We start from the raw sequence: 72,089 nt of genomic DNA, 5'->3' as shown, positions 1-72,089 counted from the left end.
AATCTCCAAACAAATCTCGTGATAACTTTGTGTGAGTTGGAGCAATATTTCCCACCATCATTTTTTGACATAATGATTCATTTAATAGTTCATTTGGTGAGAGAGGTAAAATTGTGTGGACCAGTATACTTGAGATGGATGTACCCATTTGAATGGTATATGAATAGTTTAAAAGGTTATGTTAGAAATGTAAGTAAACCTGAGGGTTGTATAGTTGAATCCTACATCATTGAAGAAGCAATGGAATTCTGCTTAGAATACTTATCAGGTGTTGCGAGCATTGAAGTGTGTTCTCCTAAAATTGAGTTTGAAATAAGTAAAGGTGGTAGACGTGGTGTTGTTTCTGAAGTAAATAAATCTGATAGAGATGAAGCACATCGCCTAGTCTTACAAAATATTAACAACATTCAACCATATATCGAGTAAGTTCCTATACATATATATGGTCAATCTTATTTTGTTCTTTCATTATATTGTTAAGGGAAATTTGTGGCATTAATACCTATGTAGTTTGTTTTGTTGCACTTAAATGCTTAAGTAAAAATTTTGGCGGCAAAAATACCTACCGTTACACTTTTGGTGCGGACGTTGGTCCCTAGCCGTTAAATCTGATCAAACACCTACATGGCAGTCACGTGTCAGTATTTGATTGACCCAATTATTTTTTATCTTTTAAATATTATAAAAATCTATATTTAAAATTTGAATATTTTAAAATTAATTAAAAAATATATAAAATTTAATTTTGAAAAGATCTAAGTTTTAATTTAATTAAAACAAAATCTAAACATTAAATTTAAAACTCTAATCTAATCTGCAGTTAAAACTAACATTTTAAAAATAAAATAAAAACGGTGTTCATCTCTAAGAACATGATGAACACTAACAAAACCAGACAAAGAACAAAAGACCCATTGTTAGCTTCAACACTCAAAACCCAGATTTTATATAGTGTTCAATTTCAAATCTGTGATCCAAAACATAAACGCAAAAACAAAAATATAATTAAAGCCTTTCATCAGACTCAATCCAAATGAAAAATATTCAAAAAAAATTATAAATCAAACCCAAAAATTAAATTCTAAAATACTTGTATGCTCTTGGCTCAGACCCATTGCCCAGATGGTATGGATATTCTTCTCTAGTCCTCCAAGACCAAAAAACTTCATCCTTTTCAGACTTCAAACCCACAAAACCTCATCCCATTCGAACCCAAATCCAGAATGCCCCGTCCGTTGAAGCCCAAATCCAGAAAACCCCATCGCATCTTTGCCCACATCTTTGTCGCCATTGCCATCTCCACGGGAAACCCAGAAAACCCATCAATTCATTCATCCCTTCACCACATCTCATCGTTCCCGTGAACGTATAGCCTATGTCTATCTCGGAGTCGAGTTCTTGTCAACCCTTAGAAGAAGAAGAAGAAGAAGAAGAAGAAGAATGAGAAGAAAATATGGAGGTGATAGGAAGAAGGTGAAGACGTTTTTAGGGTATACTAATTTTTTTTTTAATTTTAGGGTTAAAATTTGTGTTAAAATTTTAAAGAAAAACAAAATAGGTTACGATAGATTAGGTTTTAAAATTGAAGATTAAATTATTAATTAATTTAAAAAAATTATTATTAAAAATATTTTAAAAAATAAAAAATAATTGGGTCAATCAAATACCGACACGTGACTGCCATGTAGGTGTTTGATCAAATTTAACGGCCAGGGACCAACGTCCGCACCAAAAGTGTAACGGTAGATATTTTTGCTGCCAAAAATTTTACTTAAGCATTTAAGTGCAACAATTTAAACTACATAGGTATTAATGCCGCAAATTTCCCTATTGTTAATTAATGTAGTGTATTGATATAAATGGTTTTTTTTAAGAGAACATTTCAATTGAATCAAGACTACTTATCAAAATAAGTCTCGGAATAAAAAATGGGTACAAGATGAACATTATCGAAATTTCAATACTTAGTTAGATAATAAGGTAAAATATTTGTGTTGTTCTTGTTTGAGTTTTATTGTATTTTAACTTGTTACATTTTGATAGACTTGATTTTACGTTGTATGTTCTAGGTTTTGAATAATACCATAAACAAAGTATCTGAAACACTAAAATGGATAGCACGAGGTCCTTCAATGAGTGTAATTAAGTATCAATGTTATTATATAAACAATACTCAATTTAACACCATGGACCATGATAATATTAGAAAGACACAAAATAATGGTGTTACTATTATCGCCAAAACTTTTCAAATATCTAGTTCCAAAGATAAAAATCTTATACAATGTGATATGAAATTTTATGGGGTGATCAAAGAAATTTGGGAACTAGAATATGTGACTTTTCAGATTCCTCTCTTCTTGTGTGATTGGGTGAAAAGTGACAACGGGATCAAAATAGATGAGTTAGGATTCACACTGGTGGACTTAAACCGAATAGGACATAAATCTGACTGCTTTATAATGGTTTCACAAGCCAAGCAAGTATTTTATGTGAGTGATCCAGTAGAAGCTCGATGGTCAATTGTCTTAACAAGTCAACCAAAAGATTATCTACTCAAATATTTTGGGAGTAATGATATTTTACTTGAACAATAAACATTTACAATTGCTTCACCGCCTATTGATGTCAACATTGGTAATGATGATGACTATATACGAGAGAATGGTGAAGGGTTGTGGGTAGATAATTAAATGTATATATATATATATTAATTTTGTTATTTTATTTTAATGTATTTTGTGAGTTTTATACCATATATTATATACTTGAGCATGGTGAAGATTTAAGTCAACTACCATATACAATTTTTGTTCATTTAACTGCAGATTTATTGATTATTGATCCACCATATGATGATGAGGGCGATCCATTTGTTGATGATGATGGTAATGGTCCAGAGGTGGTCGATCCTATTGCACCAACAAATACACAAGATAAGAAGTATATGGGCAAAACAACTTGTAGTGATGTATTCAAAGCAATAAGTGAGGGTCGAAATTATGAGGTCGAGTACAATCACTTTGGTCGAGCGATGGGAAAAGGGGGTCCAAGATGAAAAGCATCATTGGTCTTCTATCACGCACAACCCTTCCTTTAAATGTCGACAATTGGAAAAAAACACCAAAGGATAAAAAAGAAACGATATGGGGTCAAATCCAGGTAAGATTTAATATTAACTATTAAATTTATTCTAACATGTACTGAAAAAAAAAAGTTTATAATTTTATTATTAATATTGTGTAGGGTACGTTCAAACTACCTAATTCTGCTAAAACAGACGTTCTCAAAGAAGCAGGAAAGGCATGGAGAAACTGGAAAACAAGACTAACAAAAGATCTTGTTTATATATATAAGAAGGTAGCTCCTGAGCTTCTTGACAAACCGCCATCAGACTACATAAAATATTACGATTGTGAAGATTGGAAAGAAAAAAAATTCGAAAAGATTAACCCCAGAGTGAGAAGAGATGAGGAAAATAAAACAAGATGCTCAAGCTCATAACAAGTATCCACATCACTCAGGATGTGGTGTTATGCACTGGTAGAGCAAAAAATGGAGTAGAAATTGGGTCATGAGTTGACTGAATATGACAGATCTGAGATGTGGACACGGGCACGGATGAACAAGAAATGAGAAGTTGTTGGCGAAGAAGCTCTAGAGGTGGTGAAAATAATTGTAAGTGTTCTTTGATTTCTTTTTTTTTTTTACTAATTTCAATGATTAACGTATGTGTTAAATTCTAACTGATTAAATTGTTTTTGTATACAGGCTGAATATAGGCAAAAAGTAGCAGATGGCGAGTTGGTGGAGGAAGGTTCAAACAATATACTAACTATGACATTAGGCACTCCAGAGCATGGGAGATGTGTTAGGGGGTCGGTGGGCATGTCGTTCCCTGTGCAGTTTCATAGTCCACCGCCAAGAAGATATAACCACAAACAAAAAGGTGTGCAAGATGCTCGTTAACGACATTGAAGAGAAATGGCGTCAATCTAAAGAAAGAGCACGTCAACAGGAGGAAAAGTTAAACCAATTGATGGTGTATATTCACGTAGGAAATACTTATTGCAGGATCTTTATTTATTTTCATGCAATTTAGATATTATCAAACAAATATGAAAATTCCTAGAAGATGCTCCTATAAAATTGATACAAATACAGAGTAAAGTAAAAACTTACATTATGCAGTGGAACTAGAACAACTCCATCATTCAATCTCTCTAACCATTGATTCCTTTTTGTTGCAGAATATTATCAAGAGATTGAACAAGATCAGCAACACAGTCTTCCTCACCAAGCCTTTGATCAACCTAGAACTAGTGTGGGCTGGTTCTCAACACATGAGATAGAGATCTTGAAGAGAAAAAGAAGAGAGAGTGGCCAAGAAAGGTTAGACTGTCTAGGTTTTTACTTACCAATCACTGAAGCTCACTTCCTTATGAAAACCCTAGATATCATATTCCTTATATAGGCAACTTAATGGGTTTTATTTAAATTTAAATTAATTAAAAATAATAAATAAAAATAAAATCCTTGGGCTGCCATAAATAGACTTGGGCCCAATCTCTTTGTTTTTAATTTAAATCCCAATTGGGCCTAAATTCAAAACTTTTTATTTTTAAATTAATTAATTAAATCCTTATTCAAATTAACTAATTATAATTTGAAACTTGATTTAATATTATTTATTTATATTGACACCAATTTATCAACATTAATAAATTTACCCAAAGATTCTCTTTTATTCTCTAAATCTCATATCTCTGTAATTTTCCAAAATTGACCTAGTCAACTTTAAAAATCCTAATTGAAAATTAAATCAATTAATTGAGATATTCTAGATGATTTACCCAAAGGTGATGCAGAGACCATGGATCCATGAAATCAAGCTCCAATAAGTTACCGTAAATTTATTTACGAATAATTTCACTACCTTATTAATTCCTCGTGACTCCACTATAGACTCAGAATTGAACTCTTGAATTCATAGAATGTATTTTCAAAACCATAAATATGTCATCCATTGTTATAACCATTATAGTCAATCAATCATTTATCGATGACTTACTAACGAGATGGGTGCAAATTACTGTTTTACCCCTCATCAGTATTTTATTCTTAACTCCCACTAAGTTCCTTATAAATAATATTTATGTGAACTTAATCACAGAAATGAGATTTCAATCATTTAACCTTTTGAACAAAGCAATTATGGAAATCAACTTTTCACTTCTCATACAGAAGTTATAGATTTCATATCTATGAATAATACTCCCTCTAAATTACACTACTAAATCTCCAAGATGTAAGTATGGGCTAGACCGTAGGGTAAGCTGGTAACGAACAAGTCAAAAGATTTAAATAATATACTTAGAAGAATATTATCACTCAGAATTAAGATCGACTTAACATATGGTCAACGTTGTGACATTGATTAGATTCGATAACAACGATACTTATTTATCAATCAATAATCAGAATTTATACTAGTCTGACGTAACTAAATACATCTGATCTTATCTACTTGGTCGATGCCTTGGACAAGGCATCACACCCCGAATGTGTAAGTAGATCATATTGTAGATTGCCTAATCAATGAAATCCAATGCACTGATCTAATCTTAGGACTCGTTCTTAAGAACATATAATTACAACTATAATCCACTATGACCTAGTCACTATAATTGTAACTATCCATGTGTTCGGGATTTTATAAATGTTTGTATTATTTCAATAATCATGTAATAAAACAAGCAAGCAACATGGTTGTCAAACTAAATAATTTCTCCTACTTTTATTGAAAATATGAAATCGTGCCACATGTCCGACATGGTTTTATAAGGGCATAAAACCCAACAATTCAATCTCAACAGAGCAGTGCATTTAGATCATCAAATGCATCTGGTTCGGTTGCTAGAGGAGCCTCAAACACACCACATGCACCATATGCCCCTCCACCTCCGACAGATGCAACATATGCCCTCCACCACCGACACATGCACAATATGCTCATCGACCATCGTCACAGGCACCTGTTTAACGCCCAAAATGTGACTACCACTAAGCGGTAGTTGTAGTAAGATCAGGTGGTTGATCCACAATGAGGTAACCTAAAATCAAAAGATTAGTAGAAAATAACACAAAAAGTTAGTAACAAGAAATAAATAAAATTGTAAATGGAAAGAGGTTTGAGATTTTGGTATTGTATTTTTGATAAAGTGATGAAATGAGATAAGTGAAATAAAGGTAAGATGTAATCAAAAGTTTGAGAAAATGAAAGGTTTTAAGAATCATCCATATGCTTGTTTAGTTACTTGGTTACTTGATTTACAAAAATACACAAGTAAATAGTTCACATCCCAACATTTACTTGGAAAATCTAACATTAAAGTCCATATTCTTTTCTAACAAAAGTTCATTTGTGTTATAAAGTTCTTTACTTTAAAAGCACAATGTTAATCTTATGAAAAATCTAAAAATGACAAAATACCCAAAGGCAATAATGCAATAGAAGATTAGACATAAAATTAGGTATCAATATTACTTTTACTAATTAGAAGTACATAGAAAGAGCATGACTAATCTTATATACTATTAGCATAAGTAAATAAAGATAACAAAATGAAGATAGAGATGAAAGAACATAAATAACTCAAAAATTTTACATTAAGAACATAGTAAATCAAAGTAGCAAAATAACATCACTAACATATGGAATCATCCCTAACCTTCCTAGGAAGATTAGGCCATTATGCTCATGATTCTCACAAAATTCTAAGAATAAAATATGAGAAGAAAGTGAGTAGAAATTTTGCTATAGTTTCTTTACTCTAAAAATTACATACCTATTATGAAGAAAGAGTCCTTATTTATAGATGGAGAAAATGACTAAAAAGAAATTAAACAACAAAATGGGGTTTACAAAATAAATCTGAAATATTAATAATAAAATATGATTTTGAAAAATCAAATCTTATTATTAATATTAACATAGCTATTTTGGTGTGTGGTCAAAATGCTCTTTTTCAAATACACCAAAAAAGATGAGCTTTAAAGCTCGAAATGGCAATTTTGCAAGGCCCAATACCCACAAAATATGGGTTGAAGGTGGCTGGTGGCAGAGGTGGGTTTTGACCCATTTCCAGCCAATGAAGGGGTGACACGTAGGCGGGCTGCTGAGCTGAATTGGGCCTCATTGGGGTGCTGGGCTTGGAGGAATTGATGAATGCTGAAGGAGGCGTGAGAGGATTGGGTCATTGGAGGTTGATTATGGAGATGTGTTTGGGCTTTTCTAGGCAATTGGGCCTGCTGGGAAAGGCTGAAGCACGTGGAGTGAAGGAGCTGAAAGAGTATTTGACGTTGGACTTGGAGGCTTGATGCTGAAGAAAAATTATGATGGTCTGGACACATGGCGCAAGTAGGAGCAAGGAACCTGGACACGTGGCGTGAAGGGAGCATGACACCTGGCAGCTGGGGAGAGGAAATAAAAGCAGGGCCTGGGCTTGGAGCTTTAGTTTGGGCCAAATTCTTTCAAAAATGTCATTTCCTTCATTTTCTTTTTTAGTTTTAACTATTTCTTTCTTCTCCTTTTTTTTTATTAATGTCCAAATGCAATTTATTTCCTGAAAATTAAACACAAATTAAATTTAAAATTAATATTTTCAATTATAAAATATATTACAATAAATTCATGAAAATATTAATTAAAACTTAATTTATTTTACACTTTAAAACCGATAAATTTGCATTTTTGAGCACTAATCAGCACCATATGCCACGCCACCACCACATTCAAAATTTTCTGTTGAGGTAATATTTTCTTATCAACTCATTATTGCATATATATATTGGATAAGGTAAAAATAAATTAGTTTATCTAAAAGGATGACTTTGATTGTTTTGTAATGTAATAGATGAATTGCAAGTTGTGTCTTGGTTCGACACAAATATAGTTGCAGAGGGGAAACTTTTAAGTACTCAATGCACAGAAATACATAGCATTCAACTGCCTCCGGGAAATTATCATGTGAGAGTTGAGGTAGCCATTCAGAAGAATGCTAGTTTACCGCATCCGCTTACAATGGAAGGTTATACCTTGGTTGGTGAAGCAGTCGGGTATGATGTTGGATGGCCACAACATTGGGTCCTTACTAACCAACAAATGAAAGAGTCACTTGCGCCCTCTGCTCAACAACCAAGACAATCAAGGCAAAGAATAGAGGCACTGACACAGGAGCCTATAGAAGTGCCTATGCCAAAAATGTTGAAATGTTTGTTGAAGTTTATTGATCGGTGGAAAAGTGACCACATGGTAGAAATTCCGATTACAGAAAGGGTATTTGGATTTTCAAATGATGCTAGGTTATTGGAAGAGGATATCCTCCACTTTTGCAACTATGAGATGATTGGGAAGACTGAGCTGAGATTATATACGAGGTACAATGGTGTTTACAAATTTATAGTTTAATTAGTGTAACTTGAAATATATTAGTTTATTGACTTTTTTATATGTAGGGTGCTCGATGATTTAGTGCAAACGAAGGGGTTGAACCACATGTACACTTTCATGCATCCTTCTTTAGTGTCTACTGATGGAGGAACCAATGAAGCATGAGCTAAAATCTCTTCGAACGATTTCTGCAGATGGAACTAGAGACAAAAATTTTAATTTGTCCATGGAATAACAAGTAATCATCTTAATTTTATATCCATATACCTTTTTTATTGATAAATATATTACACAAAAGATTTTTGGTTGTAGCTTTCACTGGATGTTAGTATTGATTTAGCCACACAGTCATTTAGTGACATTTTTGGATCCTGTAAATTCACATTTTTGTCCGAAAATCAAGGAGATAATTATCATGTAAGTTATACATATTACTTAATCAATTTATGATTTCATCCAGACTCAGATCTGGATAAATATAAATATTTTGTGTAGGGCATTAGATCAATATGATACGCACCGAAGACAAAAAGAGTCTATTAAACTAAAAGTTTGTGTTCCTAAAGTTTGTAAATTGTTATTTATCTTATTAAAGTTTTGGAGATATTTTTATTATAATAACTTGTCAAATATGATAGTTACATTTGTATAACTATGCTGTAATAGTGTCGAAACCAAACTAGGTCTATTGAGTGTGGCTATTACATTATGAAGTTTGCTATAGATTTGATTTCACAACCTAGACCAAAGACCTACTTGAAAAATGAGGTATTGTGTTTACTTTTTGAATTTTATTTAAACTATCGCTTTTGATTTTATTGGATGAATTAATTCTAATCTTAAATAGTTCAAGAGTACAACACCATATACGACTGATGAAATCAACGAGATACGAGATGAGTGGACTGAATCAATTTTGGCGTATCTCAATTAGCAAATTAACAAGTTTGGTGAGGAAACTTTAGTTTAAGTGTTTAATGCTTAGAATTTTAGAATGCAATAGTTATAACTACATACAATGATTAACTTTGAAATCTATATTACTTTTGTAGATTTTAATCACAATTTTTTTTATTGATTTATGGTTTTTTTTATTTATCTTTACACTACTATTTTTCTATTTTTACTACTGTTTTTCTGTTTTCGCTGCTATTTTTTTTCAAATAGGCCAAGGGAATTGGCATAAACATTTGCAGTTTCCCTGGTTAAAACAATATGTGACAATTCCTAACTGACGCAAAAAATCATGTTTTTTAGCTTTTGTGGCAGTGGATCACTGATGCTGTAACGCCCTGGTTACTCCAAGACCATTACTGTGAACTTTAAACAGTACTTAACTCGCTAAACGAGTCATTAGGTTATAAACGTGCATCTAGGTGTCATTAATAGGTCAGGGAAAAAATTCTGGTCAAAAGGAATGGATATATTTTATTTAAAACGTTAAACTGTACGTGGGCCCATAAAAACGTTTACAAGTTATTTACAATCCAAAATAGTCATTACAGTATAAAAATTACGACGAGCCGACCTAAGCGGCAAAATATAGGGTTAACCCCTAGTTCCCCTGAGAAACACCTTGGTCGTGGTGGTCAAGTGGCCGCATATGTACACATTGCCACCTAAGCTCTCCACTCAAGGTTGGGTGAGCTTTTCTTTCCCTTTACCTGCACCACATAGCACCCGTGAAACAAGGCTCAGTAAGAAAACTTATTACTGTATGTATACAACATCAATAAATGATTCTGATAATCATACTGGGGCTTGCAGCCCAATCAGATAAGTGAAAATCAATAATGATTCTGGTAATCATGTTGGGGATTGTATCCCTAATCAGATAAGTGAATAACAATAAATGATTTTGATAATCATGTTGGGGCTTGCAGCCCTAATCAGATAAGTGACTAATAAGTCACGAACTTGGGCTCCGCACCCTAAGCCATGTGACATTACAGTTGTTTACCGAGATTTTCGGCAACTCTATTAATAAAGGTTGTTTAAGGATAATTGTAGTGGAAGAAGAAGATCAACATGAGGTTTTTACGTGGTTGGGGCGTTAACTAGCCTTAGTCCACGAGTCTATAGTATTAGAGCTTGAAAAACCTTTTACAATGGCGTTTTTCTCTGTATTTTGATAGAATTACTGTATCTGTGTTGAAGGGATATCCCCCATACAGTGTTCTATAGCCTGTATTTATAGGCTTATGGGAAAACCGGGTTCGGGCCGAGTATGACCCGGGCCCATCAGAGATATGAATACTCTTGGCCTTTCTAGGGGAAGCCCAATACAAAAGATACAACATACATGAATTCCAGACCAGCTAAGGCCCAATAAGTTGACTCAAGAGCTATATCTTGCCCGACAAAACGGTGCTTTTGGTCTGGACACTTCGAGTTACGAGGCAGATTCAGGAGACAAGACCAGTCAGAGTACTTGGCAGCGCAGACCTGAAACGACGGCGTGCAATCCCAAGGTGGCCTTTTCTGCAGGTGAAAAGTGGGGACAACGCCCACGCGGAGTGGGGCGGCTTCAGGATCCTGGACGCCTGACCCCTCTAACCGGGGATGAGGTGATACGGGTTCGTTTACCTTTGTCCCTCTTCATTTACCACAGGCCCGGATCGTACCAGGGTCCGGAACTAGGACGGGTTTGACGTGGGGGCTCCGAATGATCTGCACATCACCCGGACGACCGTCCCGGAGGACGGGATCTGGAGGGACATGCCGGACCCCTCCAATGGGCCCAGACATGCACCCCCGGCCCATACCCCTCCTCTCGGACATCTCCGTACCAAGAGGACATGGGCCGGGCCCGCATGCTTACACAACCCCTGAGAATGGGCCTGGACGAAGGTCCCGAGTCCATGCAGGAAATGGGGATAACATTTACCCCCCAAGCCTTCGTCTAGGCCTGCCAGGAGGAGGGTTGCATCGCTCCCAGGGCGCACGCATGATTGCCTTCCCAATTCCTGCCCGGGATCGCGGGTCCGTGACAGCGGGCCGTGATACTGGCCGTATACTTGGCCCGAACCGTTTACCAATACCCGGGGACGTTTACCATTGTCCTGCTTCGTGGCAAAGATACACGTGCCACCAGGCGATTGCTGCACAGGTCTTGAAAGGTCGCCTAGCCCTCCCAAGGGTCGCTAGGTCTAGGCTAGTGTGTCAGCGCGCGTCACGAAGCGTCCCATCCGCACGGGGGTCCATCATTAATGTCCCTGGGATGAGGTGGACCGTAGGATGGGGCGACCTTAGGCATCCGCCCCTTCTGGGCTGTTAGATCTGAGATGGCGAGGATCCAACCTGAAAGGACTCATAAATCTCGCTGCGCGACTCCTGACCATCCGATGAAGAGACGCATGTCCGTTGGATCGGAGGCCAAGACTTGGGGCCATTATAAAAACCCCACGAAGGCCAACTTGGCACTTTTACACCTTCGAACCAGTTTAAGAACCGATAAGCTTTGCTCGAGCCTCGCATGTCCGACATCGCCGACGGCATATATCACCATCTGTGGACTCTGCGCCGCCGCCTGTTCCCCAGAACCCCAACTTCTATGCTTCTACCTGAAGACGCATCTCGGGCCTGTCTTGTTGACGAACTGCTAGACCGGCTACACCACTTCAAGAACGAGGTTATGCCGTCCTTACAGTCGGACCACCACCATCTTCTACGGCCAACCACTCACAGTAAGTCCTCCTGACTCTCTTGAAGATTTTGTGAACTTATGATGTTCTTTTAATGCGTGCATTTAGGCCTTATATTTAGGAGTTGTTAGGAAGGCCGCCTGGTTCGCGTTGCTCCGTATTCAGATGCTTCCCGGACAGAGGGCGGGTCTTAGTAGTTTCCTTCTTTCCCGATCAGGGTCCTGCGGCTTTTCGGAGCCCTAGACCAGATCCGAAGGGGCTCCAAGCAGTCCTTAGGAGACCCCCCGTACCTTGACCGACTTTCTTGGGTTTAGGTACTGACTGCTTGGCTTTCTTTCTTTGTTCACAGATCGTCAGCTATGGCAACGGGCGTTACGCTCCATTCTGAAGAAGAGGTCAATAGGGCCCCTGTCGCCCGGACGCCCAAGGGAAACAGGTGGGAAATGGACGTGACGCCCAACCTGTTCTGAAACTACCGGATGATGCTACTCCTAGAGCAGTGTCTGGGCATCGAGTCAACTCCTGGACTCTTTCACAACCGCGTGGCCAGGATCGAGGAGTGGGCGCATACGTCCGTGGAAGGATTCGGGGCCTGGAGAGCCGATCACATCAGCGCGGGAGCTACGCTCCCGCTTCACGACTATTTCGTGCGGTTCTTGACGTACGTGGGAATTGCGCCGTTCCAGCTTCTGCCTCAAGCGTACCGGCTACTTGCTGGATGGCGGGTGTTTTGCATCGCGAAGGAGGTCGTGGAGCCCACCCCTGCGGAGGTCCTGTACTTCTACAAGTTGGAGTCGCAGGTCAACGTCAAGGACAAGACCCTGGACGGCTTTTATAGACTGAAGCCGCGGAGTGGCTACCCCGCTCTTACCAGCTCCTGGAGGCATCCCCCGGACATCAGGCATTACTGGTTCCTGACGTCCGGGTTCCTCGTGGACAAGAACCCCACACTGCTGCTGGACTTCCAGCGAGTGGGTAAGTATTTTTTTGGCTCTCTCCTTTATTCCTTATCCTTTTTAGTCGTCTCTTATCATGTCTTCCGGGTGACAGGGTCTTTCGCTCAAACCCCCCTTACCGAGTTCATCATGGAAAGGAGGAGGTTTTACTCCGAGTTGAGCGCGGAGGATCTGGACGTGGGTGGCTATGTCACAAACGACAATCTCCGACTGGTCGGGATGCTCGTGGCCACCCAGACCATTGTTATCCCGAACCTTCGAGGCATCCCCTGCGAGAAGAACGTTGACATCCGGGAGCAGTTGGCCCTGGATCACATTGCCAGTGTGGAAAGAGCAGCGCAAGCCGACGCGGCCCGGCGCAAGAAAGACCAGGCCCCGACAGAGGCGGCCACCTCAGAGGAGCCAGAGGAGCTCTTCGAAGATGCCCTACCAAACATTGGGACTCCCAGGACTAGCGTATCGGGGCGAGGTAACTCCCCTTTAATCTTAACTTATGCTCCCCGAGTCGGGGACTTAGCTAAGGATAGGCTAGTACCTCGGGGCCCCGCGTTCGGGGCCGATGGGGAGATGAGACCTTCGCTTCCCGTCCCCGTAGGCTCGAAGGTCCTCATGTTCTTATCCGGGTTCCTCTAGTACGGGGGCTTCTTGAACCCGGATGACATAGGGGATCGGGTACATTAATTTGCTTTAGAGGAATTGAGTCACGCTCGGGGCAAAGATGAGGGTTCGTCCCGGGTCATTTCTAACTTTGATTTGCTTGTTTGTCTGATTGGTTCATCGCCCTAACTCCCTTTTTTGTACTTTTGCAGGGGATTCTGATATGTCAACCCCCGCCAGCGAAATGAGGTAGCTCATCAAGGACAGGGCGGCCTGGAAGAACAATGAGGTGACGGGCCCGTAGCCCCACCTTACCAAGGAAATGTCCGGGACGGAGCTCTGTCCCGGTGAAGGAGTCCTGGCCTCGGTCCCCCTCCAGGGCGTGGAGCCTGCTGCAATCTCCGCCTCCAACCAAACCCCCCGTGATTAACTTGGAGGCGGGCGCGGCGGTCAGCTGGAGTTCGGGGAAGAGGGGCCCGGATGCTGGGGGCGTAGAGGGCAACACCGGGAAGAGGCCCCGGACGAGGCAAGCTCGCTCGGCTGAAGAGTCACATGGTGAGAGTCAGCTGGCCGCGAAGGAAATCCCTGCACTGCCTGTTCTCCCCATACGCCCGACTCTTTTCGAGGAGGGGGAGTCAGCCTTGCGGAATGAGCAGTCCCGGCAGATCAACCGGACCTGGGAAAATGGTCGGTGCTGGAGGGACGAAACTTACAAGGCCCTGACGATCCGTCGTCAGGTTGAGTTCGTGGAGCGTCCTGCCGAATTCAACGCTCCTCAGCCGATCATGGATCGGCCATTCGCCAAAGCGGGCTTCTGCCCTAAACTCGGCCAGGACACGGCCCCCTTGGCGGCTGACCTGCTAGATCAGGTTGGGAACACCATGTCCAATCTCCAGCTCAAGAGGTACACCACGATAGCCAACCCGGATGTACTGTTCATCTCCCAGGCTCTCCGCCACCAGGTCACCGCGGTAACTTTCACTTCTCTTACATTCCTTCGCTTACTTGTTGACGAGGGTTTTATTTTCTAACTTTTCGTTGCTCCAGGTTGACTTGTTGTCCCAAAGGAGTGCCGATCTGGTGGCTGAGCTGGCCATAAAGATGGAGACGGCCAATTTGGAGTTGGAGGCGGCCGTGAATCAGAGGGAGGCCGCCAAGGAGGCTCTTGGCCGGGAGGTGGCCCGTGCCCAGACAGAGCGCGAGGAGCTCGACCGCGCCAAGGCCGGGTTGGAACAGGAGTTGTCCCGGAAATCAAAGGAGGCCGATGAACGGGCGACACTTTTGGAGACGGCCGCGGCTCAGTCTGTCTTGGATAAGGAGGAGATCCAGGCCTTGAAGGTCCGAGTCTGCGAACTGGGCGACTCTCTGCTTCAGGAGAAGGCGGCGCACAAAACAACCCGTCGCGAAAAGGAGGAGGCCGAGGGCCTGTTGGATGTCACTTTTGACGAGGCCATCTACATGGCCTGGTGCAAGGACAAGAGCATGAACCTCCTCGTCTTCCCTGATCCAGAGTCGAAGCGGGCCGAGTTCGAGGCCAAGGAGAAGGAGGACGCAGACCTCTGGGCGGATGAGTTGTAGGCCCGAACCCCGGCCTTGTAATTTTATTAGTGTTTTTGGCTTGAAATTAAATTTAAAACACTGCTACCTTCTCTGACTTTTATGTAGGCTTCCTTTCGTTGTTCCGAGTAGAAATTTTATTCTGTTGTCGCGATTAATTGATTGTGAGGCTTTAGTTCCGGTTCCAACGGCCTGGACTAGACCCAACGACTTAACTCTCCAAGTTTTTAATCCTGGCACCAAGTCCAGGGCCATCGGGGCTTATTCTAACTTGGAGCTTTGTTCTCCTTTTATCAGTTTTAGGCCATGGCTTTGCCCTGGGGCAAACCGGATGCTTCTATCTCCCGGACATCAATTGTCCGAACTGGACGAGCCTTGGGCTCGGTCCTCTTTGTATTTTATACCCCCGGACATCGTTCGTCCAGGATGGGGCCGGCCTTGGGCTCGGTCCTCTTTATATTTTATACCCCTAGACATTGTTCGTCCGGGGTGGGGCCGGCCTTGGGCTCGGTCCTCTTTATTTTATAACCCCGGACATCGTTCGTCCGGGGTTGGACCGGCCTTGGGCTCGGTCCTCTTTGTTTTACACCCCCGGACGTCGTTTGTCCGGGGTGGGACCGACCTCCGGCTCGGTCCTTCGTCTTATACCCCCGGATGTCGTTCGTCCGGGGTGGGACCGGCCTTGGGCTCGATCCTCTTTATTTTATACCCCCGGACATCGTTCGTCTGGGGTGGGACCGGCCTTGGGCTCGGACCTCTTTATTTTATACCCCCGGACATTGTTCGTCCGGGGTGGGACCGGCCTTGGGCTCGATCCTCTTTATTTTATACCCCCGGACATCGTTCGTCCAGGGTGGGACCGGCCTTGGGCTCGGTCCTTTGTTTTACACCGCCGGACGTCGTTTGTCCGGGGTGGGATCGGCCTCCGGCTCGGTCCTTCGTCTTATACCCCCGGACGTTGTTCGTCCGAGGTGGGACAGGCCTTGGGCTCGATCCTCTTTAATTTATACCCCCGGACATCGTTCGTCCGGGGTGGGACCGGCCTTGGGCTCGATCCTCTTTATTTTATACCCCCCGGACATCGTTCGTCCGGGGTGGGACCGGCCTTGGGCTCGGTCCTCTTTACTTTATACCCCCGGACATCGTTCGTCTGGGGGTGGGACCGGCCTTGGGCTCGGTCCTCTTTGTTTTACACCCCTGGACGTCGTTCGTCCGGGATGGGACTGGCCTCCGGCTCGGTCCTTCGTCTTATACCCCTGGACGTCGTTCGTCCGGGGTGGGACCGTGGGGTTTGAGTCGCCCGGACCTTGGTGGTCCGAGCCGGGACTAGCCTAAGCTTGCGCCCCGCCAGGTGTTTGCCTACACCCGGGATACCCCCCGCAAGTGAGCGGAGACGGGTCTGGGGTCACTTGAGAAAGATTAGTATGGTTTCACAATATTTCTTTATGACGTTTTGCACACGCCATTTTCATTGTTTGAAAAAGGTTCACCCTGAGGCGTACATTGTTTACAACGAAAATATTAAACTGGGAAAGGCTCTCTGACTACTGATAGTATTTACGGAGGTGCTCCGCATTCCAGGCTCGCGGGACTTCCGAGCCATCGAGCCGCTTTAAGCGGTATGTTCCGGGGCACACCTCGTGCTGGACCTCGTACGGCCCCTCCCAATTTGGGCCCAGAACCCCCACTCCCGGATCTTGAGTAGCAGGGAAGACTCTTCGCAAGACCAAGCCGCCGGTTTCAAACTTACGGCTCTTGACTTTGGAGTTGAAGTGCCGCGCGATCTTGCCTTGGTACATCTTTAGCTGCACCTGCGACTCTTCCCGGATCTCCTCGATGAGATCTAGTGATTCTTGGAGTAAAGCGTGGTTCTGGGCGGGATCATACGTGTCACGTCGGTGGGACAGGACAGTCGTTTCGATTGGGATGACGGCTTTGCATCCATAGACCATAAAGTAGGGGGTGTGTCCGGTTGACGTCCTCTCGGTCGTCCGGTAAGCCCATAGTACGCGGGGCAGTTCCTCGGGCCATTTACTCTTACAGGCCTGGAGTTTTTTCTTCAGTGTCCCCTTTAAGATTTTGTTCATGGCTTCTGCCTGCCCATTTGCCTGGGGCCTGGCAACCGCGAAGAAGCTCTTCACTATACCGTGCCTTTCGCAAAAATTCGTGAAGTGGGCGCTGTCGAACTGCTTCCCGTTGTCGAACACGATTTTGTAGGGGAGGCCATACCGACACACTATGTTATTGATGATGAAGTCTAAGGCCTTTTTGGAAGTGATTGTGCTCATGGGCTCCGCCTCAACCCACTTCGTGTAGTAGTCCACGGCCACGATGGCATACTTTACCCCTCCCCTCCCAGTCGGGAGAGATCCGACGAGATCGATCCCCCACACTGTGAAGGGCCAGGGGCTGTTCATCAAGGTTATCTCTGTCGTGGGGGCCCGTGGGACCTTCGCGTACCTATGGCACTGTTCGCACCTGCGGACGTAGTAAACACAGTCTTTCTTCATAGTTGGCCAGAAATACCCTTGGCGCAGGATCTTCTTGGATAGGCTGGGCCCGGCAGTGTGATCTCCGCAAAAACCTTTATGCACTGCATGCATGATGGCGCTCAGCTCAGTCCCGGACACACACCTGAGGTAAGGCATGGACAAACCCCGACGATAGAGTTTTCCGTCCATCATGACATATCGGTGGACTTGGTACTGGAGTTTCCCCGGCAGACAGGTAGCGGATGAGGGGTCCCATCCAGGAAGTGGAGTGATCGACGGTGTGGACCGCGGGGGCCCTAATGCTTGAGACAGGGAGATGGTTGACGGGGACCAGTCCGGCTAGCTCTGACTCGGCGTCGGTAACCAGCTTTGCTAGTGTGTCCGCAAAGACATTCTGTTCCCGGGGGATCTGGCTGATGGTGTGCTTTGTGAACGCCTATAGCATTTCCCTTGTATGAGTCACGTATGCCGCCATTCTCTCTCCTTTAGGCTGATATTCCCCCAAGATTTTTCTGACAACTAGCTGGGAATCGCTGTAAATTTCCAGGTTTGCTGCCCCTACCTCCCGGGCCAAGCGCAGGCCGGCTAGGACAGCTTCATGCTCCGCTTCGTTATTTGACTCCTTGAACTGGAAACGGAGGGCATTTTGTAACTAGTGCCCTTGCGGGGATACCAAGATGATCCCGGCCCCGACCCCGTTCTCATTCGAGGCTCCATCCACGAAGACTTTCCACACAGGCGCCGCGGGGGCTTCGGGAATATTGTCTTCCGGAGAAATCCCAGAACATTCAACGATGAAATCGGCCAGGGTCTGTCCCTTGATGGACACCCTGGGGACATAGGATATATCGAACTGGCTCAACTCCATGGCCCACTTCAGAAGTCTCCCCAATGATTCGGGCTTCTATAACTCCTACCGCAGGGGATGGTTGGTTAAGACCTTTATGGCGTGGGCCTGAAAGTAAGGTCGAAGCTTTCGGGACGCCATCAGCAGGCAGAAAGTCAGCTTTTCGATCAATGGGTACCGAGACTCAGCATCTAGCAACCGCTTGCTTACATAGTATACCGGGAGTTGTGTCCTTTCTTCCTCTCGTACCAACGCGGTGCTGATTGCGTGCTCTGTCACGGCCAGGTACAGATACAGGGGCTCCCCTTCTACTGGTTTCGCCAGGATTGGGGCTTGGGCCAGGTGTTCTTTCAGCTTTAGAAAGGCCTCTTCACATTCGGGTGATCATTCGAAACGCTGGCTTCCCCAAAGGACGTTGAAGAACGGGATGCACTTGTCCGTGGCTTTGGAAACGAAGTGGCTCAAAGCGGCTACTCGCCCCGTCAGGCTTTGCACGTCCTTGTGTTTCCGGGGAGAGGCCATGTCGATCAGTGCCTTGATCTTATCTGGATTGGCTTCTATTCCCCAGAAACTCACTATGAAGCCCAGGAACTTCACGGAGGCCACGCCGAAAGTGCACTTTTTGGGATTCAGCTTCATCCCATACTTCCGGATGACTGCGAAAGCCTCCGCCAGGTCATCTGAATGGCTCCGGAACGTCTTGGACTTGACCAGCATATCATCGATGTATACCTCCATGTTTCGCCCTAACTGGGCCCGAAACATTCGATTGACGAGCCTTTGGTAAGTTGCTCCGGCATTCTTCAGCCCGAAAGGCATGACTATAGAGCAGTAGATTCCCTTGTCGGTTTGGAAACTGGTGTGCTCCTGATCTACCACGTGCATAGAGATCTGATTGTAGCCAGAGTAAGCGTCCATGAAGCTCAAGATCTCGTACCCAGACGTAGCATCCACCATTTGGTCGATCCGGGGGAGTGGGAAACAGTCCTTCGGACAAGCTTTGTTGAGGTCCGTGAAGTCGATGCATGTTCTCCACGTCCCGTTCGGTTTCAGAACCAAGACAGGATTGGCCAACCACACGAGGTACACAGCCTCACGTATGAAGTTGATGGAAGACAGCTTCTCAACCTCCAGCTTGAGGGCCTCAGCCCTCTCCGTCCCCAAAGGCCTGCGTTTCTGGCGGACCGGGGTCGCGTTTAGGTCAATACTTAACGCGTGGCAAATGATATTGCGGTCAATCCCAGTCATGTCTGAGTGGGACTAGGCTAGGATATCTTGGTTTCCCTTAACTTGGGCGACGATGGCGGCCCAGACGTTTGCCGGCAGACTTTTCCCGACTTGGATGATCCGGGTCAGATCGGTTTCGCTGATGCACACCTCTTCTTTCTCATTCATTGGTTCCAGGACGCGCTCGTCCCCTATCCGTGGGTCCAATTCATCCTCGTCCGGGACTGGCCTCTCAGCAGGCGGGAGGGGAATTGGTTCGATGAAGTCCTCAACAGGCTCTTCCCGGACCATGAATATGGGCCGGGCCGACACGTGGTAGCACTTCCGGGCGCTCTTCTGGTCTCCCCGGACAGTCCTTACTCCTCCGTTGTCGCATGGGAACTTCATGCAAAGATGGCGGATGGAGGTGATGGCTCCGAACTCGACCAATGCAGGCTGGCCAAAGATGACATTGTAAGCGGTGGGGCAGTCCACCACCACAAAGGTGCAGAACTTGAACGAGTGCTGCAATTCACTCCCCAGCGTAACCGGCAGCTGGATCTTTCCCATGGGGAGAAGTGCATCTCCATTGAAGTCGTAAATCTGGGTCGGGCATGATGCCAATTCCGCTTCGGTCAAGCCAATGGCGGTGAAGGCGGGCTTGAACAACAGGTTGACGGAGCTCCCGTCGTCCACCAACACGCAGGACACCAACTTATTGGCGACTTGAGCATCTATGACTAGCGGGTCGTGGTACGGAAAGTGGACATTGCGGGCGTCGTCCTCCGTGAAGGTGATGGGGAGGTCCATCAACTTAGGGCGCTGAGCCGGAGACTGGACAAGGGCGTACACCTCCTGATCGTGGTCCAGCTCGCTCAGGTAGCGCTTTTGGTCATTCTTGGATGGCCCCCCCAGGTGAGGTCCGCCCGAGATGGTCGCCACATGTCCGTCAACGCGAGGGGGTGCTGCCCCGGAGGGGTAAGGCATTCTGCGGCCGGGAATTTGCACAACGGAGGCCCCCTGAGGGGCCAGTGTCGGGGGTCCCTGTTCATACCCTCCTTGGGGGGGGGTATGCCCGAGACGTTCCCGGGGCCGCGGGCTGTCCGGGGCCTGCTGACAGGCTCGGGAATCCCACGGGCATCCTTACCCACTGGTGGAGGTGCCCCAGCTTGATGAGATTTTCAATCTCATCCTTGAGCTGCCGGCATTCATCAGTGGTATGGCCCACATCCTTGTGATAGGCACACCTTTTGCTGGTGTCTCTTGGATTCCTTCCCCCTTTGAACATGGGGCTAGGCTTCCGGTAGTGAACTGCCCTCTCCGTTGCCAGATAGATGTTCTCCCTAGTGTCCACCAGGTTGGTGTATTCTGAATATTGGGGCTCGTAGCCCCTCTTCCCCTTCTTGACTGGCTCGGGTCGGTTCTGGCATTTGCCCAATCGCTTCCCCTGGGAGGGGTTCATGCTTGCCTCGGTCACTCCTGTTTGTGACTACTGGGCCCCGACAGGGGCCATGCTTTGCCCTGCCAGCGCAACGCCATAACCGGAGAAGTGGGTGGACTGGGTCGGGGCGTACCCTGAAGTGGAAGGACCGTACACCGTAGGGGTGTAGCTGACTCCGGGCGCGACGGCCGGTCCCGGGGCAACGGGGGGTGCGGTGTAGGACTGCGTCGGGAACTGTCCCCCATATCCCGGGAACGTCTGGGGGACGGGATGCGGAGCCGGGGGCCACCTGAAGGCCTGGATCTGGGCTTCTTCTCAGTTGATGAATCCTTGGGCCCTCCTGATGAACTCTTCCAGGGTAGCGGCCTTGCTACGCTGTAATGCCCCAAATTTCCTAATAAGGTTTAGGACCTTGATTAGGAGGCCGGGAGGGCCATAATTGTTTTATTATAGTATTTAATAATCATATGCATGTTTATTCGAATTATATTATTATATAATGGTAAATGCATGCATGTGGAAGTATTTATAGTTATGAGGGCATTTTGGTAATTTGGCCTGTTGAGGGCATATTTGTAAATTGGGTGCATATTGTAATTTGTGAATGAGATTTTATTATTATGGGGATATATTCGAGCTATTCGGCGTGAGACGATCCTAGATTATGAGTTAGCGGTTTTGTCATAACGAGGTCAATTTTGGGGTAATAGAAATGTTTATTTGATGATAAATTGAGAATATTTGAGATCAGGATGGAATTCTGGAAGTTTTGACTATAATGTCCCCGGGGGTGTTTTCGGGACCCCGAGCCTTAGGTTTTATTTGAGGTTACTTAAGCTTAAAGTAGCTTGTCAAATAAGAACATACGTTAGAAAATCTCTCTCTTCCTTCCCGATAGCTTATTTTACCATTCGAAGCCTTTTTGAAGGAATCTCGAGTTCTAGGAGTCAGAATCAAGCAAGGGTCGAAGCATAGCGATCCTAGGAAAGATTAGAAGCTTCTTAACCGAAGGATTTAATGGAAAACAACCCAATCAAAGGTAATCTAAGTTTTAAGTTCTAAGTTTTTAAAGTTTTTAAGCTTGAATTGGATTTTGTGTTTTGATGTGTTTTTGGGTGATTTAAGACTTGGGTTTTATGGGTTCTGGATCATGGGGATGTTTGGGAACTTTGATTTTTGAGTTTGGAGATGTTTGGATATGTTTATGAAAGGATTTTAGATGAAGAAATTGAGGATTTTTGGTTGGGTTCGAGGTTGAGCCGCGGCTCTGTTCTTGGGCGCTGTGGCTCAAGCTTGAAGAAGTTGCAGATTTGGTGCTGATGGGCTATTTGAGCTGCGGCTCTATGGGGTAGCACTGAGGCTCTAATTGCTGTCAGAGAGGATTTTTGGGCCTGACTTGAGTGGGGCTGCGGCTCTAAGGGTTGGGGCTGCGGCTGAAAAGAGGAAAATCGCCCAAAAGTGTGTTTTTGTGATGGAAACTTAACTCTAAGGGCCTAGGATCGATCCTACTACTTAGTTGAGTGGGATTCGATGTTCCGGAGGCTTGGGTTGGGTTTGGAAGTATTTAATTACTCATTTTGATGAGGTTTTATATTTGGTTATGACTAGGTGACCGCTAAGGGCTTAAAGGTTGATCGTTCTCAAGGGTCGTTCTTTTAATCTTTCTAGCTCGAATCTGAGGTAAGAAAACTACACCCTGTGTATATGTGACATGCATGGCTATTATTGGTGCATGTTGGATTATTGAATATAATGCATGTGATGCATGAGAAACATGTGATTAGAACATGCTTTGAGTACTGGTATAATATTGTTCAGAGCTTGAGCCTCTGGGTTTGTGCATGATCCTAATTGTATAACACTTGTTAAGTAAGCATGCTGAATACCTTGTTTATAGATATTGAACATGTGATATATGTATGGTGGCATGGCTTACCTGTGTATGGCACTGACTAGTCAGGGACCGACCCTAAGGTCGATGATCATGCATTGAATGGCTCTATGGCATTAATGTTGGACCGACTCTAAAGTCGAAGAACTTATAAGCGCTTGCCTGGTCTAAGACCAGATGTTTATAGCCAGGGCACATGGCCCCGGTGACTGTTTGTCACACGGCTAGGGGACGCTGTCCATAGTTACGACTCTAGAGTCGGGAGATTAGATCTAATCGATGAGCATGCGTTGAAGGGCTCTATGGCATTAACGCTGGACCGACCTATGGTCGATGAACCTATAAGCGCTTGACTAGTCTTTGACTAGCTATTCAGAGCCAGGGCTTATAGCCCGGTGACGGTATGTCACATGGCTAGGGAACGCTGTTCCATAGTTACGACTCTAGGGTCAGGAGGAAGGTTATGTTGGCGACCAATCACCATGCACCTATCCTGGTCGAACTTATGAAAGGACAACCTACTAGTTAAGCCCTGGTGACCCTATCGTCAACATGGCTAGAGGGTGTTGTCCCCAGGTTATGACTCTATGGTCATGAGGAAGGTTATGTTGGTGAGCAATCACCATGCACCTATCCTGGTCGAACTTATGAAAGGACAACCTACTAGTTAAGCCCTGGTGACCCTATCATCGCATGGCTAGAGGGTGTTGTACCCAAACTTGTGACTCTTATGTTCGTCACCTATTTGTTGAACTGTTGGTCCTGAATAATCAATACAATTATTGTTGATATTATATCATGTCATATTGTGTTTCTTGCTGGGCTTCGGCTCACGGGTGCTATGTGGTGCAGGTAAAGGCAAGAATTAGCTGGACCATCCTTGAGTTGGAGAGCTTAGGTGATGATGTGTACATGTACAGCTGCTCGACCACCACGGCCGAGGTTTAAAGTGGAACTAGGGTTAACCCTGTTTTGCCGCTTAGAACGGCCTGTTGTAAATATTTTTCTGTAATAGACTCTGAAACTATATTTTTGGGATCCCAATATATATATTAAACGTTCTAGTGAAACATTTTATCCTAATCAAAATTTTTAATCCCTAAACCGCTAATCATTCTTAGTTCACGATTTTAGCCAAATGACTCGATTAGCGAGTTTAGCATTGTTTACAAGGCACACCATAACGGACCCTGGAGTTGGGGCGTTACATACGCTGCATGTCATCCCATAGTGGGGACCCGGCCCGGATTCCGGACTGCCGTGCCACCAGGCGCTGTCTGTCGTCTACTTTCGTCTTGGAGGCTTCTTCAGTAAAGCGCTGGATGTAGGCCCTCAGTGTCTCCGTGGGGAGCTGCTTGATATTGGCGAGAGCGCTGATCTGCATATCAATCCTCATGGCGGCCACGAACTGCTTGCGGAACGCAAACTGCAGCCCGGACCAGGATTGGATGGAGCCCGGCTTAAGTCTCTTCCACCACTCTTCGGTGGGACCGCCCAAAGTGATTGAGAAGTAGAGGCACTTGCCGTCGTCGCTGACATGGGCCACCGTCATGAGCCGGTTGTATCGGGAAAGATGGTCCCGGGGGTCGATGTTTCTAGTATAGGCGGTGAGGCTTGGCATCTTGAACCCCTTGAGGAGTATGGCGTCCAGGATGTGCCTTGCGCAGGGCTCTTTATCCTCTTCGTCGGAGTCGGTGTCCGTGCCTTCTTGCTTGCGGACCAGGCGATCTGTGACCTTTTTCAACGCGACTATCTGCTCCATGAGCTGCCTGGCCGTGCCATCTTACAGGGGGATTCTCTCGTTCCTTATGTCGTTGAGGTTGTTCCTGAGGTTGCCATCTCGGGGGAGGATCTTTTCCTTGCGGGCCCGCTCCTTCCGAGCGTTCAGTCCATCGCGTAAGTCTATCCGGGAAGTGTCGTCCCCTGATTTGAGAGCATGACATTCCTCGGGGCGAGGCCGTTCCCGATGGTTCTTGTTAACCGAGGCACTTGGGTGCAAAGATCTTTCCCGCTCGTCTTGCCCTGGGGCGTGTCGGGGTTGTACGTTCCGCGTCCCCTGCGGATCAATCGGGTGGCCTCGTCCTGGGACGGGGCGCACCTTCTCTTTCCTAGGGAGCGGCCGGGGACGGGTCCCAGCTTTTGTGACGGGAGTGGTCTTTTCTCGGGTCTTTCCACCGGCCTTCTTTCTCTCCTTGCTCAAGTTTCCCGGAGCTGGCTCAGGAAAAGGCTCCGGGGGAGGGGTCGGGCTGGCTCCTTCGGGGACCCCGGCCTACTCTTGCGGAGCAGGCTGCTGCGCTTCTGGAAGAGGGCCAGTTGCGGGATTGGCAGCCGGACCCTGCGCGACTATGAGTGCCTGCAGGGCTTGGAGAGACTCTTGCATCCGTAGATGCGCCTCCGCTTGCTCAGCGATCCTGGCTTCCTGATCCAGGACTTGCTGCCTCAGTCTGGTCACCTCCAAGTCTTGCTGGTCGAGCTCTCCTTCGAGGGTCTCGAGATCTGCAGCTTCGTCGTGGTACTCCCCCTCATTTTCCTCTTCATAATATTCCTCCTCGTTCTCCTCTTCGTATTCTGTCCCACCCTCGTAGTCTTGTGACTCGTCATGGTGAGATGTTTGAGGAGGCGCGTTCTCAGGCAGATCCTGAGGAAGATGCTATGAAGGCAGCGGGTCTCTACTGCCCTGCTCTGGATTTCTAGGGTCGAAGGTTGTGTGTCATGTGTTCACCATTGTATTAAAGGCCTGACGTTAGCGCTAGCTTCCTTCAGCTCTCAATGAAAGCACCAAACTGTTTACCGAGATTTTCGGCAACTCTATTAATAAAGGTTGTTTAAGGATTGTAGTGAAAGCAGAAGATCAACACGGGGTTTTTATGTGGTTGGGGCGTTAACTAGCCTTAGTCCACGAGTCTATAGTATTAGAGCTTGAAAAACCTTTTACAATGGCGTTTTTCTCTGTATTTTGATAGAGTTACTGTATCTGTGTTGAAGGGATATCCCCCATACAGTGTTCTATAGCCTGTATTTATAGGCTTATGGGAACACCGGGTTTGGGCCGGGTATGACCCAGGCCCATCAGAGATACGGATACTCTTGGCCTTTCTAGGGGAAGCCCAATACAAAAGATACAACATACATGAATTCCAGACCAGCTAAGGCCCAATAAGTTGACTCAAGAGCTATATCTTGCCCGACAAAACGGTGCTTTTGGTTTGGACACTTCGAGTTACGAGGCAGATTCAGGAGACAAGACCAGTCAGAGTACTTGGCAGCGCAGACCTGAAACGACGGCGTACAATCCCGAGGTGGCCTTTTCTGTAGGTGAAAAGTGGGGACAACGCCCACGCGGAGTGGGGCGGCTTCAGGATCCTGGACGCCTGACCCCTCTAACCGGGGATGAGGTGATTCGGGTTTGTTTACCTTTGTCCCTCTTCATTTACCACAGGCCCGGACCGTACCAGGGTCTGGGACCAGGATGCGTATGACGTGGGGGCTCTGAATGATCTGCACATCACCCGGACGACCGTCCCGGAGGACGGGACCTGGAGGGACATGCCGGACCCCTCCAATGGGCCCAGACATGCACCCCCGGCCCATACCCCTCCTCTTTGACATCTCCGTACCAAGAGGACTTGGGCCGGGCCCGCATGCTTAGACAGCCCCTGACAATGGGCCTGGACGAAGGTCCCGAGTCCATGCAGGAAATGGGGATAACAACAGTCACTTGAGCCTTTTGGCCCTGGCTCTACGTAACTAGCCTTTAGACTAGACAAGCGCTTTTAGTTTTCATTGAACTTAGGGTTGGTTAAGCATTTCATGCTCATGGTGATTAGATATAATCATTTCGGCCTATGTTAAACACATTAATGTTTTTCTTGACTCTTAAGCCAATACCATACGACCCGTGCTCATATCACCGCTGAACTTGACAGATAAGTCACAGCTTCATGATCAATACTAAACACCATTTTCGTTCTCTGACTAAAAATTCATTTCCATACACAGATAAGCAAAGCTATTATGCATTTACTATGCAATCAATGTCAATATATAGAGCACTCAACATGCTTCATTAATAACCATGCATGTCACATACTGGGTGCAATTTTCTTACCTCTGGTTCGAGCGTAGAGTAATAAAAGAATGACCCTCGAGAATGATCGGTCCTTAAGTCCCTTAGCGGTCACCTAGTCATAACCAAATATAAATTCCCATCAATAAAAATGAGTAATAAAAGGTTCCCAGACCAAGACCTAGCCTCCAGGACATCGAATCCTACTAAACAGGGTAGTTGGAATGATCCCGAGGCCTAAGGTTTGAGTTCCCATGATTAAAACACCACTTTGGCCCAATCTTCCCTTAAGCATCGCGGCCCCACACCATTGAGTCGCGGCCCGCCTCTCAAATAGAGACGACAGCCATATTTAACCTGCACCTCGCGCCGTGGCCCCAACGCCCTTTAGCCTCCTTTCTCATCTTCACTAAGCTCGGGTCGCGGCCCCCAAGAACAGGGCCGCGACCCTACCTGGAACTTAGCCAAAACCTTCATTTTTTCCTCATTTAAATCATTCCAAAATCCTATTCAAACATATCCAAATCACAAAATTAAAGTTCCCAAATATCCCATTGGCCCAAAACTATCAAAACCCGAGGCTCAAACAATTCAAAAACTCATCAACACATAAAATCCAATTCAAAGCCTAGAAACTCGAAAATTAAAAGCTTAAAACTTGAATGACCTCAAATTGAGTCGTTCTCGCTAAATCCTCCAGTTAATAAGCTTCTAATCTTCCCTAGAATTGCTATAACTCGATCATCGCTTGAATCCGAGTCCTAAAACTCAAGTTTCCTTCGAAAATGCAACGAACAGTAAAAAGGATAACGAGAGGAAGAGAAAAAGTGTTTGAACGTAATTTCCTTCTAACAGGTTACTTTAAACTTAAGTAACCTCAAGTAAATCCTAATGCTCGGGGTCCCAAAAACGCCCCCAGGGGTAAAATAGTAAAAGTTCCCATAATTTTCTCTTGATCTCACTAACTCCCAATATATCATCAAATAATCATTCTCATTATCCAATATCCCAATAGTTGACCCCATTATGACAAAATCGGTAAATTACATCCTAGGATCGTCTCATGCCGAATGGCTCGAACATATCCACATAATAATGTGATCTCATCCATAAATCACCAACATGCATATAAATATACAAATATGCCCTCAACGGGCCAAATTACCAAAATACCCTTATAATGAAAAGTGGACCCACATGCATGCATTTATCATCATATAATAATATAACTCACATAATCATCCATATAATCACATAATTGCATATTAAATCAATTATGGCCCTCCTGGCCCCCTAATCTAGGCATTAAGCCACATTAGGGAAATTTGGGTCGTTACAGATGCAAACAAGTTTGGCATTCGCGTCAGTGGGGCACTGATGCAAACCTGACACTTGAGTCAGTGGGGCACTGACGCAAGGCATTAGCGTTAGTTGAGAACTGATGCAAACCTGGCATTTGTGTCGGTGCTACACTGACTCAAATGCCTGGCAAATCCAAAACTCAAGAGTTTGAATGCTCTTATCAAATCCAAAACTTCATATCAACCAAGTTTGCAATTAAAAAATCAACCAATATTGTTAGATGTTATGGTTGAAAGCTTTTTGAATTTTTACTTCAAAATCGAACCCAACCATTAAAATCTCCACAACTTTCAAGTATGTGCTAAGCTTAAAATTCAATTCACTTATAAATATGTAGAACATATAATGGATGTAATGCCCCACATCACTATGGCTGCTTCCTGGAATAACGACTGGTCATGCCAACCAATACAAGTCTTTCCAGCGTGTTTTGTCCTCACTCGTACGCTTCCTGGGAAAACTTCCCAGGAGGTCACCCATCATGAGACTACTCCAGGTCAAGCACGTTTAACTTTGGAGTTCTCAAGTGATGGGCTACTGAAAAGAAGATGCATCTTGTTGGCATAGGTAGTACCCATCAATCTATTTAAACCCTCTTCAACTATGTAGTCCCATACCTACACAGTCTTAGAATCATCACACTTGACCTTCCCTAGACGATGTGGGATTGCACAGCTTTTACCCAGTCTTTCCCCCTGCGGACATAGTTGAAGAGGACTTAAATGGATTGATGGGTAATACTTATGCCAACAAGATGCATCTTCTTTTCGGTAGCCCATCACTTGAGAACTCCAAAGTTAAGTGTGGTTGACCTGGAGTAGTCTCATGATGGGTGACCTCCTGGGAAGTCTTCCCAGGAAGCGTGAGAGTGAGGACAAAGCACGCTAGACATACTTGTGTTAGTTTGCAGGGCCAATCGTCATTCCAGAAAGCAGCCATAGTGACATGGGGCGTTACCAATGGTATTAAAGCCTTGACCCTGCCGGAAGTGTGGCCGACGGGGACGTCGGACCCCTAAGGGGGGGTGATTGTCACCGTCAGAATCCCGTGATCCATAGGGGGGAAAGACTGAGTAAAAGTTGTGTAATCCCACATCGCCTGGGGAAGGACAATTGTGATGATTCTAAGACTGTGTAGGTATGGGACTACACAGTTGAAGAGATCTTAAATGGATTGATGGGTACTATCTATGCCAACAAGATGCATCTTCTTTTCGGTAGCCCATCACTTGAGAACTCCAAAGTTAAGCATGCTTGACCTGGAGTAGTCTCATGATAGGTGATCTCCTGGGAAGTTTTTCCAGGAAGAGTGCGAGTGAGGACAAAGCACGCTAGAAAGACTCGTGTTTGTTTGCAGGGCCACTCGTCATTCCAGGAAGCAACCATAGTGACGTGGGGCGTTACAATGGAATCCAAAAGAGATCTAAATTGGAATAAAATTATGATACCCACCATTAATTTAGTTTTTGAAAAAAAAAAACTACTATATAAGTTCTCCACAAAATATTATTAGGGGCATTATATTTGCACCCGAAAAATTGATTAGTGCTTCCCGTTTTTATTAAAAATTAATATATATTATATATTTTTTCAACTTGTGCTTACATTTTTCTAAGTTTTTTTTTTCTTTTTCATATTCTAAAGAATACATATAAATAATATTAATTTAAAATTATAAATATAAAAATTAAAACAAAAATTGTATAAAAACTTGTTAAAATAAGAGTTTTTCTACAATATTATGAAAACAATATAAAATAAAATTATTGAAATCAACAAAAAAAAAAAATTAAAGAATGTTAAAAAATAGTGAGGAAAAGTGTTAGAAATGATTTTAAAAATACTTTTTTTAATTATTAGTGTGCCTATATATATTCTTAGAGTGCAAATATAATGTTATACTATTATTATTTAAGTTATAATTTTACATAATTTATCCACTGCATTATATATATAAATTTAATATAATTCAGGGATTTGAATATAGATAAGGGTTTATACATTTTTGGACCCTGTGTTTTTTTCCATTACTTGTTTGGACCCTATATTTTGACAAATTACTTTTTGGACCCTATGTTTTGTAAAATGGTTAAAATAGAACCCTAAACCCGATTTTGGTCAATGTTTTATCAACTAAAATCACAAATAATTTACCAAACTAACAATTCAGAACAAAAATAAAATCATTCTGCTTAAAAACTGTGTTGTTATATTCAACTTTTTCTTCATCAAAATTGAGTTTATGGTTCTATTTTAACCATTTTACAAAATATAGGGTCAAAAAAGTAATTTGTCAAAACACAGGGCCCAAACAGGTAATGGGGAAAAACACAGGGTCCAAAAATGTATAAACCTTATAGATAATAGCATGGATCATATATTCATTTCTTAAAGTGCTTTTCCAATTAAGATCAAATTGAATGCAACATTGACTGACTACAACTTGAATGGTTGACCAAGTCAAAAAAGATATTTCCAATATATATGTGTAGTGGACAAAATTTGTCTACAATTAAAGCCCACTTAGTCAACAGACCCAATATGCTAGTAAGGCCCTAAATTGATGTAAGTAGGCCCGCACATGTTGGATAAAGCCATCCAAACAAGCTAGCTAGCATTCAGGCCCGAGTTCGAGTGCATTTAGTCAGCCAGAGACGTTGAAACAGTCGAAATACCCGCTTCGCTTCCCATGAAAATCAGAGGGGGACCACAGAGAACAGGTCAAACGAACGAGATAGACGAATGGAAAACGGAAAGAAGATAACAACTATAAAAAAGATCCTCAAGGGTTAAGAATGGGCATCTGATAATCACTTGACTCTCTTTTACTCTCTTATTGAAACGAAGGCTACTCTCTTTCTCAGCGATCCAGTCAAGCAAGTCGAATCAGTCAGTTTGATCTGACTGGACTTGACCCAGCCATTCAGTCCCGCTGTCATCGCCACTGTTACTCTGACCATTCCATTACTCATCCATCCTTCACTATTTCATTATATACATAATAGTTTTATTACTTCCAATTAGATTCTGTTACAATCTGACTAACATGAGCGTCGGAGTCCCTTTGGCTGACACTCCACCAGTGCTCCCAATTAAACTCTCATCTCTCTCTTTATTCTTGACAGATTGCTGGTGTCCGTCTAATCAATTGTAAGAAATCACATCTACAATATGTATGAAAACCAAGTGGGAAAGAAGAGAGATTGAAGAAGAAGAAGAAATTACGCGGCATAAGGAAAGAAGAAGAAGAAGAGAAAACTGTAGAAATGAAATAAGTAAAACATATAAACATTATATTTGAAAATAAATATTTATAAAATTGAAAAAGAAAAAAACATAACGTAAAATTGAAAAAAGATGACAAATAAATGTAAATAGGTATATAGATAGATATTTAGAAACTAAAAAAAAAAAATAGAGTTAATTACTATTATTATTATATTTTAAAAATAGTAGAATATATATATTTTGTAGAAAAAGTTGAATAAAAAAAGTGAAAAAATGACAATTATTATTATATTTATATTTATAGTTTTATTAAACAGTTGTTGTAATTAGATATAAATCAAATTTGAATTCAAATTATATATCGTTTAAATAAAAATTTTAAATGAATGAAATTATAATTTAAATTTAAACTATATAGGGTGTTAAGATATATTTTCTAAAACTATTTACGTTTAAATAATTAAATTATTATAATATAGTTATTATTATTAAAATTAATTTACTTCTATTATAAATCTTATAAATTATAATTAGATATTTTAGTTTTTTTCTTTAATTATTAACTAATAATAAATTAAAAATGAGAAAATAAAAAGAGTGTTTTGAATCCATTTTAAACTGTCGCATCACCTCCTTGAGACTCGTCTTTATATATATGTATAGATATTTAGAATATGAAATTTAAATTAGTTAATTTATTATTATTATTATATAGTTATTTAGAAACTAAAATAAAATAAAATAGAGTTAATTACTATTATTATTATATTTTAGAAAAAGTAGAATATAAATATATTTTTTTTAGAAAAAGTTGAATAAAAAATGAGAAAAAATATAAAAAAATTAGATAGAGTAATTTAAAGCAATTTTAGAGTGTCACATCATCTTCTTGGGACTCTCCTTTATATAAATATATAGATTTGAACATTAAAATAATTTCATTAGAAATTTAGACTTTAGTACTAACAAAAAAAAAGAAAAATAAGACGGATTGGATAAGTTAACCCACTTTATTCGCTCAAATATATTGGACGGGTAAAAATTCTCATCAACCTGATCAACCCAACCAGTAAACACTACCCCTATTAAGACTGTAATACATTTAGAATTTGTTACAAATAAATATTTTGGATGATATTATTTCTGTAATTACACTTGTTAATGTTGGTATAAGATAAGATACCCCTTGAATTTTAAGAGTCAATAGATGATAGAGGTTTGTTTGATCCATGAAAAGTAGTCTAGTGTTGGGATTGATTTTGTTACAAAATTCCACAGTAAGAGGTGCTCCTCAATGAGAGTGCATAAAAGCTCATATGAACGTGGTAAGTAAAAAAGAAAAGAGTTTATTGTTTTGCATTATCATCATTAATAAAGATTATTAATGCCTTATTAGTGGACCCTCTTCTCTTCTCCTCTCTTCCCATGGTCCCAGCCAGCTGCCTTCATATATCTATCTATCTATTTATACCTCTTTGATGGAAGCACACAACCTTGTTGAGCCCTATATGTATATAAATATTCTTTGCTCATAATGGTAGGGACTACATATAAAGGTTCCAAGATATTTTCAAGAGTGATTGTCAAATTTTAGTGTTCTTATTTGAATCAGCTTTTGAAAAAATTAGGTCATTAAATTTAATTAATTTTGATTTTAATTCAAGAAATAATATTATTTTTTTGGAGAAAAAAAATTGTTATAAATTCAGAAACAACTTTACTAATGTGGATAAATTCAGAAACTACTTTACTAATGTGGATAAATTCAAGTAGCTGCAATCATACTAAAAAACATATTTTAAAATTTTGAGGGCGATGTATATATATATATAATGTAAAAGAAAACTTCATTGTGAAAGTCAATTGAGACTTTTGGGTAGCTATAGCTTCAAGAACAACTTATATATAAATGTATAGATAATGGATGGATCAACCTAACTTAATTGATCACTTGTTGACATGACAATCAATGTATGTACTTATAAAATATGAGACGTGGTATCTAATCTTGACAGGCACAACTGTTTTCATTATGATAATGATATCTGAATTAGGACATATTAATATTATTGTCATCATTACATTGATTTAGGGTTAAATAGAAAAACACATCATTAACATGTTTGAAAAAAAAACAACTTTTATTCTTCAAAAAGAGCAAAACAAAGTGATTTTAAGTCACTCTTTTTTTTTCCTTGTATCTTTGGAACTACTTGTAGTCTTTTTCTTACAATGCAACTCAAATAATTAGTGAAAATAGATCATTTAAAACGTTATTATATAAATAATTAATATTAATATATATATTTTTTGTAATAATCTTCTCGACACCTTATGATTTAAGCTTTGACAATGTCGGAAAAGTTAATTAGTGATTCTTATAACATTCTTAAAATAAACTTAGTTACAAAATACTCCATCATCAAAAGAGCAATTTAGAATTTGTTTGAATTAGGAAAATTTTCATGAGAGAAAAGACTAGAAATAATAGTGGAAATTATTTTCTAAATTTTATAAGAGAATTTTTAAAAATATTTTCATGGATGTTCTAATATTTTATAAAATTATACTACATTTAACTTGGGTTTATGCATTGTGTTTTAACTTATTACCTGTTTAGATCTTGTATTTCGACAAATTATTTTTTGAACTTCAAATAGGCTCCTAAACCTGATTTTGATTAACAAAAAATTGATTATAACAACACAGTTCTTAGACAAAATAACTATATTTTTATTCTGAGTTGTTAGTTTAATGAATTATTTGTGATTTTAGTTCAAAATCAGATTTACGAGTCTTTTTGAACTATTTTATAAAACATAGCGTCCAAAAAGTAATTTGTCAAAACACAAAATCCAAACAAATAACGAGTCAAAACACATGGTCTAAAAAAACATTAACCTTTTAACTTTTATATTTTTGTCTATTTAATTTTTTTAAATCCAAACAAAATAAAATAAAATTATTTGAAATTAAGGTTTTGAAAAAGAAAAGGACTTGAAATACAATTAGTTTACAAATACTCCATAATCAAACAGCAATTCAGGTTCAGATTTTGAATTTTACCTGGGAAAATTTCATCCTAGTGGAGAAAAAAATAGAAAGAAGATAGTTTTCAGATTTTTTAAATATTTTTTTAATATTTGATTTTTTTCTATTTCCCAAGATCCAACCCGGTAAAGTTTTGAAAAAAGAAAAAGGTTTGCAATAGTTATGAAATTGAAAGAACTATCCCAACTAAGTTGGTTGTTTTTCTCTTTCTTTTTTCTTTCTGAAGAGGGGTTTAAGTTTTCTAAGTAGAAAGATTCTCAGCAACCAAACAAAAGATTAAAAAAAACATATATCCAAACAAGTCAAACTGTAAATTTGCTGGCATTGTACGATCTGTACCTTGAAAAGTTCCAACTCCATGAAATGCCTTGTCTTTCAAGAAAGAATATTTATTAAGTCATCAAAAGCTGGATAATCCATTCACAGACAGGAATAAGCTTTCTGTTATATATATATATGTCCTCTCCTTAAACCACCAGCTTATATATATATATATATATATATATTTATTTAATTAAATTAAAGAAGAAGAAAGATTACAAACAAAATTTTTAGATTAATTAAAAAAAAACCCTAATTCAATCAGAGACACATAAGCTTTCTTTTTTACATTCATATTGAAAATTCTGACACCAAATCTAGCTAGTAATCTAAACTTAATAAGATAATACAGAAACTTAAGTAGCAATAACACCACCATATTACCAATTAATCCAAAATCAAAACACAAAAGAAGCAAAAGAAAAAATGTCAATCCATGGCAGGTTGGTTCCCATTAATATATATATTTTTTTTTGGAAATGAAATAAAATTCTTGATTTTAATTTCAATCTCAATCTCCTCCATTCCTTTTTTGAGATATTATTATCCCAAACAAAAGTGGGTGTGTGTGGGGATGGGATGGGTTGGGTTGGGTAATCATATCAATCAAAACAGGTATAATATAAGATGTTGATGTGTTTGGTTACGATGATAACTCTGGTTTGGTCCGGGATTATTCACTCAGATTTCTTTGTTTGGTTCTCGCTTTATTATGATCAGCAATCAACTCGAGCACTGTCGCACCGAACAAGCAACCACCTGAGCCCATTGCCTTAGCCTTGTCTTCATTGTTTGGGGCGTATCATCTTCACCCAACATTTTCCCAATAACCAAACAGAAAGAAAAGGAAAAAAAAAACTCAACAAACAAATAAAAATCTTTATCAAGACAGAATTTATATACATATAAAGGTAAATTAGGAAAAATACCAGGGTCAAACATGGTGTGAGGACTGCCCATCGGAGACGGAGTTTCGCAATCTGACGCAGTTGAAGACGTTGAGGCTGTTAACGTCATCGGAGGCGGCGGCGGAGGCGGAGGCGGAGGCAGAGGCGGAGGAGAAGGACGAGGAGGAGGAGGAGGGAAAGTGAACGGTTTGGAGAGAGAATCATAGTAGTGTTTGTTGACGGCGTAATAGAGACCAAGAGCAGGCAAAGTATCGGAGAGGCGTTGATGATCCGCCTCGGGCGAGTCGAAGCCGAATCCGAGTTCGATGCAGGCCTTGAGCTCGTCAACGTCCTCGTCGGTCACGCTCTTGCTCCTCTGCTTCTTCTTATTGTTGCTCTTCTTCCTCCGCAACCAAGCCTCGTCTCTGTACGCGTCCGGCGACCAAGATCGCTGCTTGTGGAGCGAGAGAGGAGGCGGCGCGTGTGGATCATGCGGGAGGGGAGGGAAGACCATGCGGAGAGCAGAGGAGGCATGGTCTTGGGATGGATCGTTGAGAGGATCAGACATGGCCGACGTAGGGCGGTGGTGGTCGGAGAGGCGCGGAGGTCGGAGGACCTCGCGCACTGGTTGGTCCGGCGCTATGGTTTTGATTTTTGGTATTTGAAAGTAAAATGAGGAGGCATTTTAAATGGGTTAGGGGGGAGAGAGAGAATATAAGGGGAAGTGGAGGTGGACCCTTTTCAGACTTTGCTTTGGTTGGTCCACGTCATTATGATCTGTTCTTTTTAAAATATATATATATATATATATAAGGAAATTTCATGAATATTTTTTGTGAAGATTGCCTAGAAGATTATAGAATAGATTTTTATTGGGCTTTTAATTAAGACGATTTTTTTTGTTTAACAGAAAATTTAATTTTAACTTTTTTTGTATTGATGTATAATTTATTTAAATAATGAGAATTGTAGTAAATGATCTAAAACAATACAATATTATTAAGAAGCTAATGTTCTCATTTTTAAAATTATAGATAAATTATAATTTTACATTGTTGATTACCTAAATTGTTATTTTCTATAATTTATTTATTTATTTAGGAGCGTATGACTTTAATATAGTCGTATATGTATATTAGTTTTTATTTTAAAGTTATGTTGATTTTTTAAGTTTTTTATGAGTTGTTGGCATATTATTTTTTAACTCAGCATATGTATTTTGTACTATAATATATCATCTAACAACTCATAAAAAACGAAAAAAATCAAAATAACTTTAAAATAAAAACTAATTAAATAAAACTAATATATATATACCAAAATATTAAAATATTTAGAACAAAATAGTAATTTGTTAAAGGGCATATTTGGTAATATGTAATATTAAAATTGTGATTAGGCTATTTTACTACAAAATTAAAAAATGGACATTTACTTACTTTTACACACTATTAAAAGTCATTTTGCATCAAACCTCTTAAATATATTAGGTGCAAGCAACTTACAAGTTTGCTTAGTTTTATTTAGAAAAATACAAAATTTTTTAGATCACACACTATCATGTTTAAGATACAAACAATTATGATATTATTCAAACCAAAAATACATACTTCAATAATAATTATATTTTATAATATTTAAATTTATATTAATATAATTAATAAATATATAATTTTTAATTATTAAATATCTAGTTTTGTATTATATATTATTATTATAATAGTAATGATAATATTTTATAATATTTGAATTTATATTAATATAATTAATAAATATCTAATCTAGTATTAAATATTAATATAATAATGATATTTTATTATATTTAAATTTATATTAATATAATTAATAAATATCTAATTATAAAAATAATATTTTATAATATTTAATATAGTTAATAAATATATATTTTTAATTTATTTTAAAAATATATTATGTTAAATATTTAAAATATTTCGTCAAAATTAACAAAAGAAAATGTTAAAACTAAAAATTTATATTATCTACAAACATTTTATATATAGATATAGGGAAATTTGTGGCAAAAATCTTTAAGTAGTTCAAAATGTTGCACTTAAATCACTAAGTAGAGTTTTTTTGGTAGCGAAAGTCAATAAGTTGTCTAAAATATTGCGCTTAAATCATTAAGTAGTTTTTTTAGTGACAAAAGTCAGTAAGTAGTCTAAAATGTTGTGCTTAAGTCATTAAGTAATTGTTTTTGTTGCAAAAGTCACATTTTACACTAATTATATTTCAATTTTAATTAATAAATAAATGTCTAAAAATATATATATTAATAACAGCAATATAATAAAATGAATCTCTTTTAAAAATAATTAATAATTTTAAAATTTCCAATATAAAAATAATATTTAATATTAGTTAAATTAAAATTTAAAAAATAATACAGCTTAAATTGAGTTAAAACATAGATTATTTTAAATTAAATAGTTTTTGTTATAACTTTTGATTTTTTTTATTTGTAAAACAAATTTCAAATAATTTTTCCATGTTATAATTAATTCATTAAAATTAAGATAAAATTAGTTTAAAATATGACTTTTACAACTAAAAAATTACTTAATGACTTAAATGTAATATTTTAAACTACTTATTAACTTTTGTCGCCAAAAAATCTATTTAATGACATAAGTACAACATATTAGCCTATTAATTGATTTTTGCTGCCAAAAAAATTACTTAATTGACTTTAAAACTACTTAATAATTTTCGCAGCAAATTTCCCAATTATATAAATTGGCTAATTTTAAATATATAACTATTTATAAAAAAAGGTTTTGGTTACTGAGAAATTTTTTAATTTAATTATGAAAATTTATTTTCATTCAATTTTAATTATTTATCTATTATATTATCATATGGTGGTAAATGACATAGAAATAGAAAATGATGATATTAAATAAAAATTGACTAAAATAAAGCATTAATTAATTTTCCCAATATTTATTTAAAATGGAAGAAGAAAAATGTTAAGTTTATTAATGATATAAAGAAGAAATTTAATAGTTATGTGGTTATATTTCAAAAAAAGGTTATATTATTATTAATTTTAGACGTTGAGATGTCATAATTTATTAAATATTTTTTTATACAATTATTAAATAAATATCCAAAGATTAAAATCTATGAAACCATTATCAATAATCAAATATTAAAACTAGTATTAATATACATATATTTATATTTATATATAAAATATGGTTATTAAGTGGTGAAGAATAATATGTGATTGTTAATAATATATTTAGCTTAAAATGAAAAGAAATAGAAAGGGGTGTGTTTGGTCTTGGGTTGTACTAATTCGTCACACTTCGTCACTTATTGTTTTTGGGTGATTGGGTCTACGGTTGCACCCACCGCCTTTTGTATTTAGTGTCTTTTAATTATTTCTATAATTTATTACAACCAAACCTAATTGGTATTAAATTAATTATATTAATAAAAATGATGGAACAATGCCCAATAAAATGATTTTATTATTATCATTATATAACTAAAACTTCTTGTTGAAAATTCAATTGAGACTATATTACATTCAAATTGTAAAGATAGACAAATTCACTCACTACCAAGTAAAAAAAAACTAGAGGATTAAACACAAAAATTATGAGTTATTATTAATTATTACAAGTAGATCAGAAAATAAAAGCGAAAAATATGTTTTTATTACAAACAAAGTAAGAAAAAAATAATGAAGGCTCATAAAATTGGTATTATTGAACTTCAATCCACTTGGTTACTACTATTTATACTCTTAATCTTAAATCTTAATGCTAATTTTATAAGCTAAACTTTTTTTGTTTTTTTTTTGTTATGCAGGGAAACTTATCCAACAGTATCATTGTGTATCATCCTCTTATAATATACATTAAATTTGTCGTTTTAGGAGGTACACTACTTAGGTAAAAAGAAATTTCTAGGCCAAGGAATATATTTTTAAAAATTCATGAACCACGTTATGCTATATAATAATTGAATTTAATAAAAATGGCACATCATAATAAATGTTCTAGGTTAAGAATTGATGGGTATGCACTTCCTTCCTCCCATCCCATTGAAAATTAATTAATATTAACATATGACGTATCTGATAATGCATTGTAATTTACTATTTTTAAACCTAAATTTATATTACCAAATTTGAGTGCTGTCTGTCTTTATATAAATATACACATAGGAGGGGAATAGCACAGAGATTAGGGGCCATAAGTTTCGATTCGAGAGGACCACAATCATTTGATATGCTTTTTTATTCCCAAACTTTACGAAAAATATGGTGTGTGAATCGGTTTACCATAACTAAAACGGAAAGCAATCACTTCTTTACACCATTTCAATTTAAAATAAATATAAATATTTATATAAACTAAAGCAACTTTAATCCATTATGGTCATCTCTGGCCATCAATTATCGATGGTGTTTACATTGGCAAGTGAGGCCGGTTTACTTTTTTTAATTACTTAATTAACATAATATATATATATATAAATAAATAAATAAAAACCTAAGATTGAAGTATTCAACCATAGTTGATAAATTAAAAACGCTTGGTCTAGAACATTCCAAATATTATTCTTATTCTAAATTTTGCTACTTTAGTCAAAAAGGATGGGAATGGAGGGGCCTATATATAGACAATAATACTACAAAATATTATATTACTATATATTCCCATATACTAATTAATTTTCTTTGAAACTGTTTAACATAGTCAAATTGTCAATTTGTAAAGACTTACGAATAAACAATAGCCAGATAATATTACCAAAATCTTTAATTTAAACAAGGGGCACTAATATATATTTGTCATAAAACGTCATCTTGATTAATTTCATATCATTATACAAGTAATAATTCTCTATTTTTTGTTTGCATTTAAAGCTCAAATTAATCCACAATTCAAAGAAGAGATATACCCTTAAGTAACACTAACACATATTAGTTTATTATGATTCAACGCAACAATAACCAAACCTTTCAAGTTTCATCTAAGTTAATATAATTTTATTATATTAGGTTTTTGGCTTATAATGTATATATGGCGGCTGAAGTGTATTTTTACCCAAGGAAAGGTTCTTGCAGCCACAAAAAACTAGTCAATGAATAAAAACAAAAGCTAATAGTAATCACAAAAAAAAAAAAAAAAAAATTGTCAAACACAATAATTGGGAGTTATCTTCAATTGTAATATAAATATATTTACAGGGTTTCTTGAGAGTTATTTGATGCGTGATTATTGGCGTTTTGGTATCTTTTTGGGTCGTTTTAAGGAAACAAATAATCAAAGTAAAGCTTACTATTTGCTTGTGCTGAAGATCTGAGGTGTTTGCTAGCAAATATATATTTAAATTATTAATTTAGAGAAAGATTCCAGTAGGTCTTCTAGAATGATATACATTACAGTTTTTTTTATATATATAAACATGAATAAATTATAATTTTATTTTTTAATATGATTATGTACTAGATATCCCATAAATTTTCAAATATTTTTTTTATAATTTAGAGTACTGAATTCAAACAATTATTTAAGTGTTTATATATATGCATATGCAAGAGACTAACACTTTATGAGTGATTTTCTATAACTATAGTGTATATACACCGTGTATAAAATAAATAGAATTCATAAAACATAAAAATAAATTATGCTGAAACATTTTAAAAGATCGATCTACTGAGAATTCCCAATTAATTTATGTATTGATATAAACTTAGTTTTTTTTAAAAATAAATAAATAAAAAGGAACAAAGGCCACACGGTGAAGACTTTTGCTGACATTTATTATATAGTTTGATGGATATGAAGTAAAGTCTTATAAAGGCTAGGCTGTCACCTTCTAGGTTTCACTATAAATATTCTCTTTTCCAGTTTGTCATGCCCTATACATATTTTCAATTCAACATTCTCCTCAATCATGAGAAATTTTGAATATTGATTTCCTTTGCTTTGTTACTCACAAAAATTCATTAATTATCCAAATGGCCTTAGATTTTCTATGCCCTAAACCTAACTAGTAAAACAAACTTTTGATTTTTTTTTCTTTCCAAAAGGTTGACACAAAAGTTGTAATATATATAGATATATATATATAAGTTTTTTTTAAAAAAAATAATGAGCCACGTATTATGTTTTGAGTGAATTATTACTACTATATATAGAGAGAGCAACATTACACATGCAATTACATTGGTTTGGTTCCCTTGTCTCTCATTTTGGTTGGGTTGTATTTGTAACACGGTTCTTTGGTTTATGATGACACTAAACGACAAAGACATTATCATGAACTACTCAATTTGATTGTTTGTCAAATTTAAAGTTTCATAATAAATAAATCATAAATGTTTCAAAATGCATGGAAGGGCTAATCATGTACTATGTGACCCATATTGCATTTTCTTTTAGTACTCGATCGAGCAAAAACCTCGTTGGTGGAGCAGTGAGCACTACACCTAGCTATATACATATACGAAACTTTCTTTTTTTGTTGTTGGTCTATGTAATGATTCTCATCTCAATATAACGATCATTAACTCGATGTGTGGCCTTTTTTATTTATTTATTTTAATTCATGAGTTTATAACAAATGAATTTTGATTTTGCTTATTTTAGAAATCATTTATTACTCTCCAAAAAGAGAAGATCGATAAAAACATGTACTCAAGGTTATTTTTGCTATTTAAGAACATAATTTTATAGAAAATAAAGTTAGCAATAGAGGTGTTTGTGAACACTTTATCAACCCACATTAATTGTACTATGTAATTCTCTTTTGAAATGCTATCTACATGGTACCTCATGCACTAGACTTTGTAAAACTTATAGTAAACCAACTTGTCTTATAGTTTAAACTTGTTCAAAAATAAGATATTGATACCCTGAATATTCTCTTTGTGCCTTGCTGTCCATTAGACTATTCTAGAATAATTTTTTTTGTATACGTGTTGCAATCCTAGTTATAAGGAATATTTTTCTGTTATAGATATTTTCATTGTATCTTGTATATAAAAGGCAGGTACTGTACCAATTGTATCATTATCAGAATATTCAATACAGAGATTATACAGAGGACCTTTTGTCTTCCTTTCTGTTTTTATTTTCCCTTTATTTCTTGATTTGGTATCAGCGCTCATGGCATCCACTGGGTCCCAATCTGATTCCTCTGTTAGTCAAGCTCGCCGAGAACACGTTGTTGGTCCGGGCGTCGATGCTCTGCTTCCTCTTCAAGCTCCACCTGCTGCAGTCCCAGCTCCTGTCGTGCCCATGGTTCAAGCTCCAGTCGCCCCATTGCTTGCTCCGATTACAATCCGCCCCAACCGGGAAAATTACCCATACTGGCGATCCCAAGTGATACCAGCCGTGAGAGCCCACGAGTGCAATGGATTTCTCTTTGGCACAAGACCGTGCCCTCCTCAATACCTTGACCCTCCTGCAGATCCGAATCCCCTTCTACCTAGACAGGTAAACCCTCAATTCACTCTTTGGATTCGAACTGACCAAGCAATTTTGAGTTGGTTGCTGAACTCTATTTCAGAAGCCATGATGGGTCATGTGCTTCGCTGTCAGTTCTCTCGTGATGTGTGGGTTCTTCTTGAGAGTTTGTTCACCACTCAGTCCAGGGCTCGTATACTTCAGCTTCGTTTTCAATTACAATCTCTCAAAAATGGATCTCTCTCTATCCATGACTATATTCTTAAAATGAAAACCATTGCTGATGGTCTCACTGCTGCAGGTCAAGTTTTCAGTGATGATGATCTAATTTTATATATTCTCGGTGGTCTTGGACCAGAATACGACTCTGTTGTTATCAATCTTACTTCCAGGGGTGATCGTTTAACTTTGTCTGAGGTTCAGTTTCTCCTTCAGAGTCAATAAATGCGTATTGATCAGCTAAACTCAGCTGTAGCTACCATGGATCTAACTGCTCCTTCCGCTCACTTTGCTGCTCAAAACAGAAAGCCCTTTCCTCCCAATAACTCTGGTGGTGGAAGAACTTTTCCTTCTCGAGGCCGTGGACGTGGCCGTGGTCGAGGAAATCAAGGGCGTGTGGTGTGTCAACTTTGCAACAAATCTGGTCACCCTGCTACAAAGTGTTATCACAGATTTGATATAGCCTTCACTCCATCCAGCAGCAACTATAACCAGCAGTCTAACCAGCATCAGTCATCTAGCCAAACTGGCAACTCTCAGCAACAGGCCTTTGTCACAAACTCAAGCCAGCCAACTACCTCTGATGACACCAATTGGTACCTAGACAGTGGTGCTACCAATCATGTGACTGATAATGCTGGTAATATTCAAACTCCCACTGAGTATCATGGTAAGACCAATTTGACTGTCGGTAATGGTCAATCCCTTCTTATTTCCCATGTTGGTCATTCAGTCCTCAAAACACATCATCCTTCCAAACCTGTGCACTTAAATAAAATTCTTTGTGTACCTTCTATCACTAAAAATTTGTTAAGTGTGTCTCAACTTACCAAAGATAATCATGCTTATGCTAAATTTTATCCTCATTCTTGTGTTTTGAAAGACATGGATACGCAGAAGGTTCTTCTTCAAGGGAAGGTTAACAATGGCCTCTATCAACTCACAACGCCACTGACAGGTTCCGCAAGCAGCAGTTCAACGTGTCTTCCTGCCTCTACTTCAAATAATCGTCATCTGTCCAGTCTAGAGTCATCTGTTGAGTCTTGTTTTACTATTTCACCTAATGAGTCTGAATTATGGCATCTTAGGTTAGGCCATCCCTCTATTAATGCACTTAAACATGTTCTAATCAATGAGAAAAAGTATTTTTCATCTAAATTACACTTCTGTTCAAGTTGTCAATTAGGCAAAGCTCACCATAAATCTTATTCTTCAACATTTAAGGAATCAAAACATGCCTTAGATTTAGTGCATTCTGATATATGGGGACCGGCTCCTATAATGTCCAGACATGGGTATAGATACTATATACATTTTCTTGATGATTTTAGCAGGTATGCATGGATTTTCCCTTTGAAAACCAAAGATCAAGCACTTTCCACATTTAAACTTTTCAAAACCCAGGTTGAAAGACAACTTAATACCACAATCAAAGCTGTACAAACAGATTGGGGGGGTGAGTATAGAACTTTTGAACCTTATCTTCAAAATTTAGGCATCAAATTTAGACATCCTTGTCCCCACACGCACCAACAAAACGGTAGAGCCGAACGAAAACACCGTCACATAGTTGAAACCGGCCTCACTCTTCTTGCTCACTCTAGTATGCCTGCACGTTTTTGGTGGGAAGCCTTTCAAACAGCCACCTTTCTCATTAATCATTTAGCCACTCCCATTCTTAACTATAAATGTCCTATTCAAAAGTTTTTTGGTCTCACCCCGAACTATAAATTTCTCAAAGCCTTTGGATGTGCCTGCTATCCATACCTTCGCCCATACAACTCAAATAAACTTCAATTTCGTTCAGCTAAATGTGTTTTTATTGGTTATAGTCCTAGTCATAAAGGATACATGTGCCTTCATTCATCAGGTCGTGTTTACATAGCTAGTAGTGTGTCATTTGATGAGTTTGATTTTCCTTTTTTCATGGTTTTACTTATACTACTACTTGTACTGATTCACCCATTAGTTCTTCTCAATATCCTCAATGGCTGCCATATATTCCTACTGTCACTTCTGAACCTGTTTCTGGTACTGAGGCGGTTGATACAAGTCATTCTTCTCCTTCCCTTCAGGCAGAATCTTCCTCGCTTTCTCCTGTCACTTCACAACAGTCGGTCACTCCTTCTCATTCAGGTAAATCTTCTTCTTATGCCACTATCCCTCTTCTTACTGATTCACCTTTATCTCCATATACAGCACCATCTTCTCCACAGGTATTACCACCTCCTGCTCCTGTTCAGAAACCCTCTCATCCTATGATAACTCGGGCCAAAGCTGGTATACATAAACCACGAATTTTTCATGCTTTCTGTCCTTCTCCACTTGCCTTATTGACTGAATGTGAACCAGAAAATGCTATTCAAGCACTAAAAATTCCCAAATGGAAAGCAGCCATGGATTCAGAATTCTTTGCTCTTCAAAAAAATAAGACGTGGATCCTTGTTCCTCGTACTCCTGACATGAGCATTGTGGATAATCGATGGGTGTTTCATGTTAAGAAAAATAGAGATGGTACTGTTCAGCGCTATAAGGCTCGTCTTGTGGCAAAAGGATTTCAGCAAACACCCGGTGTTGATTTCTTTGAGACATTCAGCCCTGTCATTAAAAGTTCCACAATTCGTCTCATTCTTGCTCTTGCAGCTTCTCAAGATTGGGATATTCAGCAAGTTGACATTGACAATGCCTTTCTCAACGGCACCCTTAATGAAACTGTTTATATGTTTCAACCAACTGGGTACACTCATCCAAAGTTTCCTAATCATGTTTGTAAACTAAATAAAGCTTTATATGGACTTCGACAGGCGCCCCGTGCATGGTTTGACAGGCTGAAAAGTGTTCTGCTCTCTCTCAATTTTATTAATTCAGTCTCTGATTCATCGCTGTTCTACTACAAAAAAGATGGTGCTGAGCTTTATCTCCGTGTTTATGTCGATGATATTCTCTTGACCGGCAATAATCACTCTCATGTTCGCAAAATTATTTCACAGCTTCAACAGTTCTTTTCGTTGAAGTCTCTTGGTTCTGTAACTTATTTCCTTGGCTTTGAAATCACTCGGGGACCATATGGTATTCACCTCTCTCAAGGCAAATACACGACTGATTTACTCGCCCAAACCAAGATGCTCACATGCAAACCAAGTCCGACTCCCATCTCTCAAGGTGAGAAACTTAGTATTGATGACAGCCATGTTTTTTATCAGCCTACCTTTTTTAGAAGCGTCATGGGAGGCCTTCAATACCTCACCCTAAGTAGACCTGATATAGCCTTCACTGTGAATAAACTAAGTCAGTTTATGCATAGTCCCACCAATCATCACTGGGCTGTGTGTAAGCGTTTACTTAGATATCTTAAAGGAACAATTGGCCAGGGAATTATCTTCAAACCCTCCAAGCAATGGACAGTTGAATGTTTCAGCGATGCCGATTGGGCCGGCTCAATTGATGATAGAAAATCCACCACCGGCTACTGTGTTTACTTGGGAGGTAATCTAATTACTTGGAGTTCTAAGAAGCAAAAGGCTGTTGCAAGGTCTTCTACCGAGGCCGAATATAGAGCACTGTCTCAAACAGCTACTGAAGTAGCTTGGCTGTTTTCATTGTTCAAAGAACTTGGACTAAAGCACAAAATGCCTGCTGTGATTTGGTGCGATAATGCAGGTGCAAAACAGCTTTCCTCTAATCCTGTTTTTCATAGTCGAACCAAACATATTGAGGTCGATGTTCATTACATTCGTGATCTCATCAAGCAAGGATTGCTAGAGGTCAGACATATTCCCACTACCGAGCAAACTGCCGATATTTTTACAAAGGCTATTTCTATAAATCAGTTTCAATACCTGAAGAGCAAGCTTGCTGTTATTTCAGCACCACAGTCAAGCTTGAGGGAGCATGTTGAAAAATAAGATATTGATACCCTGAATATTCTCTTTGTGCCTTGCTGTCCATTAGACTATTCTAGAATAATTCTTTTTGTATACGCGTTGCAATCCTAGTTATAAGGAATATTTTTCTGTTATAGATATTTTCATTGTATCTTGTATATAAAAGGCAGGTATTGTACCAATTGTATCATTATCAGAATATTCAATACAGAGATTATACAGAGGACCTTTTGTCTTCCTTTCTGTTTTTATTTTCCCTTTATTTCTTGATTAAACTTTAGTAAAAAAAATTTAGAATTTGAAAATTATTTTAAATTTTATAGAAAAATGACAAATTACCGAAACTAGACCGCACCATATATATTATTAGCATATTAACTAAAACAATATATTTAAAGGAGCTTCTTAAGTAGCGACATCACTTTTGCCTATATGTCGTAAGAGCATTTTTATTTTCGGTACTTGGAGAAATTATACCCTAATTTTTTTTTGTATGATAGCGTACATTATAGTTATAATAGGCATCTCACAAATTTTCAAGAAATTTCAAATAATTTACGGTACTGAAATCAGAGTTGAAATAGTCTGTTTTCCACGAGTATAAAAAAAATCATACATGTATGCAATTGACTGTTTGAACCCTGATTTCGGCATTATAAACTATATGGAATTTTCCAAAAACTGGCGGGATGCCTGTTATAACTATAATGTAAGTCATCATGCAAAAAAATTGGGTTATAATTTCTCCAAGGTTGCCGAAAATAGAAAACGCTCCTACGGTAGGGGAAAAAATAATGCCCTACCTAAACAAATTCATATATATATATATTCAAGAGAATTTTACATAAAGTGACAAAAAATCCACTTTACTAACACACGAGCTTTTTAACATTTTTAATGTTCATCGTGTTTTTTTCTTTCATTTTTACGGACTCTTATCTCCGGTTTCGGTTAAGCTCTCGCAGATGGGAAGTCGATGGAGTTTTGTGTGTGCTGGTGGAGGGGCTTGCGCGAAGGGACTCTCAACTGGTGGTTGCGACGAAGTGTGGGAGAGGCTCAGCGTTGGCATTAGCGTTTTGGGTGCTAGGTTTGTGGCTTCACGGTTGGGATCTCGGAGGATGGTTTTTTGCGTAATAAGGCTGGGTGCTTGGGGATCTAGCGACTTGGAGCTGAGATGGGGAGAGGCGAGAGGTCTGGGTCGAGTCGGGCTTTCACAGGTGGAATCACGCATGTGACGTGCATGGGCGACAAAGCTCGGAGCTTGGATGGGGTCGCGAATTGCAAGGGTGCTCGAAGCTTGGGACAAGGTGCACTTGGGCTCGATTTTGGGGCTTGGGTGAGGATGAGGCTAGGGGTTGTGGGTTCAAGGTTGGTTGTGCAATGAGGTTTGGGTGCAAGTTCTAGGTTTTTTTCAATGTTGTTCCTGTGAGGTCGTTGTCGTGTTGTTTTTTAGTGTATCGGGTTGCATTGTGTTGTTGTGGGGTTGTTGTTTTTGTGTTATTTAGATTTATGTATATTTATTTTCATGTTGGTTTTTAGTTGTTTCAGTTTATATATAGGTATTATGTTGTTATGTTGATGTCAATTTGTTGTTTAGTTGTTTTTATATATATTTTGATTTTTTTTTTTAAAAGCATGTTAGCATATAGTTGGTTAATGTTTAGTAACTGTTTTATTGTTATTTTTTAGTTGTTTCATTGATATCGTATTTTTGTAAATATAAAACTTTAAAAAACGTATATTTTGAAAACTTAAGATAGTACTTTTAAAAAAAAAAATCAAGAACCATAAAAAAGTTAAAAATCACCAAAAAAATTATTTTTTAAAAAGCTCCTGTATTCAATTCAATGTTTATGTAACTATGGTAGCTACATTTTTAGTGACTTGCTATAATATGTTATTATTTATAAAGGTTTTATTTTAAGAATTAAATTAAAAAAAATTAAATAAATTATTTATTTATTAATATAATAATTATGTAATTAATAGTTTATTTATTTATTTTATTAATTTTTTGGGTATTTAGCACTATTGTCCCTTGAGTTATACACAAACTATCACTTTAGTCCCTCAGTTTTTATTTTATGCAATAACATCCTTAAGTTTATCAAACCATGTAAATTAAGTCCAATTCTTAAATACCCGTTTAATTTTTAACAGAAATGTCGAATAACAATTTATAATGTAATTAAAATACAATAAAATAAAATAATTAATTAAAACTAACTTTTATGCAATAAAAACTAAAAATAAATCATTTTAATAAAAAAAATTATCTCTAATTTCTTCCCTCCTCCTCCTTTCTTCTTTCTGCACCATTCTTCAACATTTGAACCGTGTGCAATTTACAACCATTCCCAAATAGATAATAACCAATAGATTGCGAAAAGCTCATATATATAGGCTAAAGTTGCAAAAGCAGCGTACGTAAGCATCAGGCCAATTATATTGGGGTCAACAATGGCAGTGGGGCAGAGGAACGTGGTAGATTGCAAGTTCCAAACTTTCAACATTTGTACAACAAAAAAATCACAAAAGAAAAAAACAAGATCTCATATGAATCCTCCACAACGAAGCAGCGACGGTGCCGAAAAGGTGGAAGCAGCGACAATGCCGAAGCGAAGAAGCAGCGGCGATGGAGACGGAGACGGCGGCGACGACAGTGCCGGTGATGGCGAAGCTATGGAGAAAGTGGAGAGAGATTAGAGTACTGATCTGAGACTCTGTACATATTAAATTTTCTCTCCAGTTCAGGCACTTTTATTTTTTTAAAAAATAAACGTCTGTGTAAACAATTTTTTAGGGACGCAATAACTGAAATGTGCCCAAAAAATATTAGTTCTTGTACTGAATGCAATCCCTCTCTCTTATATATTTATCCCATCTCTAAACCAAAATTTTGAATCCTCTAAACCGACCATAGCATGAAAGTGAGACTAATATTGATAATTTTTTTTAAAACTTTTTGTTCATAAAGAGACAAAATTTTGAGTGATTTAAGTGCAAAAAATAATAATATTGGGGACTAAAGTAAAATAAATAAAAAAATTACAAATTTGAGTGTTAAGAAAATATAAGTTGCCTCAAATGGAAATGGTAAAAATACATTTACAACTCTAAGCAAAATATACAAATGAACAATGATTGATTAAATAAAGTTATAATTCTATAACAAAAGATACATGTAAATATAGAAAAGATGTATAAGATGATAGAAATATAAAATACAATTCTATGACAAAAAGATACAAATAAGCTAGAAGTAGTAGAATGAAAGTATAGATGACAACTCTAAAACAAAAGATACAAATAAAAGACTAAATAAAGAATAATAGAAGAAGATGAAAGGCAATGGAATAAAATAACAAGAACAATGAACAAAGAACTCTCACTTACACATCCTAAGTGAAGTGTTGGGGATCACCAACTTGAACAAGGTTTGAAACTTTTATCCAAAAGCTTATTTCCCCTAACTCAAGCACCACTACAACAAATTTGATATACAATGACTCCCTACAATGTCTTACACTATTGGTGTAAGACATTAAAACTTATCAGGGGTATTAAATGTCTAATGGTGGAAGACATTGAAAGTTTATATTAATGGCTACAATTGGAAGACATTAAAAATGGTGGAAGACGTTGAAAATAGGCTGGGGAAGTGGTTAGGGGTACATCCAATGTCTCCCAGTGGGAGACGTGCCACATGTCACATGTCTCCCACTGGGAGACGTTGGATGTCCCCTTGCCCATTTAAACCATTTTTGCCTTCTTCTTCCTCTCATTCAAAACCAGAGAGCAAAAACAAGAAGGGGGCTGCGTTTTTAGGGTTTTAAAGGTAAGTTTTTTTTATTTTCTTGCTTTTCAGTTAATTATTTGGAAAAAAAATCATAGGTTTAGTATTAGGATGAGTAATATACATGATTTTGTGTTAATTTTTCATTTTTATGCATTATTTTATATACATTGTAGGATTAATTTTTCATGGAAGGTTTTTTTTTTATATATTTATGTCTTTTTAGTTTTTTTTTTTAATTTAACCTATCACATTGTATAGATTTCATTAGAGTATATATGTTCACGATTTTTTTTAATTTTTATCATTTTATTTCAAAATTTAGATATATTTTTGTATATATATTTAATTTTTTTTTAAATTGTAACTATTTTGTTATATATATAGTTATGTTAAAATAAATTTATTAAATCATTTTTAAAATATAAATATATGAAAATTTTTATGTTTTTGTTGATTATTAAGTTTTTAGGTTATGAAATTTTTTATCGATTTTTTGTTTAGGTTATAATTAGTGGCGCATTGGAGTTTTTTTTATTTGTTTACCAATCATTTACTATTATTAGATATTTAGTTATGTTTGTTTAGTAATGTTTAACATATTAATTAATTTAATTTCATGGGTTGTGATTTTGGTGATGAGATTTTAGAGAGTATTTTGCATCAAAATTCCTATATCAATCACACATTTGAGGTAATTAAGTTTCTAAAATTACAATAATACGTTATATATTGCTAGATATTTAGTGATATTTTATTTATTATTTATTAATTTTATTTTATTGGTTTGTGGATTTAATAGCAAATTTGATTACTAAGTGAAGTAATTTTGCTAGCTTTTGGATTATTAATTGCAAGAGGTACATATATATTCTCTTACTTCTACTTTTAATATTATTAAACAAATGTTAGAGGAGTTTGAATATCTTAAATATTCATCCATAGTGAAGTAGGTTCTGAGATTAAAATTGTGTGCTACGATGATAACGAAAGGTTGAGAACTTGTGTGTTTTAGTAAAGTAGGTTCTGAGAAATTTGGTTGTGTGCTGCGGAGCTATAAGGAAGAAACTTATTGTATGCTGTTTGAATTGTTTGTTTTGCTATTCACATGCAGATGGTTATTAGGTTACTATTATAGGGGAAATGCTGCTCGATTTTATCTAGGATAATAAACAATTAGTTTAATATAGACATCCTCTTCTTCTTCGAATGATGACATTAGAAAGGAGTTTGAAGAAAGATTTTGAAAACAAGAAGAAGAGCATCATCAACAAGCACAACGCCTAGAAGAGCGCCTTCAACAACAAGATGAGCTCTTGAGAAAATTATTGGCCCAACAGAGCGGGTCAGGATCTAACGTTGGAGTCCCACCAGCGCCATCATCATACTATGTGCCCGACCCACCAATGCCACCAGCGCAGGCGTCCTACTATACTCCAGACCCAGTAGTGCCTTAAGCAGAACACCACATTATTGCACTACAACCACTTTTGCAAGAGGTAATTAAACTTTCTTGAATATTCTGAAACCAAATAAATTTCTTTACTGCTTCAACATGATTATTTGTATATAATATGTTTCTTATGCAGGGTCGAGCATGCCAATTAGCAATTGGTTCGATTTCAAACATTGTTGCATCAGGTAAACTCATTGAAAGAGAGGCAGGCAACAACTTCCAAGTTATGATTACGAGTGTTCTTAAGCCAACCTGTCCTCTCCCTTTTACATATCCTGATTTGGACATGTACATAGTTGCTCAGGCCATTAGGATGCCAATAGCGTGGCCTAAGGATTTTGTCATTATATCTGAAGATGTATATCATGAGGTGATGCCATATTTTTACATAATTATCTTTACAATTCTATATTTGTTTGTTTGAAATTTTTTTAATTGTTGATATTATTGTATACAGGCTCCCTCTACAAGTAGGATCAAATCACAACGACCAAGAGCTCCATCAACACAACAACCTCGAGAAAGAAGACGACAACAAACTCCTCCAACACAATTGGCCCACACTCCATTGGAACGATTACACAATATCGTATCTCATTGGGATGATGGCGAGTGTGTCAATCTAGGCATAGAGTCTGAAGTTTTTGATCAGGATATGTCTCACTGTTATATATTTAAGGATGACATACTTCAGTTTGCTCAAAAGGAGAAGATTGGACAAGCAGTATAGTTGTCAGCTACATGAAGTATATATCTCACAAATAAGTTTGTTCATTTAATTTTCTAATTTGATTTATTCATTCATAAACAATTTTTCGTATTTTTGTATTAGGTTCATTTACAGATATGTAGTACAATAAGGTCGCCAAAATAAGTTTTTATTTGTTAATCCTAATATTGTCGCCACTCAAGGGAGTTCATTCGACGATCGTGTTCAGAATCTGTTCAGACGTTGCAATGACGTAAAATCAAAAGAACAAGTTATGCTTGTCCCTTGGAACCATGGGTAAGTTTAAAAAGTTGTCATTTTTCCGACCCATATCAATAATTTCTTTGTTTAACATTTGAGCTATAATTTTTTGGTTTTTCTTATGCAGTGAACATTGGATGTTGCTTATTTTGGCATCATATGCATATCATGTTTATTGTTGTGATCCGGTGAATTCAGAGCTAAATAACCGTGAGGAGATTGTATTAGTGATCGTCAGCGCTTTCAATCTTTTTTTCTCTATGAATCTTCCTGATGTCGAGATCTCTGATACTCTACACATTAAGCAACCTCAGGTAAGTAACTTCAGCAGAAAATTTTGAACATTTATAATTATTAAGTAGAATAATATGTATGCATTTTTTTAATAAAATTCAATTTAATAATGAATTACTCGTACTTTTAAATAATTAGTGTCCACTCCAACCGGACAATGTGGCATGAGGATACTACTTAATGAGGATGTTGAAGGATTTGATTGAACATGCGAGTCCCGGACATTACTTGAGAACGGTATTATTAATTAAAATTTACAAATTATTTTTTAAACTATAAATGTAATCAAATAATTAATTAATATATTTTACTTTATATTTTTTGCAGCTAACAAGCACATCATATACAGAGACACAAATTGATGAGTTGCGACAAGAATGGGCGACATATATGTTGTCGATAATCCAAAGTTACCGACCTCGTTGATAGGTTTTTTTTTTTATCTTTTACCTCTTTCTTCATACACAATGCAATGTTTGTTCATTTTGAATATGTCTAACAAATATTGTATTTCTTGTATATGTCTAACAAATATATTGTGTTTCTTGTATATGTCTAACAAATATTGTGTACTTTCAATTTAATTGATTATTAAATCAGTTTAAATTTAAATTTAAATCATTTCAATTTAATTAATTATTAAATCAAATTAAAATAATATTAATTATAAATTTATTTAATTTTTTTTTTAAATGTGAGAGACTTTTAATGTCTCCCACTGGGAGACGTGGGAAGTGACTCACCTCTCCCAATGGGAGACGTTGGATGTCTCCTAGGGACGTTGACTTTCAATCTCTCCCAATAGGAGACGTGGGAAGTGACTCACCTCTCCCAATGGGAAACGTGAGATATTCACCTACAACCCTAGCAACAACGTCTCCCCAATTGGGAGACATTGTAGACTTTCAATGTCTCCCAAATAAAGTCATAAAACTCTAATTTTCTTGTAGTGCACTAAGAGATTTCTCACAATTTTGGAAATGACTATGTGGAATTATCAAGCCTCTAGGTGTTTTCTAGCCAAGTGCTCTAATGGATAGAAAAGTTGTGTATTAGAAGTGAGCATTAGGCTCCTATTTATAGAGTTTAGAGACACCCTTTGAATTTCAAATTTCACCAAACCTCATGGTTGTTACCAATGTTTAATAAGATGTTTTATAGAATTAAAATAGAGATTTATGAGTTACCTGGTTGTTGGAAACATTCAAAATTAGATAAAACCGAAGTTTGGAAAAGTTGTTTGTCTCTTTGGTCGTGGCCTGAAAAACACTGACCGCGACCCACGACATTTTTCTGCCTCTTGGGCCACGGCCTGAAAAACACTGGCCGCGACCCAAGACGTCTTTCAGCTACCAATTTTCCAAATTTTCAAAAACGTTCCAAATTCATTCTCACTTGATTTTGTAACTTCCATACACATTATGAAAGTTAAAATCACTTCTCTAACAGTCATATCTCTTATGGCTTTGAGAAATTCAAATCAAAATTGTGTAACAACAAATCTACACAATAATGGGCAATATTTGAGAATTACAAATTTGTTACTGAAATTGTAACTCTCAAATATGTTACACATTTGTATTACACACTATACAAAATGTTGTAACTATTTTTTTGTATGTTACAACATGTGACAGTCTTTGTCACATATATTTAATCTAAATCATTATATTAAAAAGTAATATAACATTTAGTTGCTAAAAGAACCCTATCTAATATTTTAATTAATTTTTTTTACTAATTATAATTAATTTTATTTTAAAAATAAAATAAATCTTAATTAGTGTTTTATAAGGAAATAATTTATTTTAAACTAATAATATATAGTATTATCTTACAGGTCACAGGTTACTCATTAAATATTTTTAATTAATTATTAAATTAATTACAATAATTAAATAACAATCTAATTACTAGAATTAATCTAACTATCTAATGGTATATATTTTAGATATAATGATTGAGTACTTACCCTCCAACGTAGGGTTCATTGTTGTAAATAGTATATTAACCTAATTATTATTTCATTTATATTATATATAAATTTTGGGATATAGCGGAGACATCTTTCCTATCCTTTTGTTCGTCTCTTTCGAAAAATACAATGTTTGTAGACTAGAATATATAAAGTAGAAGAAGTTCATTAATCTAAGAGGGGTACGACAGTTCAATTTTGGTGAAGTGAAAGTGATTACTTGGAAAAGTCAAATGCCAACCTATATTACTATTAGCTAGTGAATTAACATGCATGTAGAACAAAGTGGTAGTGTTCTCATATTGTTATTACAATTAATAAGATTGCTTTTGATTTACTTTAGAATCATTAAACGAAAGGGAGGTTTACTATTTTCGAATATGTAGTGAAAGTGAAACCTTAATGGGCATGTATTCGAAATTTATCAAATAATTTTGTTCTAATAATTGAAATCAAATGTAGTTATGATCATTAATATCACATTATAACTTGTAAATTATAAATATAAAGTTTGAGTATTCCAACCAATAATATTCTTAAACTCTAAAACCTTAAAATATATTTATTACTTATGCACAAGTTTTTAAGAGTTTTATTATCATCATTTATAATGTTTATATATATATATATTAGATATAAATAATGTGTAATACACGTTAAAATTTATTAATTATTTTTATTATAAATTTATATCTTTATCATATAAATTTTAAATAAATAAATAATACTATACATATATATAAAATTAGTTTTAGGATTCTATTTAAATTATTTTATAAAACACATGGTCTAAAAAATAATTTGTTAAAGCACAGGGTTCAAATAGGTAATGAAACAAAACACATGGTTCAAAATGATATAAATCTAAAAATATATATTATGATAACCTTTCTAAACATAAATAATATTTTTTTAATAAAAATTAAGAATATGTATTATATATTATTATTATTAAATTTAAATTTATATTAATATAAGTTTTAAATATTTAGTCTTTTCTTAAATATTATTATTATAATAATAATATTTTATATCATTTAAATTTATATTCATATAATTATTAAATATTTAGTCTTCTATTATATTATAATAATAATATTTTATAACATTTGTATTTAAATTTGAATTTATTTTAATATAATTATTATATATGTAATTTTATATTAAATATTATTATAATAATATTTTAATTTATATTAATATAATTAATAAATATCTAATTTTAATTAGTTTTAAAGGTATATTACATTAAATATTTAGAATATTCCAATAAAGTTAACAAAACAAACCGTTAAAACCAAGAATTTTCGTTATCTACACACTTTTTATATAGAATATATATATCATAGGTGCAAACAATGTGCAATGTACATTTTCTTAGTTTTATTTAGAAAATTGACTAATTATTTTTATTGAGTTTTTATGATTGCCATATAAATTTTAAATAAACAATACTATATATAAAAGAATCACCTAAACATATTAAAAGAAATATTAAATCAAAACATTGTTTATGGTTTTTTTATATAAAAAAAATAATACAATAATTTTTTAGATCACAAAATACTCTATTTAAGGTACACAATATTCATGATATTATTCAAATCACTCCTCAATGATTGGAGATGAAACTTGTTTATTATTTATAGAAGATAAATATTATTCTAATTTTTCTAATTTAGTTACACGGCATATTATTTGTACACATAGAACATTTATATATAATACATTTATTATGTATTATATATTATTGTAATAATAATATTTTGCAACATATGAATTTATATTAATATTGTTGTTCGTATTTTTACCACCCAACACGTGGCAATTAGAAGTAATTAACGATAAGACAATGTATGATGTTCTCGAAGTGTGAACTCCTCTAGGTACCTCGAGCTGGCCAGACGCGGATGTCTCCAAGGGAGGCCACCCCCAGAGGTCCGTTCTCGAGGTATGGATGTCGCAAAGTGAGATCACGCCCCGAGGACCAGTTTAGAGGACCTCGCACCTTCTTTAGGTAGTTGTCCTCCAGGTTTAGGATTTTGTCCTCAGGACCTAGACGGGTTGTCATGTGTCAGTTACTATGCATATGAGCTACCAGAAGATTGTCTAACAACCTTTTGGAAGAGCCTCGAGTAGTGGTGTCAATTCGTACACTCGACAATCAGTATTTCCCACTACGCCGCCTGACATGGAGAAAGCGTGTGGCCGCACCCTGACACTGTTAGGGGCATGTTCCCCATAAAGCTGGTAGACAACTTTCTGCAATGGATCCCGTGCAATCCACCTGGGCCGTAGTCTCTATTTAGTGCACCCATTTTGTATTACTTCAGCATTAATACCCCCAACAATGGGGGAATTTGTATTAAATATATATGATTGACATTAATAACACCAACCTCTATAAATAGGGTTGGGGTATTCCCTTGTAAAGGGTCCGAATTTTAGAGAGAGAAACTCTGTAACTCAGTGCAATATATACGCTGCCTGAGAACCACCATTGAAGCTTGCTCAAACAAGCTTCAAGCTCACTGCATACTAGAGACTCGTGGACTAGGGCTCATTTATAGCCTGAACCACATAAAATCATTGTGTTCTTTTCCATTATTTTCTTTAAACTCTCAGATTAGGTTGATAGCGAAAAAGGCAGTCAACATTTTGATGCTTTCATTGAGAGCGTGAAGAAAGCTTGGAGAACATAGTCATGGTGACCACTTGGAGAAACGCATCAGACAATGCAGCTTTTCCAGCTAGAGTTGAGGGAGGAGAAACACACCAGACGATGCAGAACATATTCATATGTTCTTAAATTAAAATTATTTGATTGGTGTGAATAAGAACTAATACAATAACAAAATTTTAATTTAATTAATAAGTAAAAAATATATTTTAGTAAATATGTAAATATGTGTTAATGAATAAAATTTTATTTTAGTAATTTAAAAAATATTCCTTTTTAAAAAAGTAATATATATTTTTTAATTCATTATTTAAATTAACTTAGATTTTTTATTGATTAAATCTAATTTTATTTTACTTCTATAATTTTTAAATCAATGAAAATATTTTTTCAAAATAATTAATGAGTTTTTAGGAAACATGTGCACTAATATGTTAACATAGAAGACTTTTATCTTAAAAAAAACGAGTAGAGACTTAAATGCTACTATATCAAAAAATATAGATTCTTTTTGTAAAAAAAATTAGGAACTTAAATGCTACCATCTCAAAATATTAGAGACTTTTATTGCTAATAACTCATTTTATTATACTTCTATATTATTGTGCTTATTCATTTTTTTTCTTTATTTGTTTTGTGGGTTGGTTTTTCTTTTCTAAACAAAATAGATGATGATTGATTAATATTTTTAGTGCTTCTTATCTTTGTTGCTAAGATATTTTAATAATTTATAAAAAATTTCTAGATACTTTTTTAAGTTTGATCATGTCTAATTTTTCCAGAGTAAATCCCTAAGTGTCATATATATATAATTGGATATACTCTTGGTGGATAAATTAGCTGGAATCATTTTCTTCTTTCCTATGAATCCTTGTTTTTTTATTTTTTTTATTTTTGGAAATTACGTGAGATATGACTTTTTTCATTTTCCTTTCCTATAAATATTTTGATATTTTACTTAATTTATGACTTTTTTTTTAATTTAAGCTAGTTGTGTGGAAAAATATTTCCATATTTTTAAGTTTTTTTTTTTAAATAAAGTCATATTTTATTCATTAATTTAGAATTTAGAGATTTATGTTATTTTTTGGGGCAATTTATCATTTCACCCTAATTATTAAGGTTAAACTTATAATTTAATATTTATTTTTATTTTTTTAAGAATAGCTTTTTATTTTTTTATTTTAAATATTTGAATTATTATTTAAATTTTTTTATTTTTCTACTCTACATTTTATATTTTTCTTAGTTATAGTTGCATTAATATTTTTAGACTAAGTTTCTTCTTTTCACTTAATTATTAATGCTTTTAGTTATTGTTTTACTGGAAGCTAATATTTCGAGACCAAACTTTATAAAATATTATATTGGCCTGTTCCAATTCTCTCCTCCATTTCTCTTCAATTTTGCTCTTATTTTTATTATAATTTTGTAGTAGTTAAGAAGGATCAACTGCCAACTGGTATGATAGATAGGCAAGTGATGCCCACCACTACTAACCAAAGTAAGGAACCAACAATGGTGATTTTGCATCCATACACATATACAACACATTTGTTTGCTATATAATTCTTAAGAAATATACCCAACAAAAGAAGAAAATATAAAAGTGATGATATACACATTAACAATTTTAAAAATAAGAATTAATTGCTAATTAAGCTTGATTGTTAAAACACATAATATAAGGATCTATGTCAATTTGTAATTACCATGTTACTTTGTATTGTTATAATTATTTTAGGTTACTTTTATGGTATTCAAAAAGTACCAAGTTACTTTTTTGTTATTGTAACGCTTTGATAATTAGGGTTCATTACCATGTGTGTTTAAAATTAGTGTTGGACTCGCTAAATGAGTCATTTGGACTAAAGCATGTGATTAAGTCACTAAGGGTTCAGGTATTAAAAATTTTAGTTAAGAAGTAAACATTTTTATTAAACAAAACTTTAGTCTTTACATGGGATCCCAAAATACAAGTTTAAAAGTTGGTTATAACCCAAAGATTACAAAGTAAGACAGCCTAGGCGGCAAAACAGGGTCAAACCCTAGCTCCTTTGTGATATCTCGGCCGTGGCGGTCGAGCGGACTACATATGTACACATCACTGCTATCGCTCTCCAACTCATGGCTGGCCAAGCTTCTCCTTACTCTTACATGCACCCAAAGTACCCGTGAGCCAAAAGACTCAGCAAGAAAACATATTCAGACAATTCACAGAACACAGAGTATAACAGCATGCTTAGTAGTAATAACTGGAACCATGCATAAACAGAAAAGTGACCATAGGGTCACACAAGTGTGTGTCGCACTCCCACTTATTCATATGGCATCCGAGCCAGTCAAGTGCATAGGGCACTCCTGAGGTGGGTTAGCCATATGATAACTCTACAAAATAGAGTTATTTTACCACTTTTTATGTGCTAATTGTTGCTTAATTCTTGAGTTTTTAATTGATTTATTAAGTTTTTAAGTAATTTTGAATTTATTGGGTTTATTTTGATTTTATATATTTCTGTGTGTTTTTATAGTTATTTTGTCGTAAAATATTGTAGTTAATTATTTGAATTATTGTTGTTTAATATGAGGTAAAAAAATGTTGTATTATTAAGCTTAAATATTAAATATAATTAAAGTTATAATTAATATTTTCAAAGAATTAACTTGATTTATTTTATAGTGAAAATATTTTATTATGATTTATTTTATGTTTATTTTGTTAGGGAATTTGGTAAATTTTTATGCTTGGAAAAAATGATAGAAAGCTAAGAAAGCAAGGAAAAGCAAGGGATGTTGGCATTTTTCCAAGTGCCCAAGCCTTCATGGCCCAACCCACCTGGGCCCGTCTCCTGGCCGAAGCCCACACACCAGCTCCTGGCACTCCCCAAAAACTGCCTAGCCGTTTCCAACAGCAACCCAACCGTGGGCCTGCTTGCTTCCAGCCCTTCGGCCCATCAGCACCCAACCAAGCTCAAGCACACCAGGAGCTTGCCTCCAACCGGCCTAATCCGCCAGGCCCAATACCCCATCACGCCAAGCACCCACACCCCTGCCAGCACCTCACCAATCCAAGCGTGCAGCCACCCGACGCCTAGCCCTTTCCACCCAGCAGTCAGCCCCTGCCCCAACACCACAAGCCACCTTCTTTTCCCTTCTTGAGCCCGCAAAAGCATATATGTACTCTTGTCCCCTTTGTCCAAAAATACCATTTTTTTTACCCAAACTTTTCTACACATTTTATCCCAAAATCATCATTACACCCTACAATTTACCCACATTTTCCATATTATAATTAATTAAATTAATTTAAATTGATTATTTTAATACTTTTTTTTTGCAATAAATAAGGGAGTTTAGTGCTTGATTTTGAAAGAGGTTACCATACCACAAGTTCTACACTTTCAAAACCTCTCAATTCTCTTCATATTTTTCTTCTTTTTGGTCATTTTTCCTATGAGTTTTTAGAGAAAAAATTTGGGGGTTCATCCTCCAAATTTTCCTATTTATGTTTGTAATTTTTAGTTTGTATTTGTTATTTTAGTTATGAGTTTCTAATCTTTTTAAGATTATTAAGGTGATGATGAAACAATATGTAACTAGATAGTGTTTAATTTGTATGTTGATTTCCCATTTTGTGCAATAAAGTTTATGGATTTTCTTCTTCAAATATTTTCTTTCATATCTTGTATTTTAGATTGTTAGAACATATTTACACTTTGTTATTCATTAGTGCAAAAACATAATATTCTTTGTGTAAGCTGTGTCATTAAATTGTACACATCCAATGCTTAGAACAAAAATATTATGTTTTGCTTTATAAATAATGTTCATTGATTTATTTGTTATTTCATTAAATTAATTTACACTAAATGCTTTGAAATTATACTTTTAAAAGTGAAGATAAATCCAATATTTTTATAAAAACTAGTGCTTAAATAGAATATCTAATTTGAATAAGTGATGGTTTGATTAATTTCTACTATTACTAAAACTTAGGAAGCAATGTTCTTTTAAATATTATTGAACTTATATTTTGTCGATTCTATTATCTTAATAATTTTTCTTTTATCATCTTGATTTCTATTATTAATTTACGTTTATATATTGTCTTTAATTTCTTTACTATTATCTTTTATTTTATTTTCATTATACAAAAATCTCATCAATCTTTGGAGCTAGGTTAGAATTTATTAATTTTGGTTTAAAATAGTTTTCTTTTCGATTTTAGACTACTCATTCGGGTTCGACATCCTTGCTTACACGATCACTATTCTATATGAACGATTCGTGCGCTTGCGATTTATAAATATTTAAAACATACCCATTTTGGGTCCATCACCATAGCGACCTGCGCTCAACACGCATAGTGTCGATCACAGCTTATAAGCCGAACCTTATGGATCCTCGGCTTATAAGTCGAACCTTGGAAACCTTTGACTTATACGCTGAGCCCATTTTTAACCAAATATACCCTTGACTAATAGGTCAAGCTTCAATCAAATGCAACATGCAGATTCTCGACTCATAAACCGAGCTTCCTAGCCAGAACAAACATCTACATAATACATTCATTATACATGCAAGGAAAATGCATTACAATACACTAAAGCGGATACGCATAGGCATAATTATAATTATGCTCATTAGCTGGGCCCGAGCCCTAATCACGTTTACATTTAGAAAATGGGCCAAGCCTCAATCATTTCACATTATTAACTGGGCCAAGCCCCAAACATGCATCTCACATATCAGGTGCAGTTTTCTTGCCTTTGGTCCAAGTACAGGCTACCAATGAACGACCCTCGAGCACGATCCTTGTTCCGAGCCCCTAGCGATAATCTAGTCACAACCACAATATAGGATCCCTTCAATAACGAGTGAATAAAGGCTTTTGAACCGAGTCCTAGCCTCCGGGCCATCAAATTCTACTAAACCAAGTAGTAGGATCGATTATGAGCCCTCAAGGTTGAGTTCCTGCACTCAAAAACCCCTCTCGGGGCTCAAAACCCCTTAAGCGTCGCAGCCCCAAGAACCTGGGCCGCAACCCACCCAAGACAAAGGCTCCAGCCTCCTTTTTACTAAACACGCGCTGTGGTACTGCCCAACAGGCGTCGTGGTGCGCCCTCGCGTCAGAGCCTTTCCCTGGCCCCCTGGGTTCCAAAGGGCCGCGACCCGACCCTATGAACCCATAATTCTTGGGGTTTCCTTCAGCCAAACCCAATCAAAATCACCCCAAATCAAACCTAAAACCTCAATTCAATTCCCATAACAGATTCAACATTTTCCCATAACAGATCCAACTTAAAACTTGATAGAAAACTCATCAAAACCCAAAATACAACAAAGCCTAAAATTATAGAAAAAGCTTCAACCACATGAAATTAAACTTAAAAATCAGAATCAATTCTTACCTCTAGTAGCTGGATTATGGTCCCAAGTTGCTCCTAGCTTAATCCTAGACACCAAACCTTCAATCCCTAAGCTTTGTTTATTCAAATTCTCAAGTTACCAAGGAGAGAGAAAGAGAGAGAGAGAGAGAGCTTCTTTTTACTTTCTGAGTGTTTCCCTTATTTTCCACAGCTTTCCAACCTAGCTGATTCAAGCCCAAAGCCTACAAAAAGACTCAATTGCCCTTAAACCCAAAATTTTCTCTCCCACACTCACAAAGGCACTTTGGTCAATTACCACCATTCCCTCTAATTTCTAATAAACTCCACATACTCAAATAAATCCCAACTATCTTCAAGTAACAACCATTTAATCTCCCATTACCCGATAAACCTCAGTAATGTGCTAAATTACCAAAATATCCCTAGGCTCATCCCGAGTCAGGTATTTGACCCCGTTATGACTTTTTTGATAACTTGCTCACTAGGATCGCCTCGTGCCGAATAATCCAAATGTACCCACATAATATTGTGGTCTCAATCATACACACATATATTTACAATTATACCATTAACGGGTCAAAATTACAAAAATGTCATTCTAATAAAAAACAGGCCCACGTACATATTTAATACTCTTAAGCATGCAAGCATAATTATATTATAATATAATTCACATAATGACATGCTCATAACACATAAGCACACAATTAATGCAATTATTGCATCCCAACCTCCTAATCCAAGCACTAAGCTACATTAGGAAATTTTGGGCATTACAGTCATTGTCTTTGTTACTTTTATAGATAGCAAAATACTAGATGACATTTTGTTATTGTCTTTGTTATGATTTTACTTATTCCAGGTTACTTTTATGGTATTAAAAAAGTATTAAGTTACATTTTGTTGTTGTCTTTGTTACTTTTATTGATTGCAAAGTTTTAGATTGGTTATTTATGGTTTTTTTTGTTATCTCATATTTGAGTAACTGATACTATAAATTATATGCTTCACTCATGTTATTTCTCTAATCTAGTACCATGTTACTTTTAATAGTTTAGTTATTAATTATTTCCATCCTAATGATTTGTTGTTGTGTAACCTAGTTCACCCTGATGAACAAACAAGCTAACAAATCAAATTTGCCATTTTTCACAGCCATAATTTTACATGATGATCAAATAAGTTTTACTGTGATAGGCTAGCAACAAGTGATGTTAAGAAAAAACCTAGTTCACCCTGATGAACAAACAAGCTAACAAATCAAATTTGCCATTTTTCACAGCCATAATCTTACATGATGATCAAATAAGTTTTACTGTGATAGGCTAGCAACAAGTGATGTTAAGAAAAAACATAATGTTGGTAAGAAGATCTTTTGTTGTTCCATTAATTCTTATTAGCTCCCTAGCAGCAGTAGCTATATAAAAGTCCTTATAATATTTTAAAAAAAACAACCATTAACTCTATCGTTTTATTAATGAAGAAAAAAAAACAAAAATTTATGCCTACATGAATATGTACACTAACAAACAAAATACTAAGGATAAGTACAGACTATTTCCATAATATGACAAACTTATAAATACTTATAAATTGAACAAACTAATACAATGTAGAAAAGTAACAGTCTCTTTGGCATTCTTTTCTGTTTTTTGTTTTCAAAATTGTGTTATCAGAAATGAGAACAGAAAACTATTTTTGTAGTTTTCAAAAAATAAGAGATGTTTGATTAATGTTTTCTAAAAATATTTTTTTAGTTTTATTTCTTTTAAATCTTAAATAAAAAATTAACAAATATATTTATAAAGAAAAAAATATTTTAAAAGTTTGTAATAAATAATGAGATAAAATAATTTGAAAGAAAAAATAAGAAGTGAGAAAGTAAGGAAAGAAAATTTGAGAATAACAGAAAATAACTTTTTGTTGTTTTCAAATTTTTTTGTTTTTTTGTAACTTTATTTTTAAAAATAATTTTTTGAAAACAATACCAAACACCCCCAACTTATTTTCAAAAATAAAATTTTAACTTTTAAAAACAAAAAATAATTTTTTTAGTTAAGGTGTGAACCAATCTAGTTGGCTTTCCAGATACAACACTAATTTTTTCGAATACGGAGAGGAGAGCATCAGCGCATGTCGTGTCTAATTTTTCCGGATTTAGAAATGTTGATGCTATTCTTCATATCTTAAGTAATTTTTTTTAAAAATCATATTTTTGTTAAACTCTATAAAAAAAAATCTTAAAAAAAAAAGAAGCAGGGATATAGGAGTGAACAAGTGGCTGGGCCACCTACTTTAGGCCCACTCAGACACACAAAAAAGGCCCAATGCGATCCGAATTACACATGAACTAGCAGTTTCGCCAAATCCCATTGGTTGCTTCCTATCCACTAAAGATTGCGCTCTATCAGAAACCATTACAGAGAGAGCACCACACCCCTCTGCAAATGGGTTTCACTGCCAATAGCTGAATCAGTTTCAGCCATGGCGGCAACCGGCACTAGTACCCCTTCATCAGCACCAAATTCAGGCTTCAGACGCAATTGGGTCATTCACTCTTCGTCTTCTTACAAACCACCTTTGGTCTGCGTCCTCAAAACGGCGTCGTCTGACGATGGCAGAGTGACTCGCAGCCATGACTCTTATGCTCCCAGCTTACTCAGGAAGCCCGTGGTGATACCCCTGCCGAAATATTACAAAGAAGAAGAACAACCGAAACACCAAGAGCTAGAAGAAGAAGAGAAAGATGGGTCTGAATCTGATCAATGGGTGGATTGGGAAGATCGGATTTTAGAGGAGACTGTTCCTCTTGTTGGCTTTGTTCGAACTATCATTCATTCCGGAGAGTAATTTTTCTATTCTTGCCTTTATTTTTTCTTCATGTTATTTCTTAATATGTTATGTATGAAATTGTTATGTGTTTACCTTTTCATTGATTACATTTGTGCGAGCAGATATAAGATTGGTGATAAACTCAGTGATGAGCATGAGAATGTGATTTTAGAGAAGTTGCTTCCTTTTCATCCAGATTATGAAACCAAGATTGGTTGTGGAGTCCAATCCATTAAGGTAACATTTTTGGATAATACTTGTCATCTGGGCACTTTTATAAATCTGTTTTTGTACATGGGATTTTGCTTATTTGTGAATTTGATTTTTCATTTGTAGCTTGGGTTTCATCCTGAGTTTAAGAGAACAAAGTGTTTGTTTGTTGTACGGAAAGATGGGGAGTCAGTGGATTTCTCGTATTGGAAATGTATAAAGGGTTTGATCAGAAAGAAGTACCCTTTGTTTGCTGATGCTTTCATTCTCAGACACTTTCGACCACGCAGGTCTAAGAAATAGATTTCAGAGAACAAGAAGAAGAAAAAATGTTGCATTTGAATATGACCAAGATGAAGAAGCATAAACCATGGTCGTCGCCACAAAAACAACTCATCATATTTCAGAAAACTCACTTTTTTTTTAACAAGACATAATCTGATTCTGAGTTAGAGTTACTAGTACTACATGGCATTGATCAAACAACTTTCATTGTTAAAGGCAAGCCATTTGTTTTTAGGTTTCAATTTTTGTTTTCCTTTTTTTATTTAGTAATGAAGGCTTTCCACTTTGAAAGAAGTAATATGTTTAGACTTGACTGAGATTATATTTTTTTAACCCTATACTGCTTTTCTTTAATTTCCATGCAGTTTCAATTTTCCTTCTGATTTTTTTTAACTTGGAAATGCTTTCACAATTTTCAGGGTGCATTTTTAAAAGTTCATGTTTCTAGTTCACCTTTCTCTTCTGTATGTATAGTCTTCTCTTTACATGCATTTATAACAAATATAAATGTATATGAGTAGTACTGTAGACGAAATGTGGGCTTACAAGTGTAAATTTCTTTGGAGTTATTTTTAATTCAAATAAATTTCTAAAGCTTATTTTCCTACGTTGAATCATCTCAATTTGTTTACTTGTTTATCTGGAAGTTCATAAGGATCAGTTAATAGAATTAATAAGCTTTAGAAATTATAATTAGCTTACAAAGTTGTTAAGAGACCATAGGATGACGTAAATGAAATCAAACAAATATTAATTAAGTAAACTCAAGTAAACTGACGGGGACCACAGGAGGGGGCCCTTCCCTTTGGTAGTATCTGGCATTTATACTAGGACTCCTAGCACTTTTGGCCAGACCATCAGCAAGAGAGTTGTCCAAACGAGTAACCTTAAATAAGTTACAATAGTTAAACGATCTAGCTAACAGTGAAATTTCAACACATAGGGGTCAGATACTCCAATCCGGTAGTTGGCCTCCCCTGTTTACTGCTTGGACCAACACATTACAATCAGACAGAATTGCCACTTCTTCCCAATGTTCCTCCTTGGCCCAACTCAAGGCCATCTTCGGTACCTTCTTTCCAGGAGGCATCTATGAACATCACCCTTGATACTCCTTAAGGGAGCCTATGTTTTGGCACTGAAATCTTCGGCATGTTGTCATGCTCTGCAGTGTCATTTCCTTGCTTCTCAAATTCCTTACACCTGTCCTCCACTAACTGCAGTATGACCTCAGTAGGAGATGTTGTGGCGTAAATGAGTCTTGTGTTTCTTTGTCTCCACAGTATCTCGAAGAGACACCCCACGTAGGATAAGAATCTAATTCAGTTAACGAAACCCCAGGCATAGCACTCGTGATTAAGAAACAAGTTTTTTAATCTTCTCATTCCCCCAAGCAGGAGTGACTTGGAGGATTTGTTGTATTCTAATCTTCTCATTTATGGGCAAGTTTTTCGATACTAAGAAACAAGATTTGTGCCTACTGCACCTTTGGCCCGACCATTCCTCATAAGTCTTCAAGCAATTTTGCAGGGAATTTGCTTCATTTTCATTAGCTCGCGCAAAGAGGATGGTATCGTCAGCAAACATGAGATGTGAAATGGGCGGAGCATTCGTGTCGATTGTGATTCCATATATAGCACCCTCATTTTGCTTCTTCTGTATAAGTTTAGACCGTACTTCGTTGCACAAGAGGAATATAAAGAGAGATAGCGGATCTCCTTGTCTCGGACCTCTTTTTGGAAGAAAAAAAAATTCTTAATGGCATCCCATTCAATAATACCGAGTATGACACAGTTGTAATACACTCCATGAAGAGTCTGCACACCTGTAAATCAAACCCATTAGCTCTTAGGACCCAGAAGATGAATTCCCACTCCATGCAGTTATACGCCTTGTGCATGTCTAGTTTTAACGCCATGAGGCGACTAGAAATAAAATATGATTGAAACGGTGAAACTAGTTTATCCATCAATGGTCTCATCCTGTTGGAGAGTAATTTAGCCATAATTTTATAAGCAAAGTTACATAGGCTGATGGGTCGATATTTGTCAACTCTATTTGCATTATCCTCTTTCAGGATAAGACATATGAACGTGTAATTAAGTTGAGCTTCAAAATTCGCAGTTGAGAAGAAACTCTGCACACATCTGATCACATTTGCCCCTACTATGTCACAATATGGTCTATAGAAGCATCCTACAATTCATCTGGTCCAGGAGTTTTCAGGGGATGCATTACTGCAACCACTCCTATTTCTTTTCTATTAGGTTTCGCACTCAGCCTACCATTCTCCTCTGGCGTAACGCTATCATGGAATAAATCATCACGCTCCCTCGGGATGACTGGGACATCAGAATCATATAATTCAACAAAGTATCCATTCAATATCTTCCCCACATGATGCCTTTTATCTTGGAGATCTCCATTTTTATATCTAATGGCCCATATGACATTTCTTCTTCTACGAATCATAGTCGATGCGTGGAAAAATCTGGTATTCCTGTCCCCTTTAGCCAACCATATTTCTCTGGAATACTGCCTCCACATATTTTCTTTTCTTATCCATATTTCCTCTAGTTCTATGTGTAAGTGCATCTCTTCGTCAAAGTAATCTTTGCTGGCGGGTTGACTCTGTAGCTATCCCAGCCTTTGTTCAATTTCCTTTGCACACTGGTCAACATTCCCAAACTGTGACAGTCAGAATCCCGTGATCTGTAGGGGGAAAGACCGAGTAAAAAGTTGTGCAATCTCACATTGCTTGGAGAAGGTCAAGTGTGATTATTCTAAGGATTTGTAGGTATGAGACTACACAGTCTAAGAAGGCTTAAATTGATTGATGGGTACTACCTATGCCAACAAGATGCATATTCTTTTTGGTAGCCCATCACTTGAGAACTCCAAAGTTAAGCGTGCTTGACCTGGAGTAGTCTCATGATGGGTGACCTCCTGAGAAGTTTTCCCAGGAAGCGTGCGAGTGAGGACAAAGCATGCTGGAAAGACTCGTGTTGGTTTGTAGGGTTAGTCGTTATTTCAGGAAGCATCCATAGTGACGTGGGCCGTTACACAAACACCTTCTTGTTCCATGTTTGGAGAGCTATCTTCGTCATCTCTATGGCTCTCGTAATCTTGCCTTCACTTCTACTAGAACCCATAGCCCAACTCTATGCAATAGTTTCCCTACAAGTTGGTTCCCTCGACCATGCTTCGAAGAATCTAAATGCTATGAATCCTCTTGTCTTGTCCAGATTCGTATCCAAAGTAATTGGTCCATGATCAGGCGCAATTATTGGTAGGTTAGTGACACATGCATTCGGATAAGTTTTGACCCAGTCGCTGGATGTAATGACCCTGTCTAGTCGCTCTCGAACCAAGACCCAATGCCACCTTTTGTTCTGCCAAGTATATTTGCATCCTTTGAAGCCCATATCAATCCCCCCTGTGTCACCCAGAAAATTTAGGAATAGTTGGGTCAGTCTTCATAACCTTTCTGCCCCCCTATTGTAGAGTCCAAGAACTTTACTTAGCTAATTGTTTAGTAGTATTATAGTATGTTTAGTATTATCTTTGTTACTGTGGATTTTTGGTTCAGACCGGGAATTATTTGGACACTCATAGTAGTACTTATAGATTTTCTAAGTTTAACCTATAGTTTAAGAATATTAAGTATAACCTAAGGTTTGATTATATGACTGATAATTAAGGATTATATTTGTTATACTATAAGGTTTAGATATCAACCAATAGGATTTTAAGCACATGTTATGAATGGGTAATTAAGGATTTAGTATTTTTGAGGATTAAATTAAATAAGGGTAAAGTTTGAATGTTATAGGGTCAGTCAGCAGCTTTGAATACGTTGAAGGCTTAGTCAAGGCTGTTTACTCCATCCAAACTTAGCTAAAAATGTGTAATTTCGTGTTTAAATATTCAGCGTATGCCGATATATCGCAGCTATAGGGGGCGATATATCGCAGCACGTAGATACGGAAAACACGAGACGATGCACGGTCGCCTCGGGCATACTGGCCCAGGCGATATATCGCCTACAGGGGGCGATATATCGCCTCCTCCAGCATGAATTCAAACTCTTTTGAATTCTTTTCCTTTCAGCCATTCAAACTTCTTCAAAAGTCCAGCATCTTTTGAACGAGTCTTCAGCCTCTGCTGAACGATTATTCAAATGATTTTCACCTAAAAAGCCATTATTTTTATTCAAGTAAAATCAAGATACTTTCATTCCCAAACTCTATAAATAGGACCTAGTACCCAGCCATTATTCACCTTTTGCTCTAAGTTCAGAAGCTGCTAGTGTTAAGTGAGTGTCAGAGTGTAAACACCTGGTTTGGGAAAATCATAAGCTTAAACATCATAAGCTTATCAAACACTTTGGGAAGTGAGGTTCTATAGTATTTCGGTTGAGGTGTGGATTGGTCTTTCAAGTCTTTGAGGTAACCAAAACTCTAGTTCCTTTCTGTATTATGTTATTTTCCTTCTCATAGTCTTCTACTCAATCTCTAACCTTAATCTTCATTTTGGTTAGGGAATCTAAGTTCTTGAGCACATAAGTTTCGGTAAGCATGTTTCTCAAATGGTTTAGTCTTTCCATCCCTTTCATTTCATCTCCTTTCTTTAGACTCACTCTTTCTTATG

General features: G+C 37.2%; 3 protein-coding genes across 3 annotated transcripts; 2 read left to right on the top strand and 1 right to left on the bottom strand.

Moving 5' to 3' along the window:
- Positions 1 to 35,325: 35,325 nt before the first annotated feature.
- LOC133810303 (uncharacterized) lies at positions 35,326 to 36,686 on the bottom strand. Its single transcript, XM_062246051.1, has 2 exons — positions 36,040 to 36,686; positions 35,326 to 35,916 (listed from the first exon to the last, which is right to left on the bottom strand). The coding sequence occupies exons 1-2, from the start codon at positions 36,563 to 36,565 to the stop codon at positions 35,834 to 35,836; spliced, it is 609 nt and encodes a 202-aa protein (XP_062102035.1). The 5' UTR covers positions 36,566 to 36,686; the 3' UTR covers positions 35,326 to 35,833.
- Positions 36,687 to 43,148: 6,462 nt separating this feature from the next.
- On the top strand, positions 43,149 to 43,892 carry LOC133779204 (uncharacterized). The gene has a single exon (XM_062219195.1). The coding sequence runs from the start codon at positions 43,149 to 43,151 to the stop codon at positions 43,890 to 43,892; it is 744 nt and encodes a 247-aa protein (XP_062075179.1).
- A 22,595-nt stretch (positions 43,893 to 66,487) lies between these two features.
- Positions 66,488 to 67,777, top strand: LOC133810294 (protein DCL homolog, chloroplastic-like). Its single transcript, XM_062246044.1, has 3 exons — positions 66,488 to 66,958; positions 67,067 to 67,181; positions 67,281 to 67,777. The coding sequence occupies exons 1-3, from the start codon at positions 66,597 to 66,599 to the stop codon at positions 67,455 to 67,457; spliced, it is 654 nt and encodes a 217-aa protein (XP_062102028.1). The 5' UTR covers positions 66,488 to 66,596; the 3' UTR covers positions 67,458 to 67,777.
- Positions 67,778 to 72,089: the final 4,312 nt, after the last annotated feature.

The sequence above is a fragment of the Humulus lupulus genome, chromosome 1 (genome assembly GCF_963169125.1).
Source record: "Humulus lupulus chromosome 1, drHumLupu1.1, whole genome shotgun sequence".
NCBI lineage: Eukaryota > Viridiplantae > Streptophyta > Magnoliopsida > Rosales > Cannabaceae > Humulus > Humulus lupulus.
This window is presented reverse-complemented; position numbering and strand designations above follow the sequence as displayed.

What these genes read in the sequence shown, in the direction of transcription:
- LOC133810303 (XM_062246051.1), bottom strand. Translation starts at nt 36,565, where the DNA reads ATGTCTGATCCTCTCAACGATCCATCCCAAGACCATGCCTCCTCTGCT. An exon ending in TCACACCATGTTTGACCCTG is followed by an intron (nt 35,917 to 36,039) that starts GTATTTTTCCTA and finishes TGTTGGGTGAAG; the next exon opens with ATGATACGCCCCAAACAATG.
- LOC133779204 (XM_062219195.1), top strand. Translation starts at nt 43,149, where the DNA reads ATGGCATCCACTGGGTCCCAATCTGATTCCTCTGTTAGTCAAGCTCGC.
- LOC133810294 (XM_062246044.1), top strand. Translation starts at nt 66,597, where the DNA reads ATGGCGGCAACCGGCACTAGTACCCCTTCATCAGCACCAAATTCAGGC. An exon ending in ACTATCATTCATTCCGGAGA is followed by an intron (nt 66,959 to 67,066) that starts GTAATTTTTCTA and finishes TTGTGCGAGCAG; the next exon opens with ATATAAGATTGGTGATAAAC. An exon ending in GTGGAGTCCAATCCATTAAG is followed by an intron (nt 67,182 to 67,280) that starts GTAACATTTTTG and finishes TTTCATTTGTAG; the next exon opens with CTTGGGTTTCATCCTGAGTT.